Source organism: Bidens hawaiensis, unplaced genomic scaffold, assembly GCF_021521415.1.
Source record: "Bidens hawaiensis isolate Kalapana, Puna unplaced genomic scaffold, B.hawaiensis_p1.1 tig00049260_1, whole genome shotgun sequence".
NCBI classification, from domain to species: Eukaryota; Viridiplantae; Streptophyta; class Magnoliopsida; order Asterales; family Asteraceae; genus Bidens; species Bidens hawaiensis.
Window position 1 is genome coordinate 18,396 of NW_027498830.1, and position 71,527 is coordinate 89,922.

The following is a 71,527-nucleotide window of genomic DNA, read 5'->3' on the forward strand; positions in this document are numbered from 1 at the left end:
TATTAAACTGTTAAGTTTCCTTTGGATCAAAAATAGGTCAGGTGGGGGTGAAATATCGTGGGCATGTTGGAGTCGGTTTGATTTGTAATGTTGGGTGAATAATTTTATTTTTGGTGTTTTCTTTGCTTGGTTTAGTAGCTTGCTAGGCTGGCAAAGTGTATTGTTGCTGTCTTTTGTGGTTTATGTTATTTGCTTTTTGTTTGCCATTCAAAAAAAAAAAGATAAAAAGTAAATCTTGTTTCAAATTAAAAGATGGATTAGAGAATTTGAATTCAAATCGAACGAAAGAAAGTCAAAACACCACAAATCGAAGGATAAAATATTGAGCGATGATAGTTTCATAACCAATGCATTGTGCAAACATCATGTACAAAGAATGCATATTATCACGGAGTTAGTTATTCGGCACTCTAGCAATGATTAGATGCGTTCTAAGTTAAGCCGTTGACCCAAATGTGTAGTGATTCTAACGGTAAGTTGCGGAAGCGCAAGATTTGGAATCAAATATACTTGTATTTGTTTAGCACTCGTGCCATGATTATTGACTTGTGAATGCTAGACGCTTGTGTATTATTTCTGATTGCAAATGAGACCATCCATAGCTATTTTATACTAGCTAGAGAATATCTGGCTTATTCTATTTAGAAAACTCTATACAAGATACTAGACGATAATAACAACTAGCAACATTTGAAGTCATTTTGCCATGCCCCAACCTCCAAGCCTTTAAACCATGCCTAGGCATATCTAAGGAATTGTCTTAGACCTTATCTTGATCCTAAATGATTTTTCATACTTGACCTAATCTAGACTTGTTTGAAGTTATCAATAACATTTCGATCGGCCCTTGATCAAGACATGTGCGGGTTGTTTCCGAGACTTTCGAGCAACCCCAGAAGCTTCCTCCAGACCAACCCTGAAAACTCCAGAACCCGAGATCAACAACCTGAATTTTCGCAAGACATGACAATTAGGGCTGTCAATTCCTGACACAACACGGAAAAATATAGGTTTTGGGTCAGCTGACACGACCCGTTTTCTTAAATAGGTCAACCCGAAGCCGACTCGTCTAAAAAATGGGTCAACCCGAACGCGACCCGCCAAAAAATGGGTTGACCTGTTAACCCGTTTAAAAATTTTATAGAAATTAATATTTTGATTTTAGAGATAAGAAGTTTTAAATTTTAAAGTTAAATACTTTGATTTGTAATTTTTCATATATCTATTAACTTTTAAAAATTAAATTAATTACTTTTTAAATATTTTTGTCTACTCTTCACTTCCATTATTTATATTCTATTAGTCCTAACCATCTATTCTCTTATTATTTCCATTCGTTTATTCTTATCTTAAGCAAAATATGTGAACCTAAGTTTGTTAATTGGAAATGAGAGATAAAGTAACAAAAACAATTAGATCTATCACAAAATTATTAAAATGCTTTAAATGAATAAGAGTAATTGATTGTCTAGGTTATTATTAAGCCACTAGAGATATTAATCATATTTGTAAATGAACGTAAAATGGGTTGACCCGAAACACAACCCGAACACAACACGAATTTAAATGGGTCGACACGACACGACACGAATAAATATATGGGTTGGGTTAGGGTTGAAGAATCTCAACACGCCAACCCGCTAACCTAATGACAATACGTATTGTAATCGATACATATACTAAAATATAATAAGTAACATACATAGTGCAATTATCAATGCATACACTAAAGTAAAACAGGTAATACTTGAACTTTTAATTTCAATCTATTTTCACCAGTTATTTAATAAGTAATTAAATCTTTTTCAGGAAGTAATTAATTTAATACTCATAAATCGAACATAAAATCTTTTTCAAGACAGTGCACAAAGTGCTATCGATTGTACTTTATATTCGAACACAAGCCTCTAAATGAAATCATATGCATAAAAAATTAGTGTTTAATGTTGCTTAATTCTTTTAATGCTTTTATTGCACATGTATGGTATTTAAAGACACGTGCATCAGTGCATGCAACTGTATTATCGGATGTCTTTTAAATGCTTGTTTGCCTATTAAATTCAAATTTTATATTATATTCTTCATAAAAAAATGGAGAGATTAGGTAAAAAAAATTATGTCAATCTGTTGTTAACTATGGTGTTTAGAACGACAGTGGTTTATGTCAGATTAACTCGAATTTTATAAATTGCTCTTCGCATACTCGAATGATTTTTTATTTATTGTTTCAATAATGCGATCATTATATACATTTCAAATGATTTCACATGAACCAAAGAGATCAAACAAAGGTTTTAAAATTGAATTGAATTAATTTACAAATTTATTGCAAAGAACATGCGGTTCATTGCAAAGAACTCTCGAGGTTTAAGTATATACATGGTTTGGTCAGGGATGTTCTTTGTGATGTGTTAAAACGGGCGGGAATCTCGGCAAAAAAAGAGGCTCCTGTGAATTTCTTGTCGGATCCACATGAAAGAAGGTCTACTCTCCGACCAGCGGACATTCTTGTGTTTGAATTGACAGGGGAAGCATGCTTGTGTGGACCTTACTGGGGTGTCCACTCTTGTCCAGCTTAGGGGCATCGGGTTTGTTGCTAGGCAGGCCGTGTTAAAGACAGAAGCAGTAAAATTGTTAAGCACAAGAAGTCTTGTGTTGAGAATCAACAAGCCTTCATTCCTTTTGTTTTCGATACATTTGGGTCTCTTGCCTACGATGCTGCTACGTTTCTGAAAATAGTTTAGCGGGTCATGCACAGTAACTCAACAACGCCGAAGAACGATAACTTTGTTTTCAGTAGGATTGGTTTTACTATTCAAAAGGGGGTAGCGACGCAGCTTGTTATCCGCTTACCTGCCTCTCTATTGTAATTGGATCTTTTTATTTGTCAATAATTTTCCTCCTTTGAAGCATTATAGTAAAAGAAAAAAAAGCACACTAATTGAGATAAATCTATTAATTTGTTTCTTAAATAAATTAATTAGTAACCCTCAAATGATTAACATATTTATTTTATAATCTCTTAAAGAAATAGATGCTTTTATCATTAGGTACATATTTCAAAAATAGATAAATGATAACTAATTCTATAGCTAAACGCATTATAAACGTTATTTATATGGAGAAAAGTATGTCACTACGATTTTGTTCCTAATTGCGCCGATCACATGTGTTTCATAGAACACTCTAGTACCAATATGTTATGTCTATATACATACCTTTCACGTAATAATATATTTCCTGAATTTATGAAAAACTCTTACGGAGTACTTTTTAGTATTTATATTTTTTTTATCTGTTTCAGTCTGCGTTTAATAAACAATACTAAAGTAAGGTGTTTAGTGAAATTAATATAACTACGGCGTTATTACAGGTTAAATAATTTATAATTTATAAGAAATATAATACATATAATTAGTCTGGCTCTACTATTGCTCCTATATTTTTAATTTATTTGGCAAAAACCTTATACTACCAGATACATGAGTTTGAATGCTTGATATTTAAACAAATTAACCACCATAAATAATAATTAGACTTCAAGTTGTCATATTTAACATGTATAATAAGGGGAAAGCGAATACGGTGTTGTTAGCTGTGCAAGGTTAGATGCAAAACCCATCAAAATGATGTAGTTTTGATTGAAAACCCATAAAAAATTAATTCAATCCCTAATTCAGCTCACATGAGAAGTTTAACACCTTGATTCCAACCAATTCTTTTCCTACAACCAAGTTGTTTCATAAATTTCTCTATTAAATGGTCATACGCTGCATATTTCAAGCTTAACCAAAAAGGAACATGATTCAAAATATATTTTCTGCAGCACCACTTTAACTAGTAGCACTAAGCTGTAACATCCCGGATTTTTCAAACCCGTATTCGTTAACACATAACCCGACCCCGGAATATTTTTAAATCATTATTATTAATCAAATTAAACATCTATAAGTATTCAAGATTTGGTATGTTCATTTTATACCCTTATACTTTTCCTTAATGTTCATTTCTTGATTTAACCATAAAATATTCAAAAATTGATCATTTAAGAAACTTTAAGGACCAAAGTTGCCACAAATTAAAACTTACCCAAAATGGGCCGGAGCGTTGCGCGACCACCATGGGTGGTGGCCGCCGCGCGGCGCTATGGCTTCACTGTGCAGATCAGTTTCGCGAAATATCGTTTCCTAGTTCGTTTATGGCATGAAATCGTTTATTTTAGGCACGTTTGAGAGAATTAAGGACCAAGTAAACATCCTACAGCTAAAATACCATTCCCAATTCGTTTCTTACTGCCCAAGATCAGATCTTTATGAATCTTTTTATGATTCTTTCTTTTAAACCATATTTACTTGCTTAAACGGGCCAAAAAGCCTATAATTAGTTTGGTTTAGCTATTCATATATAAACAAGTCATAACCATCTGCTGTAAACTTTAATCAAACCCTAAAGAACATCCCTCAGCCGTCTCTAGCCTCTGCCATCTCGTATTCCCTTCGGTTTTTGGTGTTTTGTTGAAGAACCGTTCATATCCGTTTGATTTTGCAAGTTCAAGAACCTTTGATTTCCGTTTCTCATCAATCCTTTCACTTTCCGGGTAAGTTGTACTGTAAAATCGTTCATACATATTCCCTAGTCAGTAACCTTCAATCAATTTCGGTGGTTGAAGGGTGTTGACTGGTCAATTGCTTTAAAACCCGTTAAAGGGCAAACAGTCAACAAGTTTGACTTTGCGTTTTCTCATGCTTCTGGTCGGATTCAACGTTCGGTCCAGAAGACTTTTATTCTTGAAACGTGATTTTAAAGCTACTGCCCAAAACCCGACTTCTGACTCGCTGTTCGGATTCTGGTCAGTACCAGCTCGCTTAAATCTTAAATTCAACATAACTAGAGTTCCACTCTTCCGTTTGGATTGATTCCAGCGGCATTAAGTTCGTTTTTATTTATAGTTTCAGATCACAAAGTTTCAGGTTCTGATCAGTTATCTCGTTTGACGCGTATAGGACAACTCGATTATCCGTTGGCTCGTTTATTCTTAATTATACTCACTTGCCTTTAATCTAAGGTGAGTTTGATCATTCCCCTTTTTATACATTTTTTTCTAACGTTTTGGGGACATATGCGTACTTACTCATATTTTCTATTATATATATATACTCAAAATCGCAAACATAATTATTGTGTGAATATCAGTTGAATGCTATTTGCTAATTGCTACGTGTTTAATTGTTTACTTGATAACGTTCGAAGAGGTCCAACATATCCCCTTGTAGAGGGTTCTCATTAGTATGATCATACAAAAGTCTTAGTAACCGGAGCCCGATTCGCTTGGCGAAGGTAAACCGACAATTTAGGCATTGTAATCAATGCCCGATTTGCTTGGCAACGATTCATTGGCACACGAGTACAACTTGGTTTTGGTTTGTTAAGGTTTGACTGATTATTACCACATAAATTGGTTTGCGCATTTAACACTTATCATTTATTATTTATTTATTATATAATTATTTGTTGTGTCAAAATTGGTGATCATCTCACTCAACATGTTTGTTGACAAAACTCCATTTTCTACGCATATGCAGGTTGCCTGAGTTGAAGGATGGACACTTAGAAAGACCTTAAGGTTATATTGAAGACAAACTTGAATTTAATTGATTGTGTTTAATTATTTGAATTGTTTCGTTGCATTTGATTATTGTGTGTGTTATTTGAAAAAATAATTAATTAGATATTGTCATTTATATTTATGATAGTATCCTCGAGCTGTAAGCAATCGGATCACGCCCCGACATTTCCGCCTTAGGTTGGGGTGTGACATAAACAATATAAACCATATTTAGTTTTGAGAAACTCACTTTTGGCATAGCAAAATTAAAACAAAGTTACTTTTGGCTCCACCATATGTGTTCAATCCCAATGTTCGTCATCATCCTATTTGATTCCATTGGAAACCCTAAGAAAAACTAAAATTTTGGAAAAGCTATCGTTTGTTTGAGAACAGTTGTCAATAACCTTGTGCTCCATTTGGAATTGTAGATAGAATTTAAAAAACAAGAACATCGCAACATAGTTTAAGATATGATTTTAATTGATTAGTGCAGATCAATGCCTTGGAAGAACTGCTACAAATCGACGCCTTGGGAGATGGTGGGTGGGACATCAGGCATGATCGATGGTAGGAATTAGGTTGAATTAATTTTTGATGGGTTTTTAATCAAAACTACGTCGTTTTGATGGGTTTTGCGTCTAACCTTACACGACTAACAGTGTAAGGTTAATTCTATGGATAGAATTAAATATATATGGATTGTGTTTTAATTCTATGGATAGAATTAAATATATATGAATTAAATATCCACTTTCCCCGTGTAATAAAGGGATTGTGTTTTAAGTTGACATCTTTGGATCACACGATTTTAAATATATATGAGTTAGGGTTAATTCTATGGATAGAAGTTCAGGCACGAACCCCTTCATAAAAGTCACGCCTGCTTTAATGACATAGTGGCATAACAAAAACATGGAAATGTTAGTAAAACAAAGAGAAAAAATCACTCTCGACATTTTTTATAACATACTAAAATGGTTAAAAATAACGGTATGTAATGCTATTATAAATACTATATAATTGAAATAATATTATAAAATTATAAATAACATATACATCCATTATCTTTAGGTTCTTCCAAATATTCATGTCTTGGTTCATCAACTTAATCTATAAACCCCACACGATTATTGTCCAAACTCAACGTCATATAAGCTTAGGAAGATTCATTTTTACTTGAAAGTATGATGTAATCTAGATCCTTTAAAATTTAATCAATGATTCATATTTTTCTAAACTTTGCATCCATATTTTTCTAAACTTTGCATCCTTTATAACAAGTGTGCATGCTATATACAAAATAACCATCAAACTAAAATATTCATATGTTTTTTTTTTTTTTTAAATAAACTTCAACCATATATTTACACATGACATGTGTAAACTATGTACAGGTAATATAAGATACACATGTGTAGAAATTAATCTTAAAAGAAATGAATAAAGATTTCATTTCAATCATTTTTTTTTTTGTTACATTCCAAATATTTTAAGATTAGAAAAGTAAATGATTTATTTACTCTACATGCTCTGAATATGCGTATAATAAAAAAAATAAATGAAAAGTAAAGGAGTAAACGTTGATGAAGCAACAAGAGTGGTTCAGACTGATTTCCAACATGTGATAAAAGAAAACACATGTTCGGATCCACCCCAACCCAACCCAACAACACAAACTCTTCTTCTCTTCTTGTTGTTATAGTGAATCAGCAATCACGCACCATAATAATCAATCGAAGGTGCGTTGTTTATCCCTCCCTAACTACAGCCTACCCTTAATTTGATGACGTATGAACCAATTGATTATCCGTACATGTTGATTTTATTTCGGTTGGGGATCTAGCGTACTGTGTAATTGGACTTAATTGATTATTTAACTCAATTGACGATTTACAATGCTAATAATTAATTATTGGATATTTCAGTCTATGCTAGTTGGATCTTCAGATTCTCAATTGTTTTCTAGAAATTTAGGGCTACTGGTTATTTAGGTTATAATAATAATAATAATAATAATAATAATGCCTCTTTTCAATTTAGGTAGGTAGGTTATTCTATTTATATGACTGACTACTGTACTCTACATGATTAAGGAACCTGATATGATATTATTAGCTACTCCAGTTTGCGACCTTTTTCGCCTTACAATATTCATTCAGCCTGTATGGTTTCATCAGTCAAAACATCATATGGATCGTGTGATTTCGTCCTCATACGGCCCGGCTGACTCCTGCGGCTGTATGAATAGCAAAATGGCCTGGATGACCATTTAGGTCATATTACATTTCAGTTGTGTATTATATTAGAGGTGTTTGTATAGAGGCGACCATGATTAATCATGGAGACCAGTCTTTGTATGAAGTAGCATAATGTTAGGAAATGTGTTGTCTGTATTCTTATTTCATTGCATTGTATCTCAGTGTCAAATGCAGGCCTGTAAACGAATTGAACGTTTCACAAAACGTTCGTGAACTATTTGGCAGGAACATAAACACATATCTTATTTGTTCATCTATGTTTGGTCATGTTTTTTTAATTTCGTGAACCATTCGTTTATACCATTAACAAATGAACATAAACGGACACGAACAAGAAAAACCTCTCCGTGTTCGTTTGGCTAGTTTACAAGCCTAGTCAAATGTTCTGTATAATTTTTTATTATCTTTTAAATCTTGAGTTTATTTGCAGGACCTATAACATTTATTTAAAGCTTCAAAATTTTGAGATAATTCTATCATTTTCCTGCACATGTGATGTGCAAATAAAGGTGGATCTTTTACAAAATAGAAATATATTTCTATTTATGTATAAGAGCAATGAGTTCCAAAGGAAAACCATTATTTGACCTCAATGAACCTGCTACTGAGGAAGACGAGGAAAGTGATGGTGTCTTCAGCTTCCAACCCCAAAGGGCAATTCCGTTAATTACTCATACTTCCGACTTATTTGAAAGCTCAAATAGTCCACGCAGAATCATAAACAACAATGCTTTTTCTCACGCGTCTTCTGTTTCCGGCTTTCAGCCTTTTATTCGACCCAAAGAAGTAGACAAAGTAAAATCTGAACTTCATGAAGACCCAAAAAAGTCAAACGAGTCAAATAACTTGGTGGAAAAGTCAAAGTCAAATGATATTGTGGAAAAGCCAACTCCTGTTACTGAAAAAGAAGAAGGTGAATGGTCTTATGCAGAGGGCAGTAGTGTGCCGGAAAAGTCAACTTTAAGCGTTGACGATAAGCCAGAAGTGAAACCAATGGCTGCTGAGGACAAAAATAATAATGATCATAACTCTTTAGGAATCGATGGTGATTCAATCCACATAAAAAGTAACGATAGTCAAGAAGATTCAGTTTTGTTGCCAAAATCGAAAGAGATTAAAGGGGTTGAAGCGGTTCACGCATTACAAATCGCTAATAATGCTAACCTCAGAAAACGCCCTAAATTTGACCAACAAAAAGAAGCAATGTTGGGGAAAAAACGAAACAGGCAAACAATGTTTCTTAACCTAGAAGACGTCAAACAAGCGGGGATCACTAAAACCACGACCCCACGAAGGCAGAACTTCCCGCCACCTGTCACTTCTCGTATTGTCAAAGATAAACAAAGTCAAAGTCAACCACCAATAACAAAAGATTCAAAACAAGTTGACCTGATTGAAAGCAGCAATCACGCAGATGCTAATGATATTAAAACCGAATGCAATAATGGTGATACAAATTTGGGGATTTTAGGTCGTCCGAAAAGGTCAATTAGTGTTAATGATGATGATAATGATAATAATAATAATAATAATAAAGCGAGTAGAAAGAGCGGTTTAGTTAGCCAAAATTCTGTTGATAATAATAATAAAACGGGTGGAGTTAAAAAGCTTCCGTCTAAGAAGCCACCGACTGTTGCAACACAATATCAGGATACATCGGTTGAACGGCTTATTCGTGAAGTGACTAACAAAAAGTTTTGGCAGCATCCAGGTTTGAAACGTTTATTTAATTTGGATATTGAATACGGTTTCTTTTAATTAACAGTATTATTTTTTTTATACATATAGGGGAAGCTGAGCTTCAATGTGTTCCCGGAAGCTTTGAGTCAGTAGAAGAATATATTGAAGTATTTGAGCCCTTGCTTTTTGAGGAATGTCGGGCACAACTTTATAGTACGTGGGAGGAACTAACCGAAGCGGGGTCTCGGGATTCGCACGCAATGGTTCGTATAAAAAACGTCGAGAGACGAGAACGAGGTATTATGTTTACACTTTTTTAAAGGGTAAAATGTCTTTTTCTTTTAACTGTGTATTTTATGGTAAATATTAATTTTATGTTAAAGATTATTACTTAATTTTATGTATGTTTATTACAGGTTGGTATGATGTGATACTTCTACCTACAAATGAATGTAGATGGAATTTCAAGGAGGGTGACATGGCAGTTCTTTCAACTCCTAGACCTGGAACAGGTTTGTTTACATATCTTTGAAGTTAATAGAAAAAAAGGGTTAATACTATAGTCACATGGATGGGGGTACGCGGTTGTGCATTTCTAAAATTCGGTACAAAATTTAAATTTAAAATGACACGTTTCATAATCATATCAGTAGGATGTCATTTATAAGCCCAGCAGTCGCCCATTTGTAACAGACAGGGAACAGAGTACGGAGTACCGACTCTTCATTAGGGCGGGGGCCGCGGCTTAGGAATTAGGATTAGAAATTGAAGAGGCTGCTGGGTTAGGAATAGAATTGAAGGCACTGCGTTTCCCAATTTCAATTGATTGTACCGCATACTGAAAATTAAGGGGATGCGGAGACACCGGCTATCAATTGTTTTTATAAAAAAACGTGTGAAATTGGCTTTTGGGATTCCGGTACACGTTCTTGAACGATCTGGAACACTGCTTTCTTCAAGCGGGGATGCGATTTTGTGGATAATGGTTAGATTCGTCAATCAATTGGGTATGGTTAATTTTTTCAGATCCGGATCACGTACCATCGGTGATCTGATTGATTCTGTACCACGATCCTGTACAGACAATCTGGATTGCGGATCGCGCATAGCCAGGTTCGCTGGCATTTCCTGTGACTATGGTTAATACCATAGAGAATACTAATTTCTGTATTTTTTCATGATCAAGTCCCTCAACGTAATTTTGGTTTACCGAAGCCATTGACTTGTTAAAAGTTCACAAAATGTCAATAAACTGATTGTGGTATATTAAAGTCCTTAAACTTGCGTAAATTGCACATATTTTAATTTTATTTATAAAATAATGATAGTTAACTTTTTAAATTGGTTAAAATAAGATGGTATTTTATTATCTTTTTTAGTGAAAATGTTGGATGCCAATTTATCAAATTTTGATCACTTTAAGAGGTAACAAGTCATTATGTAAAAGAAGTTTACAAATACTTGCATTTTAGGTAAGTTTAGGGAATTTTAATGTATCAAAATAAATAGAGGGACTTTTTCGTGTAAAATAAGAAAGTATATTGGTTTTTCATGACATTAATTAATCCTAGAAAAACACTCAATAATTATCTTGTAAGATCTACAATTTAACAAATTTTGTATCAGTCATACCGAAGAGAAACAGCACGGGGGAGGATACCGAGGTGAGTGGACGTGTAGCTGGAACCGTGAGGCGTCACATACCGATAGACACTCGGGATCCAACGGGTGCCATTCTTCACTTTTATGTTGGCGATTCCTACGATTCTAACAGGTTGGTTAAGACAAATGATATTAATCATCCTATTATTATTATTATTATTAGTATTATTATTATTATTACGATTATTATTATTACGATTATTATTATGATTATTATTACGATTATTATTATTATTATTATTATTATTATTATTATTATTATTATTATTATTATTATTACGTGATTCTACTTGCAGCAAAGTCGATGATGATCATATTCTAAAGAAACTACACCCAAAAGGAATCTGGTTTTTAACCGTTCTCGGTGCGCTTGCAACTACCCAAAGAGAATATATCGCATTACACGCGTTTCGCCGACTCAATTCCCAGGTAGGTCCCTTTTAGGGGTGCAAATGAGCCGAGCCGGCTCATGAGCTACTCGAGATTGACTCATTTTGAATCGAGCTATGCTCGAGCTTTAGAAACAATTCAAGAGCCGCGCTCGAGCTTTAGAAAAAGAGTTCAAAACGAGCCAAGCTCGAACTCAGGTTCTCGTAATTCACAAGGAGCCTAGCTCAAGCCTAGTCGAGCTCGGTCTCGGCTCGACTCGTTTGCACCGTTTTATTCAATCTTTGTATTTTTTTTTTCAGAAAGCTGATTAATTTGTGTTATTCAGATGCAAAACGCGATTCTTCAACCAAGCCCAGAATTGTTCCCCAAATATGAAGAACAAACACCCTCAATGCCTGATTGTTTCACATCAAACTTTGTCGATTATCTTCACCGAACATTTAACGGGTCACAATTATCGGCAATTCACTGGGCTGCAATGCACACTGCAGCCGGTACGGTTAACGGGTCAACCAAAAGGCAGGAACCGTGGCCTTTTACCCTTGTCCAGGGCCCACCAGGGACCGGAAAGACTCATACGGTTTGGGGAATGTTAAACGTTATTCATTTAGTCCAATACCAACATTATTACACCGCGTTATTAAAAAAACTAGCACCCGAAAGCTACAAACAAACAAGTGAAAATCTTGTTTCTGATAGCATCCCAAACGGGTCGATTGATGAAGTTCTTCAAAGCATGGACCGGAATCCGTTCCGAACGCTTCATAAACTCTGCCCAAAACCGCGAATGCTCGTTTGTGCCCCGTCAAACGCAGCAACCGATGAGCTGCTTACACGCGTCCTTGACCGCGGGTTCATTGATGGTGAGATGAAGGTTTACCGGCCCGACGTGGCTCAAGTCGGTGTCGACTCACAAACACGCGCGGCTCAAACTGTGTCAGTCGAGCGTCGAACCGAACAGCTTTTGATGAAATCCCGAGATGAAGTTTACGGGTGGATGCATCAGTTACGGTCCCGCGAAGCTCAGTTATCTCAACAAATCACTTCACTGCAACGAGAGTTAAGCGTTTCAGCTTTCACGGGCCGGGCCCAAGGGTCAGTCGGGGTCGACCCAGATGTTATTGTAGCTCGTGACCAAAGCCGAGACTCGTTATTACCAAACCTTGCGGCGGTGGTTGAAAACCGTGATAAAGTTTTAGTCGAATTGTCTCGTCTTTTTATTCTTGAACCGCGATTTCGTGCTGGCGGGAATTTCAATCTAGAAGAGGCTCGAGCGAGTCTTGAAGCGAGTTTCACGAACGAGGCTGAAGTCGTGTTCACAACGGTCTCGAGTAGCGGTCGAAGGCTTTTCTCGCGGTTAACCCAGGGGTTCGACATGGTGGTTATTGATGAAGCGGCTCAAGCAAGTGAAGTCGGTGTGTTACTACCACTCGCTCTTGGTGCGGCTTGGTGTGTGCTCGTGGGGGACCCACAACAACTTCCCGCAACCGTTATTAGCAAAGCAGCTGGAACGCTATTATACAGTAGGAGTCTTTTTGAGCGGTTTCAACAAGCGGGTTGTCCGACAATGTTACTTTCGGTTCAGTACCGAATGCACCCGCAAATACGCGAATTTCCTTCTCGATATTTTTATCAGGGTCGGTTAACCGATAGTGAAAGCGTTAATAGTTTGCCCGATGAGGTGTATTACAAGGACCCGATGTTGAAACTGTATGTTTTTTATGATGTTACGCATGGGCTGGAGTCACATAGGGACGGGTCGGTTTCGTATCAGAATGTGCATGAAGCGCAGTTTGGGTTGCGGTTGTATCAGCATCTTCAAAAATGCGTTAAAAGTTTGGGTGTTGGGAAAGTGTCAGTGGGGATAATAACGCCTTGTAAGTTGCAGTTGAAGTGTATACAATGGGAGTTTGAAGACGTTTTCAAGTCGGAAGAAGGGAAGGATTTGTATATTAATACGGTTGATGCATTTCAAGGGCAGGAGAGGGACGTTATTATTATGTCATGTGTACGGGCTTCTAACCATGGTGTCGGGTTTGTTGCTGATATTCGAAGAATGAATGTTGCTCTCACTCGTGCGAAAAGGGCTCTTTGGGTATTATTCTTTTTTTCTCCTTTGTGTTACTGATTTACTGGTCAACATGAGCTGGGTTGGTTTGGGTTGACTTTATAAACGCTGTTATGTTAATTATTCATTATTTATAAGTCAAAATGCTTTTGAGTTGTAGCAAGTCCATTTGTATTACTGGTCAACATGAGCCCGGTTGGTTGGGGTTGACCCGTACACACAGCTTTGTCAATTATTCAATTTTTAGAAGTCATATATGGGTTTTAATTAAAAAGAGCCCTTCTATACACAGGTCAAAGCGAGCTGGTTTGGTTTTGGTTAACTTTTTAAACACTATTTTTTCAGTTATTCAATTTTTTTTCTAGTCAACACGAGCTGTGTGGTTTGGGTTTACTTACAAACACCATTTTGTCAGTCATTCATAGTTAAAAAGGTCAAAACAGGTCTGAGTTGAAACATGAAACAGGCACTTTTGTATAACTTGTCAACACTAGCTGGGTCGGTTTTGGTTGACTTGTAACACTAACTTTGCCAATAATTTGTGTTTAAAAAAGTCAATATGGTTTGTTGAAATAGCCCAAAACTGACCTGTTCATAAGAAAACGGGCTGAAATTAACCGACTTGTGTGCGTTCTTTTAGGTTATGGGGAATGCAAGTACACTGGTTCAATCGGATGATTGGGCTGCGCTAATTGCTGATGCAAAAACAAGACAGTGTTACATGGACATGGACTCGGTTCCTAAAGATTTCATGGGCCCAAATGTGGCCCAACCACCAGCCTATGGCCCACCACAGGCCCGTTTTTCCAACATGAGGGGTTTAAAAAGGCCTGGGTTAAGACACCAATCATATGATCCCATTGATTCTTGTTCCGAAGACGATGAAATAAGTTCTAAGTCAAGAAATGGGAATTACCGGTCTTTCAAAGACGGCTCCCTTGACGAGTTTGACCAATCGGGTGATCGGTCAAGAGACTCCTGGCAACACGGGATTCAAAAGAGACCGAATTTGAACCCCGTTACAGGGAAACGTGACCCGTAATTTTTTCCGGATGTCGAGTTTGTTTTCGTTACGGATTCGTGAAAACAGAACAAAAGTTGAAAGAAACTTGTTCTGTTGACTCTCTGCGAATGGTTTGAGGTGGGCCCGAGCTTTGACGAGTCGGGTGACGGGTTTGTTACGTGGGGCGATGAAAACATGAAGTTGAACGGTTTTCGATCGGATAAAAAGGATGTGGATATACGGATGATTAATGAATAGAAAGAAAGGTTGGTTTAGGATTTGTTAATGTGGATAGATTGATTCTTATTGAACAATTGTGTATAGAAAGAAAGAGGAATAACATCCACTGATTTTTAGACTTTGAGATTTGTTTTGTACATGATTTGTTTAGATTGGGTTTTGCGATTCAAAAAGGAGTAGCGCCGCAGCTTGTTGCCCGGTTGCCTTCTGTTTCGATGTAATCCAATAAACAATCATACAAGTTTTGAGGTTTTAAATGATAGTCTAATTGTTAAAATAAAAAAAAAAATTAATATTTATTTACTTACAAATTTGACAAGAAATATACGTGTGTTTAGATCTTCCTGGAAATAAAATTATATAACAGTTTCCGTAAACAGAATTTCAAATTTTACAATGGTTATGTCTCATGAAATTATTAGTCAATAACAGAAAAAATAAATAAATAAAGAAGTAGCTCATTTGCAGAAAACTTGGTAGCTTGACAGCTATAAATCAAACATTTTTAATTTTTATTGGGGGCATTTAAAAAACCATTTTTTTTACACGTCATACATAGTCATGCAGGGAGTGGCGATTTTCCCTTTTAGATGCTAAATGGTTTCACTCCATATTAATTTCTTTTTACTTATGAAGAAAAAAAATCTAAACCCTATTAGCGTCGGATCTATATTTTCACCGGTAAAGGGTTAAGAATGAATTAAGGTCAAATAGAATCAATAATCAAGCCAAATCCGGATTTGTGTCTGCAAAACAAAGGGAAAATCCTCAAAACAGCTCATTTATAAAATTAGATTCCAACTTTGCCCTCTAAACTTAATATTTCCAAAAATGGCCCTCTTTAACTCATCTTTGACCATGTATTAGAAAATCTAACGCGTCTTTGACGACATGTTAGCATAACACGTCGTCAAAGACGCGTTAGATTTCCTAACACATGGTTAAAGACGCTAACACGTCGTCAAAGGCATGTTAGATTTCCTAACACATGGTTAAAGATGAGTTAGGCTTCCAAACACGTAGTCAAAGATATGTTAGCATCAAACGCGTAGTCGAAGATATGTTAGCTTTTTTGTTTGTTTGTTTTTAATATTATATTTTTATAACGAGTTTAACTTATATTTGTTTTTCTTTTATAACTTTTAATATATAAAAGTTTTATATTGTCACACCCCGACCAAAGGCGGCGGAACATGCCGAGGTGTAACGATTATCCATAAGCACATGACACTAATTAAAGTGACAGTATTTAATAAACTCATTTCATTTCATAACATCGAAAATGTCACATAACAATTATCCATAAAATAACCATAAACAAGATATCACAAAATATGGCAAATTGATATTGTTCATTTTTACTAATATCCTAAGGTCTTTGATGTCGTTTTCTTCACATCATAAATCAACCAAGATGCAAACCTGCAACATTTCATAAAATAAAGTTTATCAACACAAAGGTCGGTGAGCAATACATAAGTTTAATCATATTAGTATATAATAAAGATAGCCACAAAACTTGCATACGAAACGATAAATAAAAGTGGTAATTTGGATAAATAGATATCACTAAACACATTAGCGACACCTAGCTATAAGGGGATGCCAAATAGTCTAGGATTTTATAGTTATCGTTAATTGCATTACGTTAACGACACCTTGCTATAAGGGGATGCCAAATAGTCTAGGATTTTATAGTTCCACCAACCAAAAGCGATAAACACATAGGCATATAAGCATAGAACACCAAATCGAGCAATTATTTATGTAAAGTATACAACTACGTTTGTGGTTTAAGATTCAAATATAAAGCATTTTGTTAAATAAGTATGAAATGTCACCCCCAAAATAAAAGATGGAAAATGGGGTATGAAGTACTCACCTTCAAGTAGTAAACTTGAAAGATGATAATTTGGAGATTTGTCGTAACGACGAGTTTAACGCACAATGCCTAAAAAGAAAAGAAGTTTTGAATTTAGAAAGGTTGTCTTGAAGGTCTTTAAACAAAATAAATGTTGAGAAATGTAAATAATTAAAGTTCAAGGTTTAAAATGTGACTATTTAAGAATTTATAATAATAACCCTTTAAAAATGTAAGTTTGCTCGAAACCGGGTTAAAGTATCTAACCTTAATATTTACTCAACCTATGTTAAGTAATAAGGTGGGTAAAATGCAAGAATGCAAATCCCTTTGGAATAAAGATACTAAAACGGGTTTTTTTTATCGAGTGTTCAGGTTGTCGGCTCGGGTCTTGATAATTGGTCAAACCCAAAGTCAACTTTCCAAAATATTGAATGTTATGAGATAACTCAATACAATTTAATAAGACTTAACCAAGTATGTAGTTCCATTGTTTTAAAACTAAAAACGCACGTTAAGCGAGTGTTCGGTTTTGTCGGTCCAAACTTTGTTATGAGATCAAGTTGGATCCAACATTTCCAAGTACTTAAGAAAATATTTAAAAATCAATTTGTAACTATTTTTAAAGAAATATACAAGTCTTGATGGCTAAAAAAAAACACACTTGTGTGTCTTAAGCGAGCAATAATCGGTTTGGTTCGTTTTCCATCTCACAACAAGTTCATAGATGGTTTCCACATGTCCAAACACTAAAGAACTTGTATAATAATGTACAAATAAAAAAATACCAAAAGTTAACAATAAAGTCTTTAAACAAAAGTTCGGTTTTCGGTTCGGATCGTGTTTCGGGTTAAGACCGAGGTAAGATTCTACAAACCCATAACCATAGAATTTGTAAAAATGATTTTAGAAACTTAGATCTAACACTAAGTATGTTTAAACAAACAAAACTAGTAACAAAGTTCGGTTTACGGTTTAGAGCTATTTACGGTTAAACCGAAGCATAGACTTTTAAAAACCCATAACCATGGAACTTGTAAACATGACCAACAAACTAAAATAAGCAAGATTAATATGTATGAACAAGTTATATAGATGTATATATATCAAGGACACGAAGTCCTCCATGAAGCCTTGCCTTATGGGGTCCGAAACCTCACCGACCGGAATCGGAGAAGTAACTACCAAAGGTAAACAATGGGTGTATATTATATATATGTTGCACAACCATAAACAAGTATTAATAAGGTACATAAACTAATTAAGATGAAAGACCAAAATCCTTCAAGAACACTTAAGAAGATAACCTTGAATCTTTGATGTTTGAGAGAGTTTTTTTTTTGGAGTTGTAGCAAGGGAAAATGAAGAGGAAATGTGGTGTATATATAGGGTAATGTTGGTGGTCAAATATGGGTGTGAGACACAAGAGTTTTCATGCAAAATGGATCAAGACAAAAACACAAAACAACAAATAAATAAATAAATAAATAAAAATACAAATAAAAATAGGATATTTTCAAGACCCAACAAGTGTGAAACAATATTGTAACATAAATCCATCATTTTGATTATAACATAAGCTTCGGTTTACAAATCGGGTCGGTTTACATAATAAACAAATACAAAAACGAATACAAACAAGACCCGAAATTGACGAATGTCACATATATTATTTCGAATATACCGACGAGACATGCTTAAATTTACCTACTGACCGACATAAACTAACTCAAACTCGAGCCGTGCCAAATCAATATCGAAATATTCAATAAAATTTGACCCCGCTCGGTTTTAAATAAAATTTATGTCGGTTCGTAGATAAAAGTAAACATTTCTCGTCTGTGTATTCGAAATAATATAAAATTTTATATATTAAAAGTTATAAAAGAAAAACAAAATAAGTAAAACTAATTATAAAAATATAATATTAAAAAAACAAACAAAAAAGCTAACATATCTTCGACTACGCGTTTGATGCTAGCATATCTTTGACTACGTGTTTGGAGGCCTAACTCATCTTTAACCATGTGTTAGGAAATCTAACGTGTCTTTGACGACGTGTTAGCGTCTTTAACCATGTGTTAGGAAATCCAATACGTCTTTTACGACGTGTTATGCTAACATGTCGTCAAAGACGCGCTAGATTTCCTAATACATGGTCAAAGATAAGTTAGAGAGGGCCATTTTTTGAAATATTAAGTTTAGGGGACAAAGTTGGAATCTCATTTTGTAGATGGGCTATTTTGGGGCCGCAAAACAAATCACCGTGAATCTCGCTATGGGAAGTACAAGATGGGGGTTTTCCCGTAACCTCCCTCCAACGTGAGAATAAGTACCTTTCTTAAGAGAGAAGAAGGATGTAATGTTGTGATCGTGAATGAATACCTTACGATGATGACGAAGGTATTTACAGCCGGGGGTTCGCGAGTGTGGAGTTGTCACTATCCAAAAGATTCCTCCTTCTACCTGAATGGATACGTGTCACGTTTTGGCAGAAGGCGACAAATGGCCATGTGCATGATTATTACTAGGTGTCCAGTTGTCTTTATCTAATTGGCCGTGTCACCTCGTGTTTTCCGTGAAGGAGGTAAATGTCACTATCAGTGAATATTTTGACAATCCTTTATAATAATATTGTTACAACTGTTTTCCCCTCCAAAGTGTGAACTTCTATTGTTTCTTTCTTGTGCGGGGGAACTTCTACGGTTCACAAGGGAATATCTGGGCTTTCGTTCTTTTGTGGATGACTCCCTCGAGTTTTGTGAATGACCTGCGGGTGTCTCCTGCGGATATTATGAATGATGCGTGGTTACTTCCCGCAGATACTGTAGACGGCTCGCGGATACTATTGATGACCCGCAGGCATCTTTACTTGGTTTTTGGATCTTTCTACTACCCTTCCTTCATAATTATTTCTTCTTTTCTTATTTTCATTTTTGAAGTTCTCTCTTTTCTTATTGACAAATTCTTGTTTTAAATATATAAATATGAGAAGAATGAAAAATGTATGTATTTATTTGTATTATTATCATTATTAGTTTTTCTTTTTCTCGAAACTTAGCATTATACATGTTGTTTTGTCCCAAGATAGATGGTCGAGGATGTGGCGTCGACAAGAAGGCGACGCCAACAAGATGATGGGTGACACATGCCGGAATAGCCTACACTATCTATTTCTTTAGCAACCTACAAAATCCGGCATCAGGGTACACCTATAACCTATTAGCAAAAGGTCACTTACGCCTGCTAGTGCTGGGGACCTGGCTTGTCAATTCCATGGGAACCGACTATACGAAGACCCATTGTATGTGGTAAAACTCTCGGCTCGCGCACAAGGCTAGAGGTGTACAAAACCGGTTTTAAACCCAAACCGGTTTGGTCAACGGCTAGCCAAAACCGGTTTGACTCAAACCGGTTTAGAAGCAAGATAGGCCGACCTGGTCACGTCGGTTCGGTCATTTTATAAATCCGTTTAACCTGTTTTTCTAGAACCTATTCAGTTTTAAACCGGTTTGGTAGATCTTAAGGGGAACCGGTCCTAAAACTGACGGTTTAAGTCGGCTTGAGAACCGGTTTGGGTGAAACCAGTTTTAAACTCAAACCAGTTTGGTTTGTCTAAAACCAGTCCCAAACCGCCTTTTTTTAGCTCTTCTAAACAAGACCACTCCACCGAAGTCATATAACATGGTTTAGATATACTTTTAACCCAATGAAACAATAGATGTGTGATATTTTAAGTCATTTCTAAGATTTTGACAAACAAACAAGATTTAACACTGAAGAAACACTAATTGACCTCGGGCAGATTACGGATAATCTGGGGGTTAAATAGATGTTTCCCACGAGGGGTTAGGTCCGGCAAAGATGGTTCTTCTGATGACCTGCAAAACAGACACCGTGAGCTCGTCACTGAGAAGGGGGTGGGGGGTACCTCCTTGTGACTACCCTCCGGCGTGAGAATCAGACTAGATTGCTCTTGAATATAAGTGTATATTAAGAGATTGCTAGAGAAGATAAGATAATATATGGAGATATCAGATAATGTAAGGTAATGTAATGTGTCCATACCATTCCAAGGTGTTGGAGTATTTATAGCCGAAGGTAGGTTTCCAAGAAGGTACAGCCGGCTAAATAGTATTCCTGTTCTGCCAACTGTGGGCTACGCACATGCCATGCTGGTAGTTGGTGGGTAGGCAGCGGCTGATAGTGACCAGGCCGGCTGTGTACTATTCTTTTCCACCAACTGCAGGCTATGCACGTGCTACGACAGGTTGGTGAGTAGGCAGCGGCTAATAGTGACAGGGGTTGGTGAGTAGGCAGCGGCTGATAGTGACCAGGCCGGCTGTGTACTATTCCTTTGTCACAGTGAGCTGTCACTGCTTTGGTCAGACCTTTTGTCCATACCTCGTCAGGTACAGTACAAAAGGTCCTCCAGTAGCGTACGGACTGGCTCATTTGGGCGGGAGTATTCCCGGCTTTGGGCGGGAGTGTTCCCGGCTTGCTCACTCCTTCAGGTGACATTACTGAATTATTTAAGAGTTAAGTCCCTGTGCGTGTAGCCTTGCTGCGCGGGTAGCCTTCCCTGATGGCTAGTATCCGTTACTGCGGGAACAGGCGGATTATGTCGACCATTGGGAGGCTTTTCCTGCGGGAACAGCTTGCGTACTGCGCGTAAGGACGTCACGTCTCTGAGCATGGTGGGTCATGCGGATCCAGTTGGTTTATGCGCAGACGTCTCTCTTCAAGGTGAGTCTTGCGAGTTTAGCCTTTGCGCAGATGTCCCTGTTGAAGGTGAGTCTTGCGGTTTCAACTGCGCAGACGTCCCTCTTTGAGGTGAGTCTTGCGGGTCCAACTGAGCTCTGCTGGGACCTACCTCTTCAAGTCCCCCCAGTCCAATGTTCTTCTCATGAATTGTTAATAAGTGAGGTGAACTTTTGGACTTAAGCAAAGGGTTTTGAAAAGAGTTTAGTTTTAAGGTTTTCCATGGGGATTCTTCCCGCGGAAGTCCTAATGTCACATGCAGAAATTCCCGACTTTTCTGCTTGATCTTTGGGTATGATGCGGGTAGGTCTGTAACCTCCTCGCAAGTCAGGAGCGTTGAGTTCCACTTGTGTAGATTCTCCATGAGGTTTTGGTAGTTTTGAACATAGTGATCAATTATGTTTAAACAACCAATTCCATCTTGGAGCTTCAAACAATCTAGTTCTCGACGTTCCCGCTATGCGGGGATGTTATTCCCGTTTCCGCAAGCATGGCCCAGAAGATCCTTCTTGGTTTTCAATTCCCTGCGGAGTGCTAGGTATGTGAAGGGTTTCGCCTTGACACTATACCCGCACTCGTCTTATAGTTACTTTACTTCCAAGGTATTCCTGGCTTCAATTCCCTGCGGGTGCTAAGTATGTGAAGGGTTTTGCCTTGACACTGTACCCGCACCCGTCTTATAGTTACTTGGTTGCCGAGGTATTCTTGGCTTCAATTCCCTGCAGGTGCTAAGTATGTGAAGGGTTTTGCCTTAACACTGTACTCGCACCTGTCTTATAGTTACTTGGTTGCCAAGGTAAGGGGTATAGTCCCGCTTACTTTTGAATCTTTTTTGAATCTTTTTGAATCTTTTTGAAATTTGAAGAGTTGGTGAAAGGATAAGAACAGTCCATACTGTTGAAACGTCGTCCGACGGTTTCTTCTGACAGTGTCAGGACGTGCAGGAAGTTATGGCGACGTGACAGTATATGGTCATTCCAGACGCTTTTTCAGGCGCGTGGGCGCGAGTTTTCGGGCGCGTGGCCGCGAAGTTTACGGCACGCGTCCTGTCAACAGTTGTTGCCAGCTTGCATATTCCACGTGTCATAGTTTCATTGCACCTGCGCTTTCCTCTCTCTTCCGCATTAAATTCATCGCATTCATTGCGATGAGTATATAAAGGGAGGAGAGGTTGCATCTCAACTCAAAGTTTCACCTCTCTTCTTCTTCTAAACGATTTCCGGCGAATACTCTAACTTTTCTGTCGAGCATTCTCCTGAAATCGTTCTTTTCATTCAAAACATGTCTTCCGTTCATGATCTTGAGGCTACCGCCGAGGAGTCTGACGTGTATGCCGAGAATCCGTTGTCTACTTCTGATAAGGACGATAAGAGTACTGCTGGTGAGTGCCAGTGTGCTCTTACCGTCGACCTGTACCAGTACATTGTTAGGAAGTTCATGCTTAAGCCTTTCGAGCCTGAGTTTCCTAAGCCTCATCAGACGGTGTACGATGCCCCCAAGGGCAAGATAGGGGTGTATGCCGCATTCTTCGTTTATGGGAATCTCAGGTTCCCATTGACGAAGTTTGTGTACCGTGTTTTGGAGAGACACGGTGTACATCTGACGGAGGTACACCCAATGGCGATCGCCAAGATTCGCCATTTTGAATGGGTGTGCCTCATTCTGGGCGTGGAGCCCCATGTCGATCGCCTGATGACCTTCTATTCCTGGAGGTGCATCCAGGGGTGGTATACCTTGGTCACTCGGATCAAGGGTTTGAAGATATGCGCTACCGAGCGCAGTCTTCGGTCTTGGAAGCGAGAGTTCTTCTATATCTCCGCTCGCGTCGTCCCCATAGCGATGACGTTCAAGAACGGGAGAGCTCTCCCGAACCTTCACGCCTTCAACTATGAGGAGGCGGAATGGTTCTCCAAGATTTCCCGGGTCCAGTCTCCGGTTTACCGCTTTGCGGAGTCCGGGATGGTGATGCTCGGGATGAGCCGGGTGTGGAAAGATGCTGGGGCGGAGGCGCCACAGGTTCCCATCATCCTTGAATACGGTTTGAACTCTATCCCTTACGGTATGCTTCATCTTCTTTGCTGATTTAAAGTTTTTTTCTAACTGTTTCTTTTGTTTTTTTCAGAGGGAAACGACCTACAATCGCTCCTGCATCCGCGGGAGGCTGGTGGTCCCGCTCGGATGGGTACCCGTGCTCTTGATGAGAACGAGTTGCCCATCTTGGAGCAAACGGCGGATCGGTTTGTGGAGGTCTACCCGCCGGGCCACCCGATTCTGAGCGCCACGCGGCCAAGTAAGGAGTTATTTAACCCTCGCCCTGTCAATGCTCAAACCTCTGCTGGAATTCCTCTAATTTTGTCATCTTCTGATGAAGAATCCGCAGATGGTCCTTTCTTCACGCGGAAGAAGAAGGCTGCTGGCGGGAAGGGTAAGGCGAATGTTGCCTCTACTGCCGATCAGGGGAATCGGTCAGAGTCGGAGACCGAGAGTGAAGAGGTGGCGGGGAACCCTGGTGGTGATGAGACCACTGTTCCGGAGGTTGAGACTGCTGTCACCTCCGGGCCGCCTAGGATGACGACGGTGAGCGGCGTGAAGAGGCCGGCTCCATCGGGTTCGTCCCCGCCTATCAGAACCTTCAAGCTGAAGATAACTCGTAAGTGTAAACTTTAACTTTAACTTCATATCTTTCCGCCATTATATTTAAATATGTTTTCATGCAGGCGTGGATGCAACCGCATTCCAGGGTGGAGCGGGAAGGAGCAGTTCTGGACCCATGACGGTAGGTTTGGTCAACCTACCCGAGGCGACGACCCAGGCGGCTGCGCCTGTTTGCAGTATTGGTTCAGTTGCTCATCCTGTTGAGGCAACTGTTCCAACTGTAACGTCATCTCCGCCGGCTGTCAGTGCCATATTCACGGCGTCCTTCACTGATCCGGCGGTGAGTTTTTCTTCGGGTTCTTCCGCAGCGGCGGCCACGGTTATGAGTTCACCTCCAGTGAGTTCACCACCGATGGTCTCTACCGCGGCGGCTTCATCCGTGCCTCCGGCACCGGCGACTACATTGCCCCCGGCCGGTTCAGCAGGTATGTTTGGGGCTTCTAGCCAATCTCTGCCTCCTTCCCATCTGCCTGACCTCTTGGATGGATATCCGTTAGGTTCGGGTGATGGGTTCGGCGGCTACCGGCCTGTTGTCGACCCTACAGGTGCGTAGGGTTATTTTGGCCTATTATCTTTTTTTTTTTTTTTATATATCATCTTTTCCTAACTGCTTTTTGTTTTTACAGTGTCGGATTCCAATGAAGTGTATGTTCCACGTTGGAACATCCGCCGAGGAACAACCCTTCGAACGGCTGTGGACTGCGTCGAGTGGACGCGCCACGCCGCTCCAAGTGGGGCGCTGGGGAAGCTATGTCGAGCTATCAGGAGGGTAGGCTGACAAACGAGCTTCGAATTCTCCTTGCCCGGATGCAGCCGCGCGTCGAGCTGCTTTGTCGTGAAAACGACAAGTTAAAGGCGGCTCGTATCCAAGAAGTAGCTCAGGCGCGGGCTATCCGGGAGGAGAACTGGAGACTCTCCGCCGTCGCTGCGGAGAAGGAGAAGGCCTTCAAGGCCCTTGAGGTTGAAGTTCAGGCCCGTCTCGAGGCCCGTTCCAAGGCTACCCAAGCTGTTAATGAACAACTTCGGTTGGCTAAGGAAACTGCACGGAACGCAACTGAGAGGGCCACCAAGGCTGAAGCTATTGCTGAGCCTCTACGCACTGAGAATGAGGAGCTCAAAGCCAAATTAGAGAGGCTCCAGCAGGCTCATTATGCCTTGGCCATGGAAGATGCCAAGAAGCTCCAAGAGATCTTGGACCAGAGGGGGGTGCTTAACCACACTGAGCGTAAGTTAAAGGGCGTCGAAGAGGCTGCAGCCAAAGATGTGTTGCTTGCCAACCTTACAAAGAACGAAGCCGAACGCGCCTGTAATGAAGCTCAAGCTGCCCTCCAGGAGGCTCTGGTTACCAAGGAATGGCTTCTACGAGAAGCGTTGTCGCAGGTATGCATAGCTTCATAATATCTTTACGCTTTTCTTTGTACTTAGAAAAGGTTTTGATACTTGTATTTTTGTTTTGTAGGTTGTGCATCGGGTCTTCACGGACACATCATATGACGATGCCATGAGCGCAGCCCTCAACGCTTCTCATGAGGATGGGGAAAAGGCTGGCTTCCTGCTTGGTCTAGGGTTCGTTGAGAAGGGCATCCCGCCTTCCAACTTCCCTTTATATGATGTGGATACTGAAGCTGTATATGACCAAGCAGTGAACCAGTATGCCGCCTTCCCGCACCCGGTGGTGGAGAAGGTGAACGAAGTTGCTGCTGCTGATGATGGGCTAACCATTCTCAAGACCTTCCTTGAACCGCCACAGCCAACTGATGGTGCGGGTACAAGTGGGTTTGGAGGGAGTGGCCCTGAAGCTTGATCTTTTAAATCCTTTCCCACTGTTAGGATAGATTTACGTCTTTGTATAGATTTATATTCTTGTAGGCGGGTAGATACCCGACCATTCTTGTAACAGTTGAATTTTTATGGAATATAAATCTTTTGTGCGGGTAGGACCGTCACTCTTGCTTTATAAACGTTATACGACTTGCTCATGCATATTATAGTTTAATTTGCACTTTCTTAAGTACTTTGGATAAGTTAACCTTTCAACGTGGCAGATAATAGGTTAATGTTTTGCTTCATCTTTTTCGTGGTTGTGCGGGTAAGACCGTCACTTTCACTTAGTAGGATGGCTAAACTTTACCTATATCTGACCTGCGTGGAGGTTTTCCTCATTTTTTCCTTAAGAGATTTCCTAAGTGTTCTGAATAAGTTAACCTTTCGACGCGCGGTTGTCAATAGGTTAATGTTCAGTTTCCTCTATCATGATTGTGCGGGTAAGACCGTCACTTGCATTTAGTAGGATGACCAAACTTTACCTATGACTGACCTGCGGATCCGTTTTTTGTGTTTATGCGGGTTTTGCCGCCTTCCACACGCAACGACTTACTTCCCCACTTATGTATGCGGTGAAGACCGGCATATCAGTGTGGAAAGTTCATTAAGTATAAATGTAAGATTATTAGCGTCAATGTGATAAGGAGAATCATTTCCATTAGAAGTGGCTCTGGGCCTTTTCTTTTACAAGTTTGGAATTGATCTACATGCACTGTGTAATTGAGCTCCCTTCCATGTTGTTTGGATGGGAGTGCCATCGAGCCGATATGCACTTGGTTCGGAATCTCGTTGTTTACGCAGTATGTAGTCTCCAACATTGTAGCTGTAGTTTCGTGTTTTTCCCAACTGGGGTTCTACACGCGTTGGCTTGCTCAGCATCCTTTACGCCACGAGGTGTGCGAGTTCTCCATCTCTGACGAATGTCTCGATGATGTCTTTCAAGTCTATGCATTCGTCGGTGTTGTGGCCTTTTGTCCTGTGTAAGTCACAGAATTTGCTCTGATCAGCGTTGTGACGCTCTCGGATTATTGGAGCCTTTGGCCATGGGAGCCTCTCGGTGTCAAAAATCTCGGTGACGCTTTTGGTGAGCGGCGTCCACTGGGGGTTCCGGTTCGACGACTGCCTGTTGTCCTTTCCGCCTAACCGAGGGTGCGAGCCGGATGAGGTGTCGAAGTTTACCCTTGACTGCCAAATACCTAGCTTCCTCTTTTTGTTTAGTCGGGCGGTAAGGACGTTATTTTCTCTTGTTTTCTGGGTGTAGAGGTTTGTGCTTTGGGGAAGATCTCTACCCAGTTGCTTTTCCGTTTCCGCGAAGCGTTTAGCTGCTGTCATGATGGCATCCCATGTGGATGGCATGCCATCTTTACCCGTTAAGGTTCGGATGAGCTCTGGGTCTTTCGCGCCCTGGATGAAAGCAGCGCGAACAAGATCTTCGCTAATACTGCCCAGACATAGCTTCTTTGAATTGAAGCGCGTGATGAAGTCTAGTAAAGACTCATCTTCCTCTCGGATGCAATTGAGGATTGTCCATTGTTCTTCGGTGTACTTTCTTTGTTGACTGAAGTGTTGGCTGAACTTCTGTTGGAAGTCTGCCCAATCGTAGATGTGGTGGACCGGTAGACGGTCGAACCACGCTCTGGATGCTCCAACCAACGTCATCTGGAACATATAACACCACGTGGGTTCCGTCCAGTTGCTGACGGTTGCCCCCACTATGAATCTGTTCAAATGATCGTCTGGGTCGGATATACCATCATAGGTGCCGATGTTGGACATCTGTTTGGCACTTCTTGGGGCGATTGCTTCCGCAATGTCCCTTGCAAACTTGGAGGTTCCCGCATTTGCAGCGGTTGGTCTGAAGGTTTTAGAGAAGTCACGTGGGTTTCCACCCGCGTTTTTTGGTTTGAAGGTTTCTCCAAAATTCCTTCTTGGTTGGAAGTCCGTTTCCTTACGCTTCCCTTTCGCCTTATGGCGAGGGTTTACGTCGGTGTCGGATTCCTCCGAATCATCGTCCAAGTACTCACACTCATTGCTCATGTTGAGCTGTTGTCGAGTGCTTCCGAATTCGTCAACCTGTTGGAGTGAACGTAAGCGTTCATCCAACTCAGCTTGGAATTCCCTTTGACGTTTTTCCGCCCACGCTTTAACTTGTTCAAGTTTTTGGCGGGGGGGCCTCGTCTGTTGTCTTTCCACCTGGGTATTAATGAATCCCAGGGGAGGATTGTTTACTGCACTTGCCCAGGCTCGGGTAACCGGGGTAGTGTTCGTAAAATTTACTGAACTTGCCCAGCTTGGGTAACCGGGGTAGTGTTCGTAAAATGTGTGTATTCGCCGGTGTTCCCCCCAGTAGCTGGGGTTGTGGTTACCGGGGTTTCTTGGTTACTCCCTGGCCTGGGGACCGGAGTAACGTTAACCATCTTTTCGGAGGTTTTGAAAAAACTGAGAGAATTAGTTCTAGCTTTTATGCACGAATGGCGCCAATGAAGAAACACTAATTGACCCCGGGCAGATTACGGATAATCTGGGGGTTAAATAGATGTTTCCCACTAGGGGTTAGGTCCGGCAAAGATGGTTCTTCTGATGACCTGCAAAACAGACACCGTGAGCTCGTCACTGAGAAGGGGGGGGGGTACCTCCTTGTGACCACCCTCCGGCGTGAGAATCAGACTAGATTGCTCTTGAATATAAGTGTATATTAAGAGATTGCTAGAGAAGATAAGATAATATATGGAGATATCAGATAATGTAAGGCAATGTAATGTGTCCATACCATTCCAAGGTGTTGGAGTATTTATAGCCGAAGGTAGGTTTCCAAGAAGGTACAGCCGGCTGAATAGTATTCCACTTCTGCCAACTGTGGGCTACACACATGCCATGCTGGTAGTTGGTGGGTAGGCAGCGGCTGACAGTGACCAGGCCGGCTGTGTACTATTCTTTTCCACCAACTGCAGGCTATGCACGTGCTACGACAGGTTGGTGAGTAGGCAGCGGCTAATAGTGACAGGGGTTGGTGAGTAGGCAGCGGCTGATAGTGACCAGGCCGGCTGTGTACTATTCCTTTGTCACAGTGAGCTGTCGCTGCTTTGGTCAGACCTTTTGTCCATACCTCGTCAGGTACGGTACAAAAGGTCCTCCAGTAGCGTACGGACTGGCTCATTTGGGCGGGAGTATTCCCGGCTTTGGGCGGGAGTGTTCCCGGCTTGCTCACTCCTTCAGGTGACATTACTGAATTATTTAAGAGTTAAGTGCCTTGTGCGTGTAGCCTTGCTGCGCGGGTAGCCTTCCCTGATGGCTAGTATCCGTTACTGCGGGAACAGGCGGATTACGTCGACCATTGGGAGGCTTTTCCTGCGGGAACAACTTGCGTACTGCGCGTAAAGACGTCACGTCTCTGAGCATGGTGGGTCCTGCGGATCCAGTTGGTTTCTGCGCAGACGTCTCTCTTCAAGGTGAGTCTTGCGAGTTTAGCCTTTGCTCAGACGTCCCTGTTGAAGGTGAGTCTTGCGGTTTCAACTGCGCATACGTCCCTCTTTGAGGTGAGTCTTGCGGGTCCAACTGGGCTTTACTAGATAATGAAACTCTACAATGAAACTAATCATAAAAGAATTATTAAGTGATCAACCATCTTTTTCTTTTTTTTTTTTTATAAAAACGACTTTATAAAACACAACTAGCAAGACACTAGAAGACAACAACCAAATACTACAAAAATTGCAACAGTCTTTCAACAAAATACTTTAAAGGTGGAATGATTTCTAATACAAAATCAGCATATTAGAAACATAAGTCGGGTTGTTAGACAAGATAACTTTGTCCATCATCTTCCAAGTGGTCTAGTTATCTGATGACTATGGTGCTATCCTAATTATTGGGCCGAAAGTCCGACAATGGGCCCACTTCTGACAAGCCTAATCAAAGCCTGGTGTGCTCTTGTGATTTTTTTTCCCATATATGTACATGAATTTAGACTTTTATACACTTCCTAGTTCCTATTATTAATTTTGCTTAACGTGAGCAGAAATTTGAATAGTAGTCATCTAATGTTATCAACTAATAATCGTAATTTTGATTGTAGACTCTCTTTCTTAAAGTTTCCATGCAGTTGTTTCTTGTGATGTTAATATTAATGTAAATGTCGTCGAAACTGGTTAGCGTTGTATTCATGTTTTTACCCCGCTGCGAAGCACTGAGTTATATTTTACTAGTTTTTACTATGTTTCAAAAGATGATTATACGGTTCGGCTTTGGTCATGTGCCTATCCCACTATATGAATGTTACATGCCACCTCTATCGTTGATACATAAAATAAAAAACAAAAATTATATAAGATTTGGTATATGCTATTTATTATCTTGAACCATACATTCGGTTATATAAAACCTCACTTTCTCATCTTGCGAATATAAAAAAGTTTGCATATAATAAGTTTCTTTTCTAAAATATGGAAATTGTGATTTGTGAGTATGCAATGTTATTGTTTATACACCGAAAGAGAAATGCACGAGTTTAGGGAACTACTTACACATTTTGTGTTTATTTAGGTAAATGGTTTTTTTAAAAAAAGTCACCTAACATTAATTAGTTTGTTGCTAAAAAACACACTTATATAAAAGTAATAAAAAGCCTAGCCTTATCACACACAACAAAAACAAACAAACATGAACGAAAATTAGAAAGAGAATGGTAATACTTGTGCTAAAATCTAAAAAACTATGTTGTGGTTGAGGTTTGAACACAACCAAAACTGGACCCTAGTTTTACACACACACACAAAATAAAATGTAAGAATAAAAACAAAAAAACAGCAACTAAGCGAGAAGAATCAATCACAAGGGTAATACATGTGTCAAAATAGGGAAAAAAAATATAAATGTAAATATTTGAACACACAATCTTTTAATAAAGTGACTAATATTGGAAGTTAATCCATAAACAAGTTATGAATAAAGTTAACAGGTTGGTTTTGAAAGAAAGTTGGATTGAATTAATAGTTTGAAAGTATAAATAATTATATGTTTTGTTTTTGAATGTTTTGCAAGTTTATTTGTTTTATTTAAAAGTCAAGCAAACAGGAGTTGTGTGTTTTCCAATTGCAAGTTCAATAGTGTCGATCAAGTTTTGGTCAGTTTTCTTGTTCATCCTTTTATTTTTTGTGAATAGCAAATCGAATCAAGTGGGAGCTAACTAACCACTAGATCAAGTATGCTACTTACGCTGTATTATAACAATTATATGTTTAATGGCTGCCGTAGTCGGTAATATACAATGTTACTCGATTTTTAAATACATAAAATACATACATCTTTTGGTTGACCGAGCAGTCCCGCCCTTGCATGCTTGCACTTTATTGAAATATCATGTTACAAATCTCTAGAGGTGGTTAGAAACTGTCACACCCCAACCGACGGCGGAATACGTCGAGGTGAGACGGTGATTGTTCATAGCACATGATACTACGTGTTACAATAGTCGTTAAATTTAATTTAATATCAAGCAATACAGAGATACAATGAATTGTTTTATAGTCATCTAGGTCTAATCATGCAATCCTATATCTTGCATCAAGTAATCTTCAACAAACAAATTTCCAATACCTGAAAAACATGCGCGAGTGTCAACTAAAAATAGTTGGTGAGAACATAGGTTTTAATAAAATAAGTTTTAAGTTGAAAGCAATCCATATGTGTTAAGTTACTTTGTATACTTTGTGATTACAACCAAACCTCTGACACGTTTAGCGAGTCGTCTAATCCACGATTAGACTATGATGTTTAATGTTTAACGATCGTCGGATTCTGAACACACAAGCCTCTACCTAAGGCCTGCGTGGGTGGGTCGGGCCAATAGATCTATCATCATACTACCACGGGCTTTAACAAGTTAATGGTTGTACATGCGATTAAGTATACATTTGTAATAATCACACAATGAATATCATGAATAAAGCTTGAATCAAATAACATGTAAAACAAATTGATTATGCATGTTTCTACCCCGAAGTATAAAACGTTTAAAAGCATGTAAAAGGGGCTATGAACTCACCTTCGTTGATGAATTGAGACTTGTAACGCTTTTGTTTAGAGCCCTAATGATCAAGAAAGTTGTTAGAATGTGACCCTATTTCGGTGGAATAGAATCTCCGACCTCAGGTTCCCAGGAAAAGGTAAGTGGGTCCATTCACGCCCGGACACGCCACTTGGTTTTTCCTTAGGCCGTAGCCTTGGTGACAGAACCCTTGGTTGAATATCTATAGACTTGGTGTTTGTTTGGAAGTACAATTGGATTTTAGGTTTTCAAGTGATACTTTATGGTTTAGGGTTTTAGATTATCTTTTCTAGAAAAGAATAGGTTGTTTACTGTTCAAGACACGAATTTTTAAAAATAGTAAACCTTTGAGTTAGATTACGAAAGTTTTATATCTTGTAACCGTATGAGTTTTTTAACATGTATATTTTTTATAAGATTTAAGTGTTTATAAAAAAAATATAAAATTCATAGACTACCGAGGGGTCTGATTCTGAGTCAGTTTAGTAGAAAAATAACTAAAAATCGATACTTTAACAAATTGAGGAGATTCTAGTTGGATAATTTTTATAATTAGAAGGTCTACAATATATCCAAAAATTGGGTCATAATTCGTTAACATGAGTGAGTTATGACATTCGTTTTGAGGCTAAAGTTATCTGTTAGGATTTTCAGCAAGACCCTTTGTTAAAGAAAAATAATAAAAACATTTTTAAAGTTTATAAAATTTTACACCAAAAATTACAGAGATACTAGATACATAAAGAACCAATTTAGGCTTTTTAAATTCGTGATTTGGATATATTATGACCGAGATCTAAGCGTTGAAATAAAAGGTTTTTCTGCGGAATGAAAGAACAAAACATTATACGGAAATTAAAACTTACTAGGAAGGAAACGAGTTGTGAATCTTTGAGAGGATGATGATCACGAATTTTCAACCTTAGGGCTTTGGAATATGCAGGTTTGGAATGAATTTTAGGGGTGCTAGAGAGTTCTATTTATAGAGGTGTTTAGAGAAGAGATTCTGATGAATTAGAGATAGAATTTGACTAGGACTTGAATTCAAATTTGGATAAGGCTAATCTTGGAGATCAAGAATAGAATATTCTAGAAGGTTATTCTTAATTTGAATTTAAGGATATAAATAAAATTACTTTAGGATAAAATTGACAATGACAAATATTAAATCTAGGCATTCCTGGTTAAATGTGTCACGTTAACGATTAATCATGTATAACTAAATGTACATAGAAACATGTAATTGTGCATATGAAAATAATATTAATAATTAGAAATAAATAATATATGATTCCATAATAATATAGATGGTGAACTAATACATGGACCTTATTAAATACGAGTATAAAAGACTAGTGATTTCATGCATGAAAATGCATAGGTGTTACAAAACCATTAACATAACCTTAAAGTCTTTAAAGCAAAAGGTAAGTTTTATATAGTTAAGTGTTCACAAAGCACGGACAACTAGCGTACATGAAAATGCTCTTAGGTATATTAATAAGAATCATATATTTAACTTCGATGAGATCTGGTATAAATAAAATTACCATCTCTCTCTCTCTCTCTCTCTCTCTATATATATATATATATATATATATAAAACTAGAGTGATTACAGTTTTGAACTATAATAATTATGTTATAAAAAATAAAATAATGTAATAATGATTGCTTTAGCTCAAAAGTTATAGAGTAATAATAAGTACATCATATTAACAAACATGTTATTTATACACTTAAAGTCATTTGTATTTGATTTAAATGCATTTATTTTAATAAGTAGATAAAAAAATAAGTTTTAAGAAAGATATGGATAAAATAATAAGCACTAATTTGAGTGATATCCATTAGAATTAATATAAAAAACCAATATATTTTTTTTGTATAATTCTAAGGTTGTTGAAACACATAAAATTAATAATAATAATAACAAAAGGTGTGTTGGTTTGGTTTGCATGTCGAATTGCCTACTGTTTGTTTTGTTTGTTGCACGTCGAATTTGACCTCCTCAATAACGTAACATAACCCATACATACCAAATCCATCTTTGGAATCATCATCCTTAATTAAATCAGCCATCCTTTGTTGATTTAATTTCTCGTCTTTCAATTGATGGTTAAATCTTTTTGAATCTTTCATCACAACAAAAAAGGTAATCTTTTTATTTAGGTTTTATATAAATCTTTAAATCCCATTAATCATTCTTGTTTCTTGTTATTCCCATGAATTTTTTTAATAAAAAATGGCATACAGATTACAGACACACTACCCTGTGTAGAATTACTATGTGTTGCTTTTATTTGTTTTCTTGAATTTGACAATATTGTGTTTGGTTGGTTATAATTGTGTAAAGTTACCTGAATTTTATTGTAAAAATTTGTAAAAAAGGTTTTCAGTCAGTTGATGATTGATTGCTCCTGAACCATACTGAGATTTTTAATTATTTTGAGAACTGTGTGTTTAGTTCTTTTAATAATAGATGTTCTTGACTGAACTAAGCCTGTAATTTGTTAAGATATGATATGGATTTTTGAATGTTCTTGAACTATGCTGATGATTAAATTAGTTATTTATATATTCTTTTAGTTTTTAGTTTCAAGAAAAAATGTTTGTTTGTTTCATTCCTTATACTTGAGTATGCGGGTTGTATAAGTTGAATGGAAAGAGGATGAATTTTCAATATGTTGTTATTTACTGGATTTGATGAAATATGTATTGACTTTTCGGTCAATGCTTGATTGTTCTTGAATATGTGGACTCTGCAATGAATTTGAAGCTGTTTAATTGATTGTGTTTTATACTTTTATTAATTGTTTATATTTATGTGGCCATGAAATCAAAAGAAATGAAGACTTAGTTTTTGGTCAATGCATGAATGTTATGAATTGCATGGAAGCAATTGTGTGTTTAGTTGTTTAAACTTATTATTTAATGCATAAGTTTTCTTCTATGAATTTAAATTGTGCATGATTTTTGTAATTTCATGAAAAAGATGTTGACCTTTTGATGCCCTTTTCTCAGAAATGTTAAGGTCAAACTTATCATTTTCAAATCCAACTTGATATTGATTTGGCTACAATTTTGACAGTAATCTTTACTATCAATCAATAAGTATCATAAATTGAACCTTTTGGAACTTCATTCACTAACTTTTTTAATTCAAATCAAACTTTACCTTGAAAATATGTGGTTTGACTCTGACTTTGACTCTGATTCTGGAAGTGTCAATTTGAAATCCTTGTTTTTTTTAACAAATAGGACCTCAAATAAAGCCATGAATCCACAACTTATGTCTCCATCACTGAAGAAAACAAACTCGAATGTGTCGGTTAGCCTACAAGATCAACCAAAGTTGGTATGTTTTCAATACTTATTCATCATTTCAAATACTTTAGTCATATGACTATATAAAACAATAAAAGTTATATAATATGGTTGCATTTTAGATCAATGAGGTACGCAAGGCAATTGAGAAACACGCATCGATTGACAAGATCAAACAAAAGCTTGGAGATGAGTATTCCCGGTGTTTATCTGACCAATCAATTTCAATATATCTTAGAGCCCGGAATTGGAACGTTAAAAAAGCAGAAAAAATGCTTGAAACATCTTTAATATGGAGAGTGAACTACAAACCCGAAGAGATTCGTTGGGTAAAATGCCCCTTGACTGAATCTTGATCATTGTTAATTTTGGTCCTTAAATTACATATCTGGTCACAGATAGTTTAAAAGCGTAACACAAATGATCCTCGAAATGGATGGCGTTAGCCTTTTCAGTTAGGTGCATATGAAATGACTAAAGTACCCTTAACTAGAAAAACCAACCCTCATCCATTTCAAGGACCACCGGTGTTACAAAAGTAGGTTTGTCTAGGCTTTCCCTCATCGTAATTACAACGTTAAATATATTATTTTTACCATTGCTTTTACAGTAATCAATTGAATTTTTTTTTTACAAAATTTTTTTAGGAACATGTTGCAGCCGAGGCAGAAACCGGGAAGCTTTACCGATCAAGTTTTCTGGACAAACAAGGGAGGAGTGTACTTGTTATGAGACCTAAATGCCAGGTTTCATTTCACATTTTATGCCTCAAAAGTAATAAGTAATAACTATGACTTTGACTTTAAAGTCAAACTTACTTTTACCATTTTTGTTGGATACCCTTTGTTTTTTTTTTGGGTATTTTACTGCAGAACTCGAAGTCAACGCGAGCACAAATTAAATATTTGGTATATTGCATGGAAAACGCGATATTTCACCTACCACCAGAACAAGAACAAATGGTTTGGTTGATTGATTTTCATGGATTCAGTATGTCGAATATATCCCTCAAAACGACAAAAGAAACCGCACATATATTGCAAGATCATTATCCCGAGAGGCTCGGTTTAGCAATTCTTTACAATCCACCAAAATTCTTTGAACCGTTTTGGAAGGTACATATTTCATAGTTTGACTTTTGAGGTCAGACTGACTTTTAAAAAACTAGATAAATTTGTGAACTTCAAAAAACTAGTCAGTTTGACATTTAAAGTCAAACCAATACTGGGTTTGGTTTCTTTTAGTCTAACAAGTGAAAAAACTTGTTAAATTTACGAGCTTGAGAGTTACTCGGTTCAACTTCAAGGTTATGTTATTACAGGTTGTGAAGCCGTTTCTCGAGCCTAAAACAACAAGCAAAGTGAAATTCGTCTACTCAGACGATCCAGGCACGAAAAACTTCATGGAAAGTTTGTTTTACATAGACAAACTCGAGTCCTCATTTGGCGGGAAAAATATGGCAAAATTCGACTTTAAAATATACGCGCAGAGAATGAAAGATGACGATGCAAACAGACTTGCTTCTTGCCATAAAGGAGAAAGCAGCACCAGCTCAGTATTGGGCCTATCGGGCCGGTCCTCATTGGGCTCGGAATTTAACCACGCGAATACAGACTCGGATTCTGATGGTGAGAAAACGAAGTCGTTGGAGATTAACGAGGAAGAGATGTTGGTGGAGTCTAAAAAGTTCGCCGACAGTGATGGTGGCGGAATTGGTGGCCAGATTGAGAATTAGTAGGTTGGTCCTTTTGGGATTTTTTTTTTTTTTTTTAATGTTTGAGACATTCTTCTTAATTTGGTAACATGACATTATTGAATCGTCATTTGTTTCACGACTGTTTGATAATGTTGCAGTTCATGTTCTGTTTTTTTTTTCTTTCCCTTTATGCTATGTTAATCAAGACCTTTGTATTAAAGTTAGTATCTGGCAGCAAAATAAAAAAAAAATAAGCAAATCGCTAAAAGAAGGGCTTGAACCTCCGACCTTGTGGTTAACAGCCACACGCTCTAACCAACTGAGCTATTCCAGCTTCTTCAATTGCATGTTCTGTTTTTATCTCATAATTACTTAATTATTAATATGTGCACAATGTATATACAATTATACACTTATATATTTTAATACAAAAGAATGTCAATATCATGTTTTTTTAAAAATATTAGAAATTGTTGTGTTTTGGCCAATTAATGCAGTAAGTAATATAAGAATTTAAGCGGTTCTCGTAGTTTTTAATATTGGCTAATGAGCGCTTCGCCTTATAACATAGGATAGTTTTTTTGTTTGGAACAAGTTACATCATTCCAAATAAGCCCCTACTGCAAAGGCATTCACGTTGGACATCGGCGTCTTATGTTCCAATGGCACCCGCGTGTGCAGGAATATTATATCGCATGGCCTAAGGAACAGGCACTCGTTAGTGACAATTTTGCCCAATCAATTAAAAGGAACTTGTTTGTTCTCTTCAGTTGAATTAAGGTTAGAATATTATCAGTTGGAGGTCAAAATCTATAATATTTCTAATACGAGTTTCTGAGACTAGACACGATACTATGAATTTGTGGTTTGAACCTCTGGATTTATGAATTCACTAATAATAGGTTTATGAACCTCACAACTTAAGATTTGGGCATGTGCTTTGATCTTCTAGACATTTTTGTGTATTCAAATAATAATCCCACATGATGCATTTGTAGAACCAACTAAAGGGAATCCAAGCTTGGCATTGAAAGCTAAAAATGTTTTTAAAAGTGATTGTTTAAGCTGGAACCTTGTTTGGGGCAAAGAGCAAGAGAACCCGTTTATGTAGTTGACATAAGCTCCAATATTAATACTATCTACATATGATATGAAAGGATGCACATATATTCAAGGAGACAAAAGTAATATGATATTAAATGACTTTGAAGCCAAGACTCATGATAACTATTATTGAGATTTGAGACCACCATGACAATAATAATTGAGATCACATGAAGGCAATTACCAGACTCATAACACTAAATGAGCCCACATGAAGCCAACTAGCCAATTAGACCCGTATGATATAAGTCTTAACCACATCAATGTAAATGGTTAGAATATACTAAGAAAAAAAGTCTATAAATGAAAAGGAAGAATGCATATGATGGTGCTAACATTGTTGATAGAAAACAGAAAACAAAAAAATGATTCATGAAACAAGGTGTTTCCTCATTACTCCTTTATATCCATTAAAACCATATCAATCTCAACACAATCCAGAACAAACAAATATTAGAACGCTTTAACCAACCAAATCCAACAACATATTACATACTAGACAAGAATTACCACCATTCTAATCCTCTTCTTCCATGACTGACTGGAGCAGCGTGGTGCAGCCAGACATGACATCATCCTTCATGAACCCCATAGCGTTAGCGAAACGAGTATCCGACACAATTCCATTGTAGCTGGTAAGAACCACACGTGCGAGGTCACGCCCTGGGTCAGCAGTCTTGCAGTCACCCATTGGGCTGCTCGCAAGAACCACATCACAGGTCTCGTCACCATGGTCTTCGTTCACCTTGATGTAGTAGGTTCCGGTTGCATCAGTGGTTCCTTCAGCAGTGTATAGAAGCTTTTGTGTCCTGTCCTTGCATTCCACCCTAACCTTAGCACCTACAAATCAATAACAGATGTAATAATTAAACATTTTATAAAAGAACAAGAACTGCGCGCTTGCAACGGTAGATTTTGAATTACAACACTCCACAAATCATACTTCTGTTATCGATTTAATCTGGCAGTGACTCAAATCCTCAGGAATTAACATGATCCTAATACTCTAACCACTTGACAAATTGATAACTATAAACCTTAAATATTATATACTGCTCGTTTACTATGAATCGAGATAATAATGAAAAGATATAACTCAAGGATCAATGTACTATAACAATAAATCCAAACAGTAGAACCATCACAACATTTTACAGATCATAATTCTGTGATCGATCGAATCTAGCAATGACTCAAAAATCCTAATCCTACTTCTGCAACAAGCTTTATTAAATAATAACCATAAACAACTAACATGAGATCATGCTTGACTGATACGTGAGATCTAAGTTAATAACACTAGAATATAATTCACAAAATCGACATCTATTATTATAATATTATATAACGGAATCAACAGAATCAGTATTAATACCTAAATAAATAATGCGCAATCACAATTCATTGATAATTTATAAAATAAAACCCTAGGTCTTCAAAAAACCACCAGATTCGTCCATTTTTACACTAAACTACTACTACAAGCTCAGATCTAGTCAGAAACTAACATATTCGATACTAATTACCATAACACTTTAAAACCGATTCAACAAAATTAGTAGTATTAGTGCTTGAACAACACGCAATCGCAATTCATCGTTAATTAATAAATTAAAACCCTAAACCTTCAATAAACCACCGGATTTGTCCATTTTTACACTAAACTGCCACTAAAAGCTCAGATCTATACATATATAAACATATTTACGCTTCATAACCACAGATCTACAATAGTAATCAACATATTATACGCAGAGAGTAAACATATGAGGAATGTAAGTGGTGGCGGAGGTCTCAAAACCGGCACGGCAAGTATCGCAGTAAACACGGCCTTGAAGGACGTAGGGACGTGACATCGGACGTGAGGCGCTAATGAGCGCTGGTAATAGGACGCATAGTGCGACGATCAGCACCGATTTCGCCATTACGTAGTGTGTGTTTTGAGAGTGTGTGAAGAGGTAGGTCCCAGCAGAGCACAGTTGGACCCGCAAGACTCACCTCAAAGAGGGACGTCTGCGCAGTTGAACCCGCAAGACTCACCTTCAACAGGGACGTCTGCGCAAAGGCTAAACTCGCAAGACTCACCTTGAAGAGAGACGTCTGCGCAGAAACCAACTGGATCCGCAGGACCCACCATGCTCAGAGACGTGACGTCCTTACGCGCAGTACGCAAGCTGTTCCCGCAGGAAAAGCCTCCCAATGGTTGACGTACTCCGCCTGTTCCCGCAGCAACGGATACTAGCCATCAGGGAAGGCTACCCGCGCAGCAAGGCTACACGCACAAGGCACTTAACTCTTAAATAATTCAGTAATGTCACCTGAAGAAGGAGTGAGCAAGCCGGAAATACTCCCGCACAAAGCCGGGAAAACTCCCGCCCAAATAAGCCAGTCCGTACGCTACTGGAGGATCTTTTGTACTGTACCTGACGAGGTATGGACAAAAGATCTGACCAAAGCTGAGACAGCTCACTGACAACAGTACAACGAGCAGCATGCTCTATTACTTAATGTCACTATCTGCCGCTGCCTACTCACCAACCTGTCGTAGCACGTGCATAGCCTGCAGTTGGTGGAAAAGGAATAGTACACAGCCGGCCTGGTCACTATCAGCCGCTGCCTACCCACCAACCACCAGCATGGCATGTGCGTAGCCCACAGTTGGCAGAACAGGAATACTATTCAGCCGGCTGTACTTTCTTGGAAACGTACCTTCGGCTATAAATACTTCAACACCTTGGAATGGTATGGACACATTATCTTACATTATCTGATATCTCATTATTTTATCTTCTCTAGCAATCTCTTAATATACACTTATATTCAAGAGCAATCTAGTCTGATTCTCACGCCGGAGGGTGGTCACAAGGAGGTACCCCCCCTTCTCAGTGACGAGCTCACGGTGTCTGTTTTGCATGTCATCAGAAGAACCATCTTTGCCGGACCTAACCCCTCGTGGGAAACATCTATTTAACCCCCAGATTATCCGTAATCTGCCCGGGGTCAATTAGTGTTTCTTCAGTGTGTAAGAGAGTAGAGAGGATGGATGTGGATGTGTGAGAGATGGAAGATAATAAATAAAAGAAAAGGTGAAGGAAGAAGCTGGGTGGGTTTGTTATTATGACGCGGTTTCTGCTAACATGCACCGCTCACACATGGGCCTCTCGTGAAATGATTTCTATGTCTGTCGGTCTCATTATTGATGCTGTTACCACGCTACTTAGGCGCGTCTAGGCCACGATGGGACGATATGTAAATTATTAGTTAATTAATAAATGAAGAACTATATTAAGAGCATTCCCAGTGGGTTCTCCAAATTATGTGAGAGGGTTTTTCATAATTTAGTGATGATTAAAAGTGGTTGTGAGAGGAGGAGAGAGAAAATGTTACCGTTTATGGTTAAATTTAAAGAAATACACTGTTCACATCTATAATTTTATAATGTTTTTTAAAGTAGTTGTAGGTGAAGGAGAGAGAAAAGTTAATGATAAAAGTATAAAAATATATTATTTAATTGAATATGAGAGAGAAAATATAATGTTTTTAGTGTAATTATAGAGATGAAAATGAAGAATGGATTGAGAATGCTTTAAGCATGACTTCTTTTTCAATCAAATCCATCGTTAAGTAACGATTTATCGTCCTTCCAAATTAATTTAATCCACTTAAAGTTAGAAGTGAATCAATCAAATCAAATCGTTAATGTTGGCTTATTATTAGTTTCTGTTTGAACGAGTTTTTATTAAATATTTGAGACTAGCAAGTGGCTATGGTTGCCCCTAGTTACAAATATCTTGAGTATTCAAAATGAGAAAAAACACCACACCTCCTAATATAATCCCAACCATTTTTCATCAATTCACCCATAGAAATGCGAGACATCGTGTATCCTTTTTGTTTCTGGTTATCGTTACCTATGTGCCACTGAAGATAATTTTGTTCGTTGCCTTTCATATACAACATGTCGTGAGTATGATTGATTTGGATTGCTGGTCTTTTAATTTCGTTGTCGTTTATGGTAAGATGTAGCTCAATAACTCTTTCACCTCGAATGCATAGACTGGTGGCTCGTCTTTTAATTATTTCTGATAATTTGGCCTTTTTATGATAATAAAAAAAATGCATATAAGACGATCTGTATAAATAATCAATAATGTAAATATAGTTTTTAAAAGATTGGATTTTGCGATTCAAAAGGGGGTAGCGGCGTAGCTTGTTACCCGCTTGCCTTCTGTTTCAATGTAATCTAAACTTTTCTTTAATAAGATATATCAACAATTACTCTATAAATTTTCAAAAAAATGGATTTATCATAGTGTAATTGGATACTTGCCTCTTTGTTTTAAAAGGGGTGCCGGCTCAACTTGTTACACGCTTAATAGTTACCTAGTTACCTTTGAACAAAAAAATCAATAGTGTGCTTTTGTATATTAGCATTTGCATATCTTTCATATCTTTAAATCCAAAATTTCACTAAAAATCACTATACTTTCTTTCTCCTATTCAATTAAATAATATTTTTATATACCTTTATCATTACCTTTTCTCTTTCTTTCACTTACAACCACTTTCAACAAATATTAAAAAATTATATTGGGTGAACAATGGCTTTTCAAATATACAGAAAAATTACTATATTTTCTTTTTTATTAACTCACAGCATCCTAAATCACTCTCTATATTATAAAAACCTCTCTCACAAAAAATAAGGGATAGAATGTGAATGATGTTAAGCAAATCTCAGCCATATGTATACAAAATAATCAATTGCATAGCCAGCAGAATTAAAACGTCCGGTTTGAATTTTCAAAATAGTTTTGTGTAGATATTAGAAACCAACTATTTTATATAGTTCGAAATTTCTCAATCAGGTACCTAAATAAGACGCCGATATAGTTTCAAATAGGGCTGTAAACGAACCGAACGAACACGAATAAGGTCTTGTTCATGTTTGTTCGTTAAGAAAATAATGTGACACGAACCTTTACCGAACGGGATTTTATGTTCGTGTTCGTTCATTAAGAAAATTAATATGTTCACGAACGGTTCACGAACACAAATAAAATGGCAGAGTCTAGAGATTGAGATCGATGTGTTTATCAATGTAAATAATGAAAGTCTGTAAACGAATCGAATGAACACGAACACTTACTCGAACAAAATATTTATGTTTATGTTCGTTTATTTAAAAATGGATATTTGTGTTCGTTTGTTTAAAATCTAAACAAACATAACTGAACAAAGATAAACGAACATGTATACGTATGAACAAATGCAAATTAACACAAATAAAAACGAACTTTAATGAAAATACTTAAATGAACACAAATTATCAAATATAAAACATTTAAGCAAATAACATATACAGATAATATTTAATTATTTTCTATTAATACATAAACGAACGTTCATGAACATAAATGAACGAACGGAACATGTATTCATGTTCGTTCGTTTATTAAATAAACGAACATAAATGAATTCCCGTCGGACGGTTCACGAATATTTCACCGAACGTTTGGTTCATTTACAGGCCTAGTTTCAAACATAATTTAATGCCTATATAGTAGAATATAAAAACCTGAGTTTGAATCAAATGCAAATGAAATAACGTGCTAATTATGAAAATCAAATAGAGTAATTATGTAATTATACTTGATTCTCACAATTAATACGTCAATTTTGTTTGTCCATTAACTTTCCCCTTAAAAACCTTACTTAGCCTTATCAGTTGTCCAGTGTAGGAAGGTATATGGGAGAGAGAGTGGCATAAAATTGTGGTGCTCACCGAAAAGCGCAATAAAACAGCTGTTGTCGTATAAATATTCTACCCGCACAGCCCATTTAAACATTTCCGCAAATTGCGTCTCCGTTGAGACCGGACAGCTAGAAAGAAAGAATAATGGTTTTTCTTTTCTTCTAATTATTTTTAGATACATAGATTGCCTTATGTAATATTATGTTGTATTTATTTATTTATTTATATGTCCCAATTTTTAATTTGGCTTAGTTATTTTAAGGGCAGTGTCTAGAAACTTGGATATCACTTTTAAAAACGCAAAATGGGTTATATGTGCAATCTGATTATCTGTTTGATATTAGGATATATCACAGGGAAAACTATAGCTATTTTCACCAATCATTTTTTATTTTTGCTTTGGTTTAAACAAAATATCCAAAATAGTTATCATCTTCCATCGGATATGACGAAAGCACAATACCCTCCAACGGATTAGAGGGACATGTAACAGATATCCACGTGTGTAATTGTTTTGGCGCTTCAGACATAAGAGGGGAGGATTCGACAGAACGGTGAAGGAATCCGATGGAAGGTTAAACCGTCGGCCGACGGTGCAGGAGGCTGACTCTGTCGGCACCAACGGTTTAATCTTTACGTCGGATCCCTTCATTGTTCCGTTTTTTTAGCATTCATGGTCTGATTGTTTATTTGTTTTATTTACATTATATATTAAATCATTCCTGATATGTTTTTTTTAACTACACAAAAGTGAACACCCACGTAATTTCTCTATGAACCCCACTCGAACACGTGTGATTATTTTTCAACATTTGATGTATTTTTAGCACTTTCTACTCTCGACAAACATATACCGCATGACTAGGGCTGTTCATGAGTCGAGCCAAGGTGGTTTCGAGCTCGGGCTCGAAATAAAACGGGGCAACTTAGTTAGGCTCTAGCTTGATTTTAGCTTAAGATCGAGCCAACGAGCCGAGCCATGACTCGAGCCGAGCTAGGGTCGATTTTGGCTCGGTTATCAAAATGATCCAAATCAGCTCAGGATGTTTCAAACCAACTTTTTATAGCTAGTTTTGTTCAAGCTTTTTCGAGCAAGCCACGAGCCCGAGCTTCACGCCTCGAGCTTTTTGAACAGCCCTACGCATGACTACTTCGCCAACAATTGGAAGTCAAAATGCACAAGTGGAAACAAAAACACGAAAATAGAAACCAAAACACATAAATGGAGACTAAAACGCACGAATAGGACCAAAACACATAAATGAAGGCCAAAACAAAGAAACATAAGCCAAAATGAAGAAATGGAAGCCAAACGAAGAAACGGAAGTCAAAACAAAGAAATGAAAGCCTAATTGCATAAATGGAAGCCAAATTGAATAAACATAAGCCAAAACGAAGAAACGGAAGCCAAAATGCATATTGAAAGCCAAACTACATAAATGAAAGCAAAACGACAACATGGAAACCAAAACAAAGAGATTGAAGCCAAAAAGAAAAAATAGAAATCAAAAAGAAGAAATTAAAGCCAAAATGCACAAATTGAAGCCAAAATACACAAACGGAAGCCAAAGTGCATAAATGGAAACCTAAAAAATGTAAGCCAAAACGGAAAAAATGAAAGCTAAAATGCATAAATGGAAGCCAGAACGCACAAATGGAAAGCCGAAACGCACAAATTTAGGCCAAAACGCACAAATGGAAAGCCGAAATACGTAAATTGAAACAAAAACAAATAAATAGAAGCACAAATACACAGTGAAATCCAAAAAGGCATAAATGAAAGCCATAATGCAAAAATGGAAGCCAAAGGAAGAAATTGAAACCAATGGAAGAAATGAAAGCCAAAACTAATGAAACGGAAGTCAAACGAATAAATGGAAGCCAAAACGAGGAAATGGGAGCCAAAATGTACAAATGGAGGCCAAAACACATAATTGGAGGTCAAAACACACATACGGAGACCAAAACGCATAATTGGAGGTCAAAACACATAAATGGAGGCCAGATGAATGTATGAAAACTAAAACGAAGAAATAGAAACCAAAATGCATGCATTGAAGCCAAAATGCATAAGTGGAAGCCTAAATACAGAAATGGAAGCCAAATATAGCATCTCGGATTTTCCGTATTCGTATTTGTATTCGTTTTATTGATTTGCGAACATCATTCGGATCTTTATCAATAATATCATTATGCATTTATAAGTATTTAAGAGTTGTATTTTCATTTTATACCGCTTTATAATCTTTAAGTTGCTTATTCTTCAATTTAACTTTAAAATTATCAAAATTTAACCTTTTAGATAGTATAAGGGACCTAAGTTGCAAAAAAAAACAAATTTTCCTTCCCTTGTGCTGGGGCGCCGCGCGGTGGCAAGCAGCCCTAGTGGCGTGCCAGTGGCGAAGCTTGGACTAAGACACCCGGGGGGGAGGGGGGGCGGGACTCAAAATGTATACAAAAAATCATAAACGATCAGGGGATGGACTCAAATTTTTGGCCGAAAACGCCTAAATTTACACCACGCATAAAAAATTTCGGGAGAAAACGGGTAAATTTACACTACTACGCAAAAAAAACGGGGGGGGGGGGCTGGGGCCACCCCCAGCCCTAAGTAAGCTTCGCCAGTGGTGGCCGCGCCGCCGCCATGGCTATGCTGTGCAGATGTCTTGATTAATACATGTAACATCTAGGAAAAACCAATATTTATTTTGTGTTAAAAATGTCAACTTTGAAAGTTGAAGGATTAAAAATAATTTCAAAGGCAGGTAATGGGAAGAATAAGATAAGAAAAACAAAGCATTCTTATGTTAAGAAAATAAGAAAATTCATCCCACATGGAAAGATGGAAGAAAAGATAAGCATTTCACATGGGTATAAATAAGGAAAAGATACTTTCATCCCACATAGAAACAAACAAAGAAATTGAAGCTCTTTATAAGGAAGCAAGTTTCCATAAAAATGTTTTAATGTGGCTAACCACTCTCCATAGTCCTAGTGGAGGGTGCGAAGCACCCAACGCGCACGGACACGGACATGGACTCGGACTCGGGCGATAGGCGTAATGTTGCGTTTTGATGGCGCACTTTGCACTTAGAACTGACAGACAGGAACTGATAGAAGATTGGAGACATAGTCATTAGAGGTGATCTGATGGCTCAGATATTCTAGTTAAATATTGTAAAGAATCATATTTTGAAATAACAGGTATTGAAATAACAAAACGGGTATTCTGACCCGACATTTTATAAATGAATATTTTATTAAAAGGCTTCCGCTCATATTTTGTCAAATATTGAAATGGGTAATTGAACTCATTATTTTATATAAATAAATATTAAAATTTTAAAGACTTCCGCTAATAACCCGCAATTCTGATATATTTTCAAAACTGGATACCAACTAACGGGCGTCGCACCCAGGCCCTAAGTCGGGGTGTGACAGGTTGGTATAAGAGCCATCGTTCTCAGCGAATTAGGTATACTTATTACCTAGGCTTTGACTAGAAATAAGGAAATTGGTGAAAACATTGGTATTCAATACTAACTGATATAATCACTGAATGATTGAATATGATACGGATAGGATTTAATCCTACACGGGTACTGATTCAAACAAAATAGGTACTTAACTGAAAGTATCTAAAATAAAGTCACTGAATAATAAAACTGTTACGAATAAGATAGGAACGCAATCCTATTTCTCATCTAAACATCGTACGAGATGTCTGATCATCAATCCAGCCAAGGATCATATCAACCTCGGTCAGGTAAAGGAAAAGGGCCTATAGGGACAGCTTTACTTCCAATCCCTATATCTAGTAGTGAAGACTCATATCAGACCTTAATGGAGGAAAATTCAGATTCATTCGATTCCAACATTCCACTAGCCCATATCATGCGAAGACAAGATGTGCAGGGAACAAGATCAAATGGATCAAGTGGGTCCCAAAGATCAATAAAGTCAAAGGGAAAAGGGATAATGACTGAACAGGAAGAAAATCCTTAGGGGCAGGAATTTTTCAATTATCCGATGAACCAAGATCCTTACTTTGCTCATCCTCAAAATGAACGCCGGAGCACAGATTATGAAGGAATGTACATCAGAGATGACTCAACATGTTATGAAGTCAGTGTTACAAAAATAGCCGAATCAATGCTCAACGATATAGAAATGGAAGAAGAGAAGGAAAAAGGAAAAGGAAAAGAAAAGGAAACAATTGGGAATACTAAAAAGGACAGCAAAATCAAGAAATTGATTGTCCGCTGGAAGAAATAGATAAATAAAGAACTGTAGTAATTGTAACAAGTGTAGCTTTAAATAATGTTATGCACTTTTGTAAACTACAATAATATAAATAAAGGATATGTTTTAATTCCCCGGATATTAAACTTGTCTTTAAAATTTTATTGTAGTATGTCAAGAGAAGGAATTGCAAACTTTAAGAACAAGCCTTCCAATAAAGTTGGAAGCGGAGAAAATGTTGACAATGAAAACAAGGAACTTCCCGCCCAATATAAAGATGAAATTCAGATAATGATACAAGAAGCTATCAAAGATAATTATATCAATCAAAGTCAACTAAAATCTGATAAGGAAAGTAAAAGTAAATCTGTTCATTCAAGAAAGGGGGAAGTTTATGATAGCACTACATCTGATAATAACTCAAGGGACAAACCTCGAAAGAAGTTGAAGCATCCAATGGGATGCAACTTTAAGAATTTCCAAGCTTACAAACCTAAGGAATTTTATGGAGACAAGGATGCTATAGCCGCTCTAAGATGGCTTGAGGAACAAGAAGCAATCATTTACATTAGTAAATGTACAAATGAAGAAGCTATTCAGTATTCTTCTCAAATGTTCAAGGGAGAAGCTCTTGAATGGTGGAATACCCTGATCTGGAATGAAGGAAGAGAAACAATGTACAATCTAAGCTGGGAGGAATTCAAAGATTTTGTTATAAAGAAATATTGTCCACTTCATGAGATGGATCGAATTCAAACTCAGCTATGGAATCACAAGGTTGTTGGAACAAATCTCAGGGAATACAATACTAAATTCCTTGAATATTGCCGACTAGTCCCACATCTAGTTACTCTGGAATATAATAAGATAACACGCTATATATATGGATTGCCAAGAGAGATAAGAGACTTGGTAAGAGCTAATATGCCGCAAACAATTGAATCGGCCATGGAAGTAGCCGGATACTTGATTAATAGCATGATAAGAAATCAAGAGGAAGAAAAGAAAGAAGAAAAAGAAATCAAGAAACCAAAAGATTACGAGAAGATACAGAAAGAAGGAAATACTTCAAAATCCACTTGTAAAACTTGTGGAAGAAAGCATTTTGGAAAATGTTGACAAGAAGGCACAGATAAGTGTGCATACTGCAATAGAGAAGGACACATGATGCAAGAATGCAGGAAGAAACAAGGAGTATGTTTCATATGTGGAGAAACGGGTAACTTCAAAACAAATTGCCCGAAAAGAAAAGCTAATCAAGACTGACACTAATATCAGAAGAAACCGGAAATATCTGACAAGGCAATCAAGTCAAAGATCAAACATATGGAATGTCCAGATAGAATAGTTAACTTCTGTACATTAGTTGTAACTCGTTCTGAAAATGAGAATTGTTGTAAACTGAGAAATGGTATTTAATTTCATCTGTTCTAAATAAGATATTAGCATACAAATCTTGTCAATACACAAGAATGCTCAATCGAAATTGAAACTGACATTCAAAACCGATAACATGCTGATTTGATTTATCATCTGACAGATTCATCAAGTTAGATGAATTATCTCTATTAGGCCAAGGCGTGCCATATTAAACATCATATGTAAATATAATATAAAATTACTATAAAACTCTATTAAGGTTAAGTGAAACCTAAGAGTCTGCTGAACCAAATCAGACTTAAAGTCTGCTGATCAGACCAAGAGTCTGCTGAATTAAATCAAACATAAAAGTTTGCTGATCAGACTGTGAGTCTGCTGAAATAAAATTAAGCTTAAAAATCTGCTGATCAGACCACGAGTCTGCTGCCATGAATTTGCTAAACTGAAACAGACTTAAAGTCTGATGATTAAACCAAGAAACACCATCTAGATATTTATGCAAGCCTGTTAGGTTAATAGTATACTGAGGGAACAAGCTTCTGAATATCACTGATATTACGAGATATCAAAATATACAAAGATAGCATATCATTGAAAAGAAATCTTTGGGAAATGCTGTTGAAAGAATGATCAATAAAGATTGATCAAAAAGTCAAAGGAACTTGAGAATGTTTAAGAGACATGATTGTATATCAAATATGATTGCTCAAAAGTACAAAGGTACTGTTATGACGTAAGGAAAACAAATAATAAAGATCAAGAGATGGAATTGATTTGACAGATCTAATCCAAGATAGCATATCATTAGAGTCTGAACTGTTTACATAGGATTTACGAATCCTTAAAACTTTGTGCTACAATAATGAGAAACGGGCATACTCAAATTAAGAGTATACATATGTTTGGATCCATACATACATGGTGACTCGGATTTCCCCGAGGGCATGCATATCATCAAACATGCCTCTGGTAGTCTACGGGACTGATCAAAGAAATGATATTGTGTATATGATTAATTGTACATGTACTTAGGGTAATTGTAACCCAATTGAGTTGGGTGCCTAATGAGTATTGTCACAAAGGTATTGTTATTATTTACACACTGGTATTATTGAGTCAGCGTCATTCACCGGCTGGGTGCTGACGTATTTTTCCCCACGTTTCAGGGGACTATAAAGATTAGAATTGACAGACAGGAACTGATAGAAGATTGGAGACATGGTCATTAGAGGTGATCTGATGGCTCAGATATTCTAGTTAAATATTGTAAAGAATCATATTTTGAAATAACAGGTATTGAAATAACAAAACGGGTATTCTGACCCGACATTTTATAAATGAATATTTAATTAAAAGGCTTCAGCTCATATTTTGTCAAATATTGAAATGGGTAATTAAACTCATTATTTTATATAAATAAATATTAAAATTTTAAAGACTTCTGCTAATAACCCGCAACTCTGATATATTTTCAAAACCGGATACCAACTAACGGGCGTTGCACCCAGGCCCTAAGTCGGGGTGTGACAATACACTTTCCTAGTTCATTTTTAGCATATAAATCGCTTATTTTTGGACTAAATCGAGTAAATTAAGCCTTAAGAAAAGTAATATAGCCTAAGTACATGTCTATGTTCATTACCCCTTGTCCAAAAACAAATTTTGCTGCTCATTATATTGATTTGGTCATTAAATGCTTATTCGATTTCTTAAACGAGCAATCAAACCAAAATTGGTTCGTTTTTGCACATATTATATAAACAACACATATATCATCTGCCACAAACTTTCCCTAAACCCTAGTTAAGCATTCCCAGCCGTCACTTGCTTTTGACCATCATCATCTTGCTCGTTTTTGTTTTATTGTTTGAAGATATAAGCTTTATTGTTTGACTTTGCTACCGTATTGATTGTTGACTTCACTTTTCAGTTGATTCTTTCACTTTCCGGGTAAGTTTAAATTGTAAAATCATTCATAAATATTCCCTAGTCAATAACCTTCAATAAATTTCTATGGTTGAAGGGTGTTGACTGGTCAATTCGTTTAAAACCCATTAAAGGGCATAATGGTCAACAAGTTTCACTACTCGTTTTCTCATACTTCTGGTCAGAACCGACGTTCCGTCCAGAAGACTTTTATTCTCGTAACGAAATTTTAAGACTACTGACCAAAACCTGACTTCTGACTCACTGCTCGGATTCTGGTTGGTACCGACTCACTTAAATGTCTAATTTAACATAACCAGAGTTCTAGACGTCTGTTTGGATCGATTCCAGCGGCAATGAGTTCGGTTTTTCTCATATTTTCTTATCTCAAAGTTTTAGGTTCAGTTGGTTTATTTCATTTGATGCATTAGAAGACGATCCATTTAATTCTTAACTCGTTTATCATTATTCTTATTATTATTATTATTATTATTATTATTATTATTCACTTGCCTTCGATTTAAGGTGAGTTTTATCATTCCCCTATTTTACTGAATTTTCACAAGTTTTGTGGACATATGCGTATTATCCGTATTTCGTATTATCTATATATCTCAAAATAGTAAACGTGTAATTGTGTGTGATCTATCAAATATACTTGTTGCATGCTTATTTGGTACTTTAACGCATTCGGAGAGGTCCATCATATTCTCATTTATAGTATGATCATACGACTGTCACAGTGACCAACGCCCGCTCACATGGCAATGGTCTAATGACTCATTACGTGCTCATGATTTGATTTATTTACCGCAATTTATTACGCTCTGCTTATTTATTATATTAATATTATATCATTGCAAAACTGGTGATAATCTCAATTAACTTTATGTTGACAAACTCTATTGTATTTTCTACGCATATGCAGGTTTTCGTTTGACTTGAAGATTGAAGTGATGAACACCTAGAAAAGACCTTAGGGTTTAATGAAGACAAATTATATTTAAGTTTTTGATTGGGATTATTTTTATTTGTTTGGAATATTTTATCATGTTTGATATTGTGCGCACTTTTTATGAAATAATTAACTTAATAGATATTGTCATTGTATTTTATGATAGTACCTTTGAAGTGTGAACAATCAGCTCACGTCCCGACATTTCCGCCTTAGGTTAGGGTGTGACACCAAAGCAAAGAAAAATGAAACCCAAAACTCATAAATGGAAGTCAAAAAGCATAAATGGAAGACAATTGAAGAAATGAAAGTCAAAACAATGAAATAGATGCCAAAATGCATAAATGGAGGCAAAAATGCACAAATGCAAACCAAAATGAATAAATGGAGACCAAATGCAAAATAGAAGCCAAAACACATAAATGAGGGCTAAAACAAATAAATAGAGGCCAGAACGAAGCAACATCATCATCACCATCATCATCTTTCCTTTACTTACTGACAAAAATTAACAGAGTTAACGCTTTGAATGTGATTGAGAAGTTGAAAACCTTAATGGTCCTGTTGCACAAAAATAAACTTTTTCGACAAAAGTCGCATTGTTGACCAAACCTATCAAGTGCAATACTGAAACCACGTCAGTTTCAACTACTAAATTGATATGATCAACGATCCCGAATTCTTTAAATATTTTTTTAAGAGTGTTTTTTATTATTTGATCCAAGTTACTGGTTAAATAAAGTTTTTTAGAATATTAGAACAACCATTTTCACTTTTAAAGGTTATTAGTTATAATTCTTTTATGGTTTACCATTTACCCTTGAAAAAGTACTAACGGTAAGAAAATTCGCCTATAGCAGCGGACAGTGGTCTCATGTTCGACTTATGAGCCTCCGATAATGGGTTTTCATGGTTACCAAAAGGTACACATGATCAATCAAATAGCCAAATACCAATAAGAAAAAAAAAATACAATAAAACCCTACCAAATAAAACATGAAATCTTCATTCAAATTCAGTCATTGGTTCATTACATTACATCTCTCTTCCATGCTTTCTTTGATTTTTTTTTACTACAAATCCTCTCTTTTTCCATATTATTGTCATTTTTAACTTATAATCATGCATATATTTGCCCCTATAATATATATATGGATATGGGTTACTCAAGTTTGTATCTAAAACTATACTAATTTTAACCAGATCATACTTGTTCAACAATCTTGGGTGAACAAGTGAGAACAGCGTCCGCAACCGTCAGAAAAATCTTGTTTTCACCAATCAAATCAGGAAAACCAGATGCATATAGCTTATCTATCACCAATCTACCAGGGTTTGCAAGAACAAGCTGTCAAACAAAATTTAACACATTAATCACATATCACACGTAAAAAGGGCAAAACCGTAATTTCCAAAGAAACGTTTCCTAACCTGCACATCTCTCTTAGCCAAACTCTTGTACAACTCTTCAAGTGCATGTATTCCACTAGTATCTATGGCTGTAACAGCTGCATGTTCATATTCAGCTTCCATTGGTTAGCAGGATATTGATGGATCCACGAGTGGCACAAAAATGTAAAAAAAAAAATGAAAATATCTACGTGACATTTCGATGATCAAGAATTGAACTTTTTGTTGGTATGATGTTTTTAGATTTTCTTCTTCCTCGGTCAACCATCGTAGTATTCTGTAGAAAGGGAATGTGTTTTTAATTTTATCGATCGACAACATAGGATTCATGTTTTTAAGGAAAGATTGTTACCTTTCTTTAATGTAGTTAGAGTTAGAGAAATAAATAGCAGAATCAACTCTAACGATTAAAACACCGGGGACTTTAGTTGCTTCGGGATATTGTTGTATGTTTCTGTAAACACTAGTCATGGGTACTCGTCCCAAAATAGCGGTTCTTGGTCTTGTAACTTGAAGAAGGATTTTGGCGAAAGATATTGAGACCTAAATATAGAAAAAAAAACATCAAATTTATGAACATAAACATTTTAAAAGCAGTGGTGTCAATTGTGTCAGGTTGGCAAGCTAAATCATTGAACCTGAACATGACCTGTATATTTGTTATTGTCAAAGCACGGATACACTGAAAATTGTGACCCGAAGGCGGCCCACCCGTTTAACCCATTTATCTTTTTTTTTTTAACAGTTTAACCCATTTAACTAATTAAGTCAAATGGTTTGACGTGTTGGCGGGTTGTAATCAAGTTGTAAACGTACTAGCGGGTTGGAGGGTTGTAAACTTGTAATAATGGGTTAGACCGATTGTAAATGGGTTGACGGGCCGACTTGTTTAATGAAACGGGTTGGGGGTCGACCCTTTTAATGAAAGAGTTGACAGGTCGACCCATTTAACAAAACAGGTTGACTGGTTGTTAACCTGTTTGATTAAGCAGGTTGATGGGTCGACCTGTTTGATTAACCCGAACACATCCCGCTTATCAAACAGATTTTACATGGAAACCCAAACCTGATTATTATCATGTTATGTCAGAACTTAAAAGATTTTTTAACTCTTACCGCAATTAAAAGACCGATCTCAACGGATGCAAAAACAACACCAAAAAATGCTCCCATACAAGCAACAAAATCAAATTTGTCAATTTTCCATATCAAAATCGCTGCTTCATAGTCAATCAACCCGCTCACAGCCGATATAATAATTGATGCCAGGATTGCATTTGGAGTGTACTCAAAAAGTGGTGTCAAGAATTTCAAAGTTAAGAAAACCACTAATGACATCACTATGTTAGACACTGCTGTTTGACAGCCCGCCATAAAATTCACAGCCGAACGCGAAAATGAGCCTGCAAAGAATAAAAAAATAGTTATATATAAGTAATAGGTTCATTATTGAGTATTTACCGCGTTATTTTAGAAATAATCTTTACCTGTCGCGACATAGCATGATGTCATTGAGCCGACAATGTTCATCGTACCCAATGCTATCATTTCTTTGTTACCATCTACTTGATAATCCTTCATTGAAGCAAAGGTTCTTCCAATTGCAACAGCTTCCTGATATATCAGCTCAAAGGGGTCAAAATATGGAGCTAACATGTAAAATGGTAAAATCTTACAAAAGTTAGGTAAAACCAAAATGGGTCAAAAGCAGTCTTGAAATGAGAAGCTCACAATAAATTAAATCACTTTACTAAAGAAGTTAAAAGATTTATACTTTGTAATAAAAATGGACCTACCGTTAATGCTATCATACCGGCCACGATACCGATTCGAATCCCTTTTAGAAGATTGTCACCTGAAAAATAAATCTCTTTCACAGATGAAGGGTTTATTCCTTTCTCTATATGTTTCACCTGTGAAAAAACATAAATAATTTTTTTATCATAAAAGAACGTTATTGCAGAATAAATTTATAAACACAAAAGGAAGCACTTACAATTGCAACGCCATGTTTATCCGCATGGGAGATATAAACGAAAAAAGTAGACAAGACAACCGATACTAATGGAGCGATTGCAGACACCCAAAATAGCTTCTTATTTTTCCTCCCCTGTGTTTTCACATTACATTAGAAACTTTGTTCGTTTAGTTAAACGAATGACTGCGAACACTTCTCGTTCGTTCATTTATGTTTGTGAACGCTTGTTTACGTTCGTTCATTTATATTTATTTGTTCATGTTAATTTATGTCCGTTCGCTCAAGTTTGTTTAAGTTCGTTTGTTTTAGTTAGTTCGTTTGTATTCGCTAATATATTCATTTAAAGTTTTTTGGGCCATTACAACTTAGCCTACTTTTAGTAACCTTTTAATCTCAACACATTGTTCTTCATTTTACTTTCAACTAGTTCTAGCTCATTTATGTTTGTTCATTTATGTTCAGTTATGTTTGTGAATCGTTCATTTATACCATTAACGAACGAACATAAACAAACACGAACAAGAAAACCATGTTAGTTAATTGGTTCTTGTTCAATCGTTGGTTCGGTTAAAGTTTGAACGAACGAACGAACACGAATATGCTCCATTCATATTCATTCGGTTGCCCTTTATCTCTAAAGAATAAAACCAAAAGAATTATCTAAACACAAAACTAGTAAAACGGGGTTGCACGGTCAACCATCACTGAAACCGTATTTTTAATGCATAAAACCTCCTACTGTCCTATAATATTTTATTCCAAAAAATCATTTTTTTCTAAAATTAAAATAAACATATCTTTGTAACAACATTTTAAAATTTCGGATGAAAGTGTTTTTAGTCAACTGAGCCCGTTTGACCTGTCAACCCGGCCCGCCCATTTTGCCACCTCAAGTATCTAGAACTCATGAATGCTTACAAGGTACTTGGCAGCGAGTAGAACAAATAAAAAACTTGCTCCAATCACTATAGTTTCCCAATTCCACTGCAATAATTACAAGAAAAATTTATTATTATTAATATAGGCTTCATAAAGTGTGTTGTGAACCTGTGATGTGAAAGACAAAACTCACCCCATGATGAACAGACCCAAAGACTGACTTCATAACAGAAATAATATCAGTGTTCTTTGTAAAATGTTTAATTCCAAGAAAGCCCTTTAGTTGTTGAAGTGCTATGGTTATTGCAGCTCCCCCCATAAACCCCACAACCGCAGCATGTGACAGAAAGTCGATTAAAAAGCCCAGCCTGCAAACAAAAAGAAAAAAAAATAATAAATAGGTAAACTACACCACTTAACATATTGGTGGCAATTTCAACCCGTTTCTTATAAAAGGCCAATGGGTCAAATGAAAAAAAAAAAAAAAAAACCATAGCTGAAAGAGAAACGGGTCAAATGCATTGAACAGGCAAGATTGTGAAAAATACACATTTTGACTTTTTAGTTGTTAGGACAAAATGGTCATTTTAAAAAAGCTAACATAAGAAGTTAACACCAGTTAGTGGAAACTGGGATGGAGGAAAAGTGTGACAACATACGAACTTCAGGGACGTTTTTGTACTTACTGAAGTTAAAGCACACGATAAGCAAGTTACCCATACGTAAGGGACAAAAGTTGTAACTTACCCTTAATAGTAGATTATTAAAAAAATTACACATTTTGTTTTTCAGTTGTAAAGGAAAATGATCATTTTTAAAGAGCTAACAGAATGTTAACACCAGTTGGTGGAAAAGACGAAATGCGGCAACATATGAACTACAAAGACGTTTTTGTATTTATTGAAGTTAAAGGATACGATCTGCAAGCTATCCACGCATAAAGGACGAAAACAGTTACCCTTATAAAATAGATTACTATTGATTACAACCCAACCCTTTTATTTGGCAGAAAAATCCATTCAACCAGTAGTAAAAACGACCCGTTTCAACCCCAACCCGTTTGGAATATGACCCATCTTTTCCAATATGAGCTCTAAAATCATTGATTTACCTAAGGAATCCAAGGGAAGCTTGGGTAATTCCTGCGAAAAAGGTAGCTGTAAACGCAAGCCTACGATACTCATGTGGATTATTCGTCGGGTCGAATTCATTTTGAAGAAGTGTCCCCAACAAAAGGGACACAACTGCAACAGGCCCTATGGCTATATCGCGTGAGCTACCCATAAATGCATAAATCAAAGGAGGCACAAAGCTCGAATCTACAAAGGAAATAATAAACAAATTCACTGTTAATAAATTGCATTAAACTTTACGCAAATCAATCTAATAAGTATTAAGATAAAGCTTACATAGTCCGTACTGAGGGGACAAATTTGCAAGTTTTGAGTATCCAATGTCCTGTAACGGATACACGTGTTAATGGGTTGATTCTGGTTATGTTTTTATCTCAAAACAGTTAAAATATATTTATTTATTTAAAAATAAATAAATTAGAGATTTCATTCTTTATATATATTTAAAAAGACAAAATCCGTAATTTACTAAAAAAAAGCTTACAAGGGAACATGCTGAAATTGGAAAGTGATTTTGAGTACATAAAACCTCTAAAATCATTTTATTATAAAAATTAGATCATGTTTGAGCTAATAAAACTTTTGTGCGCGTATTTGGCACACTGATAATTTAAAAAATGTAGAAGTTGGAAAATGTTGTAAGTACCTGAGGAATACAAAGACTTGCAATGGTGAGCCCGGAAATAAGATCACCTCTAAACTTTTTAAGATTATAACTTCTGCCCCAGTCAAGAATTGGGAATATTGCTTGAAGCACAAGCATTAACTGTCTAGATTTCGGTTGGTCTTTAAACGGGCGTAACGGGTCATCTGAAAAAAGTGTTTCTTTCACGGTAGTTTTGAATTCTTTCAGTAAATCTTGTTTTGGTGGAATCCCAACCTTGTGAATGTAAGGCACATTCTGTCTTTGACTATCCGAGGAAGCAAATGTTTTTGCATCCATGTTTCCTTAGTTCACCTGTATTTCATCAAATGTTATTAGAAATTCAAGATATCATAAATTCTTTCGGGCCAAAATGAATATCACTCAAAAACCAAAGAGTTAAGAAGATATATACATATACATACCTAAGAATAGAAGAGTAAAAGTTATTGTGAATGAGATTGTGTAACATTAAGCTTTTATAAGTGATGTATGGAGTTTGTGGATCACAAATAGTAAAAGTTATGATTAAACTTTTGAATACAACAACCCAACTTGGAATTTTCCAGTTCACTTTGACCTTTTTGGTCAAACGGGCCGCTTTTCGTATTAAAAAAGAATAAATTTATTCAACTTTAGTAAGAAAGTTACCCGCTACCAAACATTTTTAATTGTGACCGTGCGACAAGTGTACGTGTGCTATACACTCACGACTCATGGACTCAGAATATGATACAGTTAATGGTGCTTGATATCAACAGTGGACCAGCAGCATCAGTTTAAAGAACTAACATCCAATATACAACTTTTTATATCTAATTTTTGTTCCTTCTTATATCAGATTCTGCAATAGAAAGTGAAATTTGACAAGTTTTGTCTTTCATTTTTAAATATCATGAGAAGTGTAAATGATGCTTAATTAGCATCCACTGCTTTTACTGAAACAAACTATGGCTTAAATAAACGCGAATTCCCTCTTTCTTAACTTTATTTATGTAAAACTAATGAAGGAATAAAACATGTGATGCAAACCAACAGACACTGGTAGTGTTATAAAGGTCACTATGTCGATTCTGTGGTGAGTAGTAACTGACTATCATCATCCAATAAAGAATCAGATCCTTCGTGCTACATGTTACTTCAAATTTGATGGTTTTTATGGCATTAAATTTTGAGTTTTCACAAAGAACACAGTCACCTCAATAACTCAAACTTGGCAAAAGAAAAAAGAAAACTTAATGACACAAAATAAATCCATAGGCATAAACACTCAATAAAATGATTAATTTTGTGATTTGTTTCTATCAAAATCTTATTCTAAGTTCTAACTAAGAACCTAATTTGTAAAAGTCCAGCTATACAAATTACATCACCACAAATGTAGACGTCAAATCAGTCTGCACTCCATAATCTGTCACATCATACGGGTCATAGGATAAGGTGAAAAATGGTTATACGGATCAAATGACATTGTCAGTGGTCACGTCACATCACATCAGTTATTTCTTTATCAGTCATACAGGACATATGATTTGCTCCTCGTAGCGCGTGTGACACGTAACAAGATCAAAAGTTGACCATCTAGACTATTTAAGCACAAAAGAATCAAAATAGTCCCATCATATGATTAAAAACCCTAGAATTAAACTACAACCATGCTTTTTCCACACCACATTTGATGGTTCATGAATAACACAATAACAACAATATTATTATAATAATATTAATCCACACAAGAACATAAACACAATTAAAAAACATATACCTCAAATCCCGTCCAGGTTCAATGTACCTCTCAGACACATGCACCCAAATAGGGTAATTTATTTCACTGCTAAAGGTATGAAGTTTCGGGGTTGTGGGTTGACGGGTGATGGTGGGCTTTGCTTTATGAACATGAACATCAAGTGGGTTGGCAGCCATGAAATGAAAAGTGAGTATAAAACATGGGAGGATGATGGTGAATCTGGACGTGAAACAAAACCGGTTCAGTTTGTTGTACAATTTCGTTTTTGCCATTAATTGAGTGGTTAACAGGTGGGAAAAAAAACAGCTGCGACCCAGATTTTTGTTTTCCGTGTGCAATAAGGGGCTTAACAATTATAACTGTATTTGTATTCAAGGTCGTCTCCGAAAATCCCTTAAGATATATGGGTCTGGAGCTACTGAAGACGTAGCCCCTTTAAATATAAACTTAATAATTCATATGCAATTTAAATAATTGTGATACACTAAACAAAATAGAAGTATCATAGTAAAATGATTTAATTTAAATACTTAAATGAATCGTGAATCTCGTAGCATTTTTAAAGCATAACTTTCGATCAGCTTCTTGTAGACCATACTCACTAATATATCGTTCTCAATAGCAAATAAAGATTTAAATGGTTAATGGTAATGGTAAAATTATGATCCAGACGGGCTAATGGTTCAGGTCGGTGACGCAATAAAAATACAATACAACAAAAAATAAAACGTAAAAATAAATCGCAAATGAGTAATCAACAATTGGTTATCGCTATGTTGGGCAATTTAGTAAGCATGTGTGTTTGGGGCTAAAAATAAGCCTAGTTTCGTTTTGCATTTAATTATATAAACAATTACAAAAATAATAAGTGAAGATTCGAACTTGCAAGCTCTTGAAACAAGAATGAAACCTTTTTCCATTTCATTATTTGCATTTAATTGAAGTGTTTCTCTAAAACGATATTATATATATATAACTAGATATTCATCCGGGGACAGTTGGTAAAACCTGAGCGTTGGTAGAACCCGGGCGTTGGTAAAGTCCGAGCGCTACGTAGGTGAGTTGACGCGAATTCAGTTAGTATCGTTTACGTTCGTTACGGTACAGACACCATTAACATATAAAAAGTATATTCGTCAAATTAACATATAAAAAAAATTCTTTAAAACAGCATGTGTTTGATCGGTAAACCTGGACGGTGGTAAAACCGAATCATTATCGGTGCCAGGCATTAAGGCGGTGACTTGACAAATTCGGTCGGTTTCGGCGAGGCTACATTTGTCACGGTACAGAGCTAAAAAAGAGAAAAAAATATATAAAAATTGAGTGGACCAATGGGGTGGTGTCGGCTGGTAAACTCGAGGGGGCAAAACCGAGCGTTGAGACGTTGAGTCTATGAGAATTCGACTGGTTCCATCACGTTCGTTATGATATCGGAACATAAACAAACAAATAAAAAAAACGGAATTGTCATTTGGTCAGCTTCTGTTATCTTCGTTACGATACCAGAATGACAAAAAAATGCTATGGACAGGTATGGTGCCGCCAATTGGCCCAATGGCGGCTTAGCGGCACCAAACTTGTGTTTTATATATATTAGATAATAGATAATATATTTTTGTTACTAAACGTTTTGGGCCCCTAAGAGAAAGCGGGTCTTGGGCTGTAGCCCACCTCGCCCCTCCCTTGGGTCGGCATGTTTGTATTAATTAATGTTATTTATTTGTGTTTTTAATGACCAACAAACGCACGTTTCATTAAAAAAAAACAACTAGCAAGAAGTTAGATGTAACAATTACAAAAACAAAAAACCACAACATAACACCCAAACACAATACCACCATATTACAAGTTAAGATTAAACTGACACAAATCTTTCCACGCTAACCTAGCATAACTCCACCTCTAATATCTACGAGTATCCAAGCTCCTTAATGCCTTTCACCACTCTAGCCAAATGAACCCCTTTGCTTTCTTCTCTGGAAAAGTTAATGTTATTTATTGATTATCAATTTTAACTTTCTATGTTTTTACTCGTAAATCTACATATTTGTCCACTACGCAACAAAGACCAAACAATGTTCCTCGACGCTTATGAATTCCTCACTCTCCCTTCAAGAAACGATATGAGGTGTTAATCGATCCGAAAAACGGACTTTAATCGATGATGATGATTTTAAAAGGAGAAACGAGTCGACCAACAAAATACAGGAAAACATGCGCCGCCAACTTTTTTTGAAAAACACCTCTTCGCTGACGTGAAAATTCCTTGCAGTTGGTCACCGTTGATGAAGACAGAATGAACCCAAAACAAGTGCCGACGACAACATTGCCAACAAGTTGGTCAGAGCTGCCGAGTTTAGGGGTACACCGTGATTCTAATTATTGGTTGTTCGAAACCGTCAGCCGGGCTACGAAATATTTTAAGGGAACAATTTAGGAATTGAATGGTTTATTATGGTATTTTTTTAAAACAATCATTCATGTTAGGACATTTATGGAATTTCTCTTTTTGAATGGGTTACTATAATATTTAGATCGGTTTATGGAATTCCTTTTCTTTTCTTAAATTGAAGTTATGTGTTTTAAGGTTTTTGTTTAAATATAGTTTTCACTTTTTATGAATCGCAATTTTGTACTTTCAATTTAGCCATAAAGTTTAGATTTCTAAATTTTATTTTTTAAGAAAAAGCTAGTTATGGAGGTGTGTTTAATTTATTTTTCTCTGACATGCTAGTAAAAGTTTTTGTGATGAACCTAACCAATATCGATATTGGTACAAGTATTCGTTTTTATAGTTTCCAATCGAATTAGGATTCCTTTGGCTATTAATCTTTCAAAGAGGGGAGTGTCGGTGACTTCGAGTTTGTGCTCTATGTGTTGTAAAGAGATTGAAGATGTGGATCACGTCTTCTTTGGATGTGAGTTATCTTCAAATATTTGGTTGGGTTGGGGGAGGGGGGGTCGACGGCCCCGGGCCTGACACCCCGCTAGGACCGATTTTTTTAAAGAAAATTATATGTATTTTTATGAAAAACGATATATATAGTTAATATTTAAACTCAATTACATAACAACTAGATTGGTTTAGTGACAAAGATTGTCATTTCTAGTCTCATTTAAGTCATGTTTAAATCTATTTATATACAAAAGTTTTTTACAACCCAAATCATAACCAAGTAAGCGTAGTTAAAAATTAGTATATTGGTTTTTATTAATCCCAACTATCGTCTTTTGGTCACTACCGGTCCCAACTAATGAATCGGCTGCTAACGGTCCCAACTTTTAATGTATTTGTTTCTAATAGTTCGCGACTAACAGAATTCTAACATCGTTAATTTCAGGTCGCTAGAAAAACAGTTTTGGCCGAAAAACTCAATTTTTTCCCCAAAACCTCAACATTTCGTCCCAAACATCTTGGTAACTTTGTATCGGACATTTAAGAACCCTAGTAAAAGCCCCAATTATTGAGGTCGTCGGAAACCCTAAAACTATCGTCGAAATCGGTTGATGGCACTCAAGTAGTGGTAGTTGGTTGGCAGTGAGTCAATTGGTGGTAGTTGCGGTGTTCAAGTGGTGTTTTCCGGCAAACAAATTTGACTTTTCCGGCCAAAAACATTTTTCCGACGACCTGAAACTAACGGTGTTATGATTCTGTTAGTCGTGGACCATTAGAAACAAATACGTTATAAGTTAGGACCGTCAGTAGCCAATTTAATAGTTGGGACCGGCAGGGACCAAAAAGGAATAGTTGGGACTAATAAAAACCAATATACCTTAAAATTAAATTATTTAAACCAGCAAAATACTCCTTTTACTTAAGGCCCGTAATATTTTTCGCCTTTGCCCAATTTTTTTCTTCAATTTTCGGAGCTGGCCCTGGCATGTGGTATTGGTGCGGGTTCATTAATCATCCTCCGGTAATTGTACTAGGTAGGCTTATACCATCGCTCACGAGCATAACCTTAGTTTGAGTCTATCTTCTTTTTTGGAAGCAAGCTCGTTTTGATAAACCTCTTAACCTTTTGGCTTCTTTGATGCACTCCGCTATTTAGCTTATTTAGGAGAGAAATGCGAGGCTTTTTCGCTAGAAGATTTGTTCCCCTATGAAGATGGTAGATCAAGTTATGTTTTCTTGGTTTGGTTGGATTAAAAATAGAGCTAGATTTCAAGATATTACTTGACACGAGTGATGTTGTTCTCCATTCTCTATTGCTTTGTGATTGTTCATTTATTTTTTGTCTAGCCTCTTGCTAGATTTACTTTTATTGTATGTATACTATTGTTTTATGAAAAGTTATGTTTAAATGATATAACTTATTAGTTACGTTTATGCTTGTCACAAGCAAAGATTTTTAATGTATTTCTATTATTTAAATATCTTATAATATATTAACTTGTGTTAACTATTAAGTTTTTGAAGTTTTTAAAGCGTGCTTTAAGACTTAAGTTCACAAAGTGGTGCAATTAAGTTTTTCAAAGTGAGCTTTATGTCACGGAGTTATCTTCTCAAACTACATGTGACGCCCGAAGGCCAGCCAATCGGTCTGCTCATGATCAGGGTCTGTTGGTTTCGTCCTGTCTTGGACTCATCAGGCGAGCGGCAACAGCTCGCAACCAGCGATGCGTTTGTCATGCAAGCACGACTAGGCATGTACGCCTTCCTTCCCGCTGAGGCCATGCCCGATGAAGTCCGGGATGAACCAACAAACCCAAACGTTACAACACAAATTAAGCATTTCGATATTCAAATATTTGGTCTGTGACATTTAGCTGCTAATCTGCTATAGCATCATGCCTTGTTATAGTTTGTTGGAGAAACAAGGGTTATTTTTCTTAGTTACACATTTTTAAGTAATATCCCATTCAGTACGCTTCCTTTTAATTTCATTTTCATAACGGCTTCTAGCTTGCTATAACATTAAACTCTAAAGTCATGAATCCATTGTATGTGTTTATATAAGATAGTAGCGTTTTTGCGATGCATTTGTCACATATTGTTTAGTTCAGTTTTTTGTGCTGCCGATCATGTTGATAATTCACATTTTCACCACTTGATAGTCATACTAATAATAGGTTTCCATGCGTATTTCATAATAACACCGCAATCTATAGCATTAATGAAGGTAGTCATGACATCGGACTAAAATGCATACAAAAAATTTCTAAATTATATTTATATAGTGGTGATACCAATTTGAATAAGGGTGAAGGTTTACCAAAATTTCATGCCATTGTTTGTATATATTTGAGTAGTCAGCAACATAACATATCATTGTTATTTATAATGTCAATATGTATCGTTTTCGTATTGAAACACATTCAACAGAAGTGTCCCTCATAGATCATTAATATGGGAACAAGGCCTACCCCATGAACTTATTTCAAGTTTGCATCTCTCAAACTGACCTCTTGTTACAACTTATCGGTTCCTTACAAACTTTCATGCCAGGGGCATGCGAATCCAGCATAGGCCGAGGGGTGGCCTCCGGTATCCCTCAACTTTCTTGACAAAATACATTATTATGTATTGAACAAATTTTTTTAGCCCACACTACCTCTCAACTTTTCTTCTAGATCCATCACCGCTTCGTATATGAATATTTTCTTCTAAAGGTGCAGTAAGAATATATTAAATCTTTCCAACATCATGAAAGCACATAATAACCCTTGACGATGAACTTTTTCTTATGTATATTTCTTCGTGGTTTAGTATTGAGGACTATGAGGGTGCATATTGCATAATACCCTTACACTAATGCGTAATGTGACATATTTGATAACACACTTTACACTTCACACACATAACCACTTGAACCCACTAATGGTTAATGCGCGAGCAACCGATTACAAACCATTTTTTCCCGCTTATTTACCCGTTAGGGTAAAAAAAAACCGGTTAGTACCGACCAAAATGAATCGGTCTGACCGGCTAATCGACTGTTAACCACAAACCAGTAATTAAATTAACCGGTTTTTGAATAACCGGTTTGTACATGCCTACTCGCCAGCGAGAGATTCGGGCTTTCATTCCCTGTTTCCGGGCCCACTAAAACCAAAAAGTGAGCCTAACAACAAGCCCATAAAAAATCACCTTCACAATCTGGGCCTTTTTCCATTTTTAGCAAGACGCAAATCCACCCTGAACATATATTCTTCCTTGCTGCTCTATTTCTGGTTGGTTGGTAGTCCCACACTCCGTTGACCATCTTCCTCCGCCGCAGTTTGACCGGCGGCATCCACCGTCACCTCCGGTAACTCTTCCAACCTTTACCCACATCATTATTCTCTCAAATCTGCAACTTTTACCATGTTTTTTAACCTTTTAAGACATACCCTTTACTGAATTATATGAATTTTGTTTATTAATCATCCGATTTTGTCTAATAATAGTAAAAAATAGGTTTTATGCTTTCAAAATTTAGATCGGTTAGGGTTAGACAAGAAAGTTGTAAACTTTATCCAGATCTCCATACCCATGTTGCAAATTATTATTATTTTATTTGTTTGTTTTATTAGATGTTTGATTGAGTTCTTGGTTGTTATCTTGATATGTGTGGGACCCAATAATATCTCAATAATTTGTGTGTCATGGTGGAAAGTACAAGATTGGTTTGTCTGCTGCTAATACCATAAAGAAGTATGTTTTAATCAGTTTTATCAAGATTATCAAGACAAATTTGATGAGTTTGCATATCTATGATAACTTAAAGAATGTTTGTAACCATTTGAATAATGAAAAATGATAAATAAAGCCTATTGAATGTGGTGGTGTTCCGCTATAAATTTAGTGGTGGAAATGGAAATTAGACGTAAGGAAATCGCGCAAGCGATCTTGTGGAAACCCCAAGTTCTTGGGTCGATTTTCACCATTAAAAGAATATTTTTTGATAAATTATGTGTATGTAAAATTATAAGATATAAGCCGTCAAGATTGCTACTTTTGCAGATAATCTTTCATTTCAAGAAACCATGTCTTCGGTTCTTCAGTTGCAAAGGCAGTTTATTGACTACACAACATCTCTGCATAACGAGGTGTGTAACGCCTTTCTAACGTGACAATTGTAATAAAGTTTTAAACTTTTTTTTGAAATGTTAATTTACTAGTCTTTATTTTATGTGTCTTTCTAGGGTTATCTCGATAACCAATTCACAGAACTTCAGAAACTGCAAGACGAGAGCAATCCCGACTTTGTGGCTGAGGTGGTGTCTATGTACTTTGAGGACTCAGACAAGCTTCTTAACAATCTGACAACTGCTCTGTAAGTTATTTATTATTATTATTATTATTATTATTATTGTTATTGTCTGGTTTTAATTTTTGATTATGTTTCTTATTATGATCTATGGTTTGACTTTCGGTGAAAAAAGTCAACAGAGGAATGTGGATTATAAACAGGTTGATGCTCATGCTCATCAGTTCAAGGGTAGCAGTTCGAGGTATTAGACCGCATTATTATTTTTTTTTTAAAGTTTGCTTTTTATGCGATTTATGCTTAGAAAGATGACAATCTTGTGATTTGAATACACAATATTGATACTTTTTCTGATTATTTTTTTTGGTAATTTGGTGTGACAGCATAGGGGCAAAACGGGTCACAAATGTGTGCGTTCATTTTAAAGGCTTCTGTGAGGCAAAAAATCTTGACGGGTGAGTAACTTTTTCTCATTGAGCCAAGAGTGAAATTACTGATCTACCCCTGTATATTTTAATAAGATACTTGATCTAGGGTTTTATGTGCAATCTTGATGTGTTAAAGGTCTTAGATTTACTCAATCTGAGAAAACAAGAGTCACATTTTCAATGTTTTTTTATCGTCATTTTTGAAGTTAAATTACATCTTTGACCATTAGTCGAATTTCTAAAATACCCCTTGATTCAAAATCATGATTCTTGCATATGTCATCGATTTTTAGTAAGTTTTGAGAATTCCCAGTTTCGTTTTCCTTGTGATACATATGATTTCAATCAGATTACTTTAAGGAAGCCAATGATTCTAAATTCTACTCTTTAATGTTATATGTTTTCATTTGACTTAGATGGTCAAACTTATATTGTCAAACTCATAACTTTTACATATTCATTTCAAATCTTTAACGCCGATCTTTTTTCCTCAATTACACTAGTTTATCTAGTTCTTAGTACAGATGCCAAATTTATCTCTAAAGTTTATTGTTTTTGTATCAATTCTGAAACTGAAAGATATTGATTTGAGAGCATAAGATTCCGCTTCATGGTGTTACAAAAATGCTTTTAAGTGGTAGTCAGATGTTTAAAATACCCTTCATTTAAAAAACATTGTCCTTGTATACGGTCTCCAAGCAGATTAGTTCAAGGATTTTAATGATTCTAAATTCTACACCTTTTTTCCTATATGTGGTCATTTGACTTTGATGGTCAAACTTATATTGTCGAATTCACATCTCTTACATATTCTCTTCAAACTTTTAACATCGATTATTTTTCCTATATTACACTAAGTCTTGGTACAGATTATTGATACGGAATTTATCTCAAACATTTAATGTATTTGTATCGATTCGGAAATAAAAAGATGTTCATTCGACATCAAGTCAAAGTATGCTTAATTTGAAGGCATGTGATCGCTGCAGGTGTTTGCGGTGTCTGCAGCAAGTGAAACAAGAATACATTTTCTTTAGGAACAAACTTGAAGCCTTGTTCAGGGTACGTTAAATTTGTGCTCGCGTACTACCAAGATATTAATTTACATAACCCTTGGAGCTGATTAAATTTACGTTGTTACTCTTTGCATACGATGCAGTTAGAGCAACAAATCCTGCAAGCTGGTGGATCAGTCCCTATCGTGGAATAGGCTTGTGACTTAGTTCCGAAAGTCCAATGCTTTGTTATGGAAATCTAGTTTGTAGAGATCATGTGAAAGCATTACTGTTGTTTTTCATCTGAAAGATTGTGTTTTGTACTTTAGATATCACTGTCAACTGGTTACATCTTTGACAAGTTATAATAACCTTTTGTGAATGGTGGTTTCTTTGTCGCCGTAGTGGCGGCAACGGTTTTATGGTTTCTGGAGGGGTTAATGATGATGGGTTATGATTTTGAAATTTGATTTTGTTTTTTGTTCATTGAAAAAAAATGTGCTTTTGAAATTTAATTTTATTATTTGGTTACAAATCTATTGATGATGGGTTGTGATTTTGAAAAATAAGTTTATTATTTGGTCATGATAAAAACGTGATCTTGAAATTTTAATTTTATTACCTTTACAAGACAAAACTAGTGAAAAGACAAATTGGAATTTGTTATAAATATTTGGAATTTGAAGGAAATGGATTCTGATAGAAATTTGTGACACATTGAGATGTGACAATCACAAAGAAACTGAAATCTATCATTCACCTACCAGTTGCCTCCTTCACAACCAACAATACGCACTAGTGGCGGCAAAGACTGATAGATAGTGGCAATTATGTAGGTGGCGGTGAGGGCAATAACAAGCAGTTGGTATGGATGCATGTCCGATCGCTCACTTGTTACTTATGGGTTATTGGGTGCAGATTACTTCATATGCGAGTTACTGCTGCTCAGTTCTCACATGCTTTCAAAAAGAAAAACTTTTGGTCCAAAATTTGAAATTATTAAAATAAGGTGTTTAAAATTGAGGATGTTACATTCAACATAGAAGGTGGACAGAACCACAGAACTTTAAAGTAGTATATAAGTAGAAGTATTTTAAGGATATTCTTTGCTAAGCCATATCAAGACCTTAGAGAGTGAAACACCCTTACACACACTCAGATACACGATGTGGACGATGATAAGATGGAATGTAACATCCTCAATTTAAACACCTTATTTTAATAATTTCAAATTTTGAACCAAAGTTTTTCAAATTTTGCTCATTTCCAAGTATTTTGTTTTTCCCTAGTACTAATTCACGGATATCTGAAATTAGTTTTAGTGAAAATATAAGTTAAGGTTATTTGACGAAAATTTAACTGTCGGGGAATTTGGAAGCATAAGAATGTGACACATATATACTCTTAATTTCAAAAACAAACAATTGCAAGATGACACCTAGATGGGGGTGGATTTCTTAGAGGATTGAGGAATCACATGTGAGCCCAAACATCAATTATTATTATTATTATTATTATTATTATTATTATTATTATTATTATTTATGTTTGTTTATTTTAATTTGTTTATGTCTACTTTTATTATTATTATTATTATTATTATTATTATTATTATATAAAGATATGAACTTGAATTAATAATACTAGTAAGATACTCGCGCAATATGGTGAGGGCACGACATGAATTTAGGTGACATCATTCTAGTTATTGACGGGTGCAATATGGTGCTTTCATGGCGCACTTTGCACACTCACATCGTCGCGGGCCGTTTGAGGGTCGTCTTATTATTTTTGGTGGTCACGATATGTGAAGCCTTGTAATTATCCAGAAAAATTTTTGTGTTCATCGTGCTACGCGACAGGTATCGCGATGTGTTCGCTACGCAGACATGACACGTTACCTACCACGTGTCAGACCACGTGGCATAGTTAGGGTTGACTCAGCAAGCCTATAAGGGCATCGCGCTACGTGATGACCATTATTTGATGCCGTCACGATAAGGGACCAACTCGAAAATCAGCTATAAAAGGGGAGTGATCCAGGCTTTCACTTCTCGTCCAAAATCCTTCGCTCTCTCTCACTTTCATATATTTATTTGGTATAATACCTCGAGTAGCTGTAACGATACCCTACTCCGATCGAAAGAAGCTTTAGTACACGAATCCAATCTCTGCCTGAATAAGGCGAGACTTTGTGGCATCTTGTAAAGTTTCTAATCTCGTGATTATCGTTATGATTATTGGTTTATACTAATATATATATATACACACACACACACATTAGTCATGGGCAAATTAAGACACCTCTTTTTTTAAGTAATTTACAACTTATAATGCATAATGCACACATTATATAGCATGTAAGATGAGGCCAAACTTGTCCATTAAAAATATGCTTATAAAAAGTTACAACATTACCCCCTCAACTTTACTTAACTTTTGTAAATTCAAGAAATAGTTACAATTTTAGACCTTCATCTTACCAAATATTTCTTTTTAAATTTAATTGTTAACCAACTTCCCACCAACGATTTTCTAGCGGCCGTAACTTTTTCATATGCTAATATTTTTTAAAAAAATTACACCATAAAAATGAGCATTTTATTGTCTTTAATTTGGATATGGTATTGCTATAATTTATTCCAATTGAAATTAAGATATTAGGTATGGGTGTTCAC

The 71,527-nt window shown here is 36.6% G+C and overlaps 6 protein-coding genes and 1 non-coding gene across 9 annotated transcripts in view; 4 read left to right on the plus strand and 3 right to left on the minus strand.

Moving 5' to 3' along the window:
• Window positions 1-88, plus strand: part of LOC143597936 (uncharacterized) — a 5,581-nt gene extending 5,493 nt beyond the window's left edge. Inside the window, exon 4 of the mRNA XM_077076300.1 lies at window positions 1-88. This exon is cut by the window's left edge and continues 343 nt beyond it. Coding sequence (XP_076932415.1) covers window positions 1-88 — 88 coding nt within the window.
• Window positions 89-7,311: 7,223 nt separating this feature from the next.
• LOC143597938 (putative helicase MAGATAMA 3) lies at window positions 7,312-14,732 on the plus strand. 2 transcript variants are annotated; one of them, XM_077076302.1, is made up of 8 exons: window positions 7,312-7,347; window positions 8,297-9,577; window positions 9,655-9,843; window positions 9,963-10,058; window positions 11,173-11,320; window positions 11,505-11,637; window positions 11,924-13,693; window positions 14,307-14,732. In XM_077076302.1, the coding sequence occupies exons 2-8, from the start codon at window positions 8,425-8,427 to the stop codon at window positions 14,706-14,708; spliced, it is 3,891 nt and encodes a 1,296-aa protein (XP_076932417.1). In that variant the 5' UTR covers window positions 7,312-7,347; window positions 8,297-8,424; the 3' UTR covers window positions 14,709-14,732. The 2 variants fall into 2 exon arrangements, with proteins under 2 accessions (XP_076932417.1, XP_076932418.1); XM_077076303.1 differs by lacking the exon at window positions 7,312-7,347 and having other exon boundaries at window positions 8,277-9,577.
• A 19,390-nt stretch (window positions 14,733-34,122) lies between these two features.
• On the plus strand, window positions 34,123-37,117 carry LOC143597944 (uncharacterized). The gene is made up of 6 exons (XM_077076309.1): window positions 34,123-34,227; window positions 35,331-35,413; window positions 35,505-35,711; window positions 36,030-36,128; window positions 36,255-36,497; window positions 36,704-37,117. The coding sequence occupies exons 2-6, from the start codon at window positions 35,333-35,335 to the stop codon at window positions 37,115-37,117; spliced, it is 1,044 nt and encodes a 347-aa protein (XP_076932424.1). The 5' UTR covers window positions 34,123-34,227; window positions 35,331-35,332.
• A 221-nt stretch (window positions 37,118-37,338) lies between these two features.
• Window positions 37,339-37,412, minus strand: TRNAN-GUU (transfer RNA asparagine (anticodon GUU)). The gene has a single exon. It is a non-coding gene; the product is annotated as a tRNA-Asn (tRNA).
• A 1,203-nt stretch (window positions 37,413-38,615) lies between these two features.
• LOC143597939 (pollen-specific protein C13-like) lies at window positions 38,616-40,126 on the minus strand. The gene is made up of 2 exons (XM_077076304.1): window positions 39,953-40,126; window positions 38,616-39,024 (listed from the first exon to the last, which is right to left on the minus strand). The coding sequence occupies exons 1-2, from the start codon at window positions 40,105-40,107 to the stop codon at window positions 38,700-38,702; spliced, it is 480 nt and encodes a 159-aa protein (XP_076932419.1). The 5' UTR covers window positions 40,108-40,126; the 3' UTR covers window positions 38,616-38,699.
• Window positions 40,127-53,644: 13,518 nt separating this feature from the next.
• On the minus strand, window positions 53,645-58,830 carry LOC143597941 (sulfate transporter 1.2-like). The gene is made up of 13 exons (XM_077076305.1): window positions 58,487-58,830; window positions 58,117-58,165; window positions 57,819-58,026; window positions 56,901-57,075; window positions 56,747-56,812; window positions 55,847-55,960; window positions 55,647-55,763; window positions 55,338-55,464; window positions 54,967-55,253; window positions 54,203-54,393; window positions 54,042-54,127; window positions 53,872-53,948; window positions 53,645-53,788 (listed from the first exon to the last, which is right to left on the minus strand). The coding sequence occupies exons 1-13, from the start codon at window positions 58,781-58,783 to the stop codon at window positions 53,645-53,647; spliced, it is 1,938 nt and encodes a 645-aa protein (XP_076932420.1). The 5' UTR covers window positions 58,784-58,830.
• Window positions 58,831-66,355: 7,525 nt separating this feature from the next.
• Window positions 66,356-69,253, plus strand: LOC143597942 (histidine-containing phosphotransfer protein 1-like). Of its 2 annotated transcripts, none has more exons than XM_077076306.1 (7): window positions 66,356-66,484; window positions 67,180-67,265; window positions 67,362-67,492; window positions 67,602-67,670; window positions 67,810-67,881; window positions 68,844-68,916; window positions 69,014-69,253. In XM_077076306.1, the coding sequence occupies exons 2-7, from the start codon at window positions 67,203-67,205 to the stop codon at window positions 69,062-69,064; spliced, it is 459 nt and encodes a 152-aa protein (XP_076932421.1). In that variant the 5' UTR covers window positions 66,356-66,484; window positions 67,180-67,202; the 3' UTR covers window positions 69,065-69,253. The 2 variants fall into 2 exon arrangements, with proteins under 2 accessions (XP_076932421.1, XP_076932422.1); XM_077076307.1 differs by having other exon boundaries at window positions 66,399-66,484; window positions 67,164-67,265.
• The last annotated feature ends 2,274 nt before the right edge of the window (window positions 69,254-71,527 follow it).

Coding starts and splice junctions, on each gene's coding strand:
- LOC143597939 (XM_077076304.1), bottom strand. CDS start 40,107: ATGGCGAAATCGGTGCTGATCGTCGCACTATGCGTCCTATTACCAGCG. Junction 39,025..39,952: donor TCCGCCACCACTTACATTCC/TCATATGTTTAC, acceptor TTATTGATTTGT/AGGTGCTAAGGTTAGGGTGG.
- LOC143597938 (XM_077076302.1), top strand. CDS start 8,425: ATGAGTTCCAAAGGAAAACCATTATTTGACCTCAATGAACCTGCTACT. Junction 9,844..9,962: donor CGTCGAGAGACGAGAACGAG/GTATTATGTTTA, acceptor TGTTTATTACAG/GTTGGTATGATGTGATACTT. Junction 10,059..11,172: donor AACTCCTAGACCTGGAACAG/GTTTGTTTACAT, acceptor ATTTTGTATCAG/TCATACCGAAGAGAAACAGC.
- LOC143597944 (XM_077076309.1), top strand. CDS start 35,333: ATGAATCCACAACTTATGTCTCCATCACTGAAGAAAACAAACTCGAAT. Junction 35,414..35,504: donor TACAAGATCAACCAAAGTTG/GTATGTTTTCAA, acceptor GTTGCATTTTAG/ATCAATGAGGTACGCAAGGC. Junction 36,498..36,703: donor TCTTTGAACCGTTTTGGAAG/GTACATATTTCA, acceptor ATGTTATTACAG/GTTGTGAAGCCGTTTCTCGA.
- LOC143597941 (XM_077076305.1), bottom strand. CDS start 58,783: ATGGATGCAAAAACATTTGCTTCCTCGGATAGTCAAAGACAGAATGTG. Junction 56,813..56,900: donor TTGGGTCTGTTCATCATGGG/GTGAGTTTTGTC, acceptor TAATTATTGCAG/TGGAATTGGGAAACTATAGT. Junction 54,128..54,202: donor TCTAACTACATTAAAGAAAG/GTAACAATCTTT, acceptor CCCTTTCTACAG/AATACTACGATGGTTGACCG.
- LOC143597942 (XM_077076306.1), top strand. CDS start 67,203: ATGTCTTCGGTTCTTCAGTTGCAAAGGCAGTTTATTGACTACACAACA. Junction 67,671..67,809: donor TTCAAGGGTAGCAGTTCGAG/GTATTAGACCGC, acceptor TTGGTGTGACAG/CATAGGGGCAAAACGGGTCA. Junction 68,917..69,013: donor AACTTGAAGCCTTGTTCAGG/GTACGTTAAATT, acceptor CATACGATGCAG/TTAGAGCAACAAATCCTGCA.